This window comes from Ruditapes philippinarum, unplaced genomic scaffold, assembly GCF_026571515.1.
Source record: "Ruditapes philippinarum isolate M1 unplaced genomic scaffold, ASM2657151v2 ctg4159_1_1_1_1, whole genome shotgun sequence".
Classification (NCBI taxonomy): Eukaryota; Metazoa; Mollusca; class Bivalvia; order Venerida; family Veneridae; genus Ruditapes; species Ruditapes philippinarum.
Window position 1 is genome coordinate 95014 of NW_026862940.1, and position 71608 is coordinate 166621.

General features: G+C 29.9%; 3 protein-coding genes across 3 annotated transcripts; all 3 read left to right on the top strand.

The window, feature by feature from the left end:
- The first annotated feature begins 8401 nt into the window (after positions 1-8401).
- LOC132720675 (uncharacterized) lies at positions 8402-11980 on the top strand. Its single transcript, XM_060704853.1, has 2 exons — positions 8402-8571; positions 9834-11980. The coding sequence occupies exons 1-2, from the start codon at positions 8569-8571 to the stop codon at positions 10515-10517; spliced, it is 687 nt and encodes a 228-aa protein (XP_060560836.1). The 5' UTR covers positions 8402-8568; the 3' UTR covers positions 10518-11980.
- Positions 11981-19622: 7642 nt separating this feature from the next.
- On the top strand, positions 19623-35164 carry LOC132720676 (neuronal acetylcholine receptor subunit alpha-10-like). Its single transcript, XM_060704855.1, has 9 exons — positions 19623-19864; positions 20342-20508; positions 28967-29011; positions 29506-29615; positions 30683-30818; positions 31506-31631; positions 33270-33415; positions 33862-33989; positions 34460-35164. Exons 1-9 carry the CDS (start codon positions 19744-19746, stop codon positions 35038-35040), a joined length of 1560 nt encoding a protein of 519 aa, XP_060560838.1. The 5' UTR covers positions 19623-19743; the 3' UTR covers positions 35041-35164.
- A 15141-nt stretch (positions 35165-50305) lies between these two features.
- On the top strand, positions 50306-60694 carry LOC132720685 (neuronal acetylcholine receptor subunit beta-3-like; the record flags this gene model as incomplete). The annotated part of the gene is made up of 6 exons (XM_060704868.1): positions 50306-50336; positions 50833-50999; positions 57825-57869; positions 58351-58460; positions 59747-59882; positions 60569-60694. Coding segments are annotated over exons 1-6 (615 nt in total), but the record flags the coding sequence as incomplete, so codon positions are not given.
- Between the last annotated feature and the right edge of the window lie 10914 nt (positions 60695-71608).

Genomic DNA, 71608 nt, shown 5'->3' on the forward strand with positions numbered 1-71608 from the left:
ATCAAAAACAGTTGTAAAAGAAAAATCGGTTCATATTTTTGCAATACTGCTTATTATTTTACGGAACTGTCGAACATTTAAACATTATTTATGAAAGAAAGGAAACAAAGCCATAATCACAAGTACTGGTAAAACACTAATGGAATTAACTCCGACACCAATAGCGCAATTATGCAAATAAGCATTTGCCCCTTTTTTGTCTCATTAACCACTACAGAAAGAAGGCGAGTGCCAAGGTAACAAGTTCAAGACGCTGATATCTGTAAATCTAAAAACAGTAATGCAAAGAAAGTTGAAATTAATTATAATTAGCTCATAAAAGTAAGAGATATGTAAATTGTCCGCAACAGCAATGTGTATGTATTGATTTACAAGATAAATTCGATCAGTTAGAACGTTCGATTGACAATAATCGATGCCATCTAAACTGGTGGGAAACCCATTTCAATCCATCCTCTACAATCATTTTCCGTTATATCCGTGGTAGTAATATTCATTTTTGTAACTGGATTTTTGCCGTTTTGTTTTATGTCTGACAAGTGTATTGTTTTCCAAATAGTGAGAAGAAAAACCCATACCGTTTGAGTATTATAATGTTCATTTGCAGTTTTATCAGAGCACTGTGCCCAACACAGGTAGTGATTAATAGATGAAAGCTAATTACAACATTGTTTGTAGGATTTTTCATTCCATATTTTGTCAACCTTTTCGAAATAATAACAATTCGTCAACTGCCAATTTGTCCCTTTGAATCATATGTGTAGAGGTGTATTTCGTACGCAATGCTTCAATTCAAATCATAATAAAGAACGTGTTCCACAGGCTCAATAACTCGTTATCAATAGGTATTCTTTCTTACCCTCTTATTAGTGTAAGTGACTGGGATTAGCGTTTAATTAATGTGGAATGTTCAATAAGGTAAAAATAATACATTGACAAGTTATACATAAGTATATATACATATTCTGTTGGAATTGTAAAGAATAGGAATATGTTAAAAACATTAATTCTGATAGCGGGACTCAAACCGTTTTTAATACAGCGACAAAAAGTATAAATCTATCCGGTACTTACCGATTACACTAATTCGTCAAACACAAAATAGTCGTTGCAAATTTAGTGTAGAAGACTCTGCTCTTCCTTATTTCAGTATAAGACCATTTTGTTTTTTCATATGCGATTTACCTTTGTACAGTTCGATATGCTAACTAGAACTATCGTATTACGATTCCTTCCAAATGCTAGTTACATCTAACGGATAATGTCCGAAAATTTTACATTAAAAAGTACAATTATAAATCCGTCGGTCCGTTACATAAATATTTTTTGGAAATGTTGGTATATATTTGCCTTACAATAGTATACAATATGTTAAGGCTTACATATTTTACATTTGTTACATTTTTTGAAAAGGAAATTGAGTTGAATATTTAAAAAATGTTGGTAAATAATTTGTACTTTTGCGGAATGAAACAAATAATGAAAATGACTATTCATATTAATAATATTTAACCTGACAAGAATGAAAATACAGATAAAGAGAAATAGGCAAAAGGAATATATAGAGAATTGAACAGGCAAAATATATACTATACCGCTATAAAGTGCTATAGGTGTGACATAAAGAAATTTGCAACACATTTTTCTTTTTTATCAATAGTCATTTTAATACATTTAAATATAATCAAAAACATTCTTTTTGCAGGGCTTAAAATTGATATAAAATAGAAATGTTATATATTCTAACACCATTTTAATGAAGTATTTTTTTTTTCAAAAATGAAATATTTAAAAAGAAAGCAAACATTTTATATTTCAATAAAAAACACACTTTTTGATATTATTAGAGCTTAAACAAATTGAGACTAAAATTATCAAATGTTAAATCACTCATACAAAAAATAAGATAACTATCTTACAGTCTAACACTCGAGCAATTAAAACCAGTGATGTAACAAATGGAAAAATTAAACTATTTATATAAAGAGTTAACTTATTTCTATGATTGTTTTTCTTTCGTGTTGGTTTCGGCGTCAATGTATGTACGTTAGTTTTAATTTTCTCTTTCTTTAAGAGTATTTTTGTTTATTTTGTCTTGACTACCTTTTCCCCCATTTTTGTTGAGGTGGAAATGTGAAATGTTTCTTTAAAGTTTGTGTTGAATCAATGAATAGGTTGTAAATGAATGTGGATTTAATCAAAGTCAAAGCTTTATATTTAATCATAAAGTGTTGTATGCACTGTGACAGATTGTATGTATATGTTTAGAATTTGAAACAAATGCAAAATGTATTTCAGCACTGCACCATACAAATAATGCAGTTCAATAGAAATTCTTAATCAGCATGCGAATAATATTTCTCTTAAAATTCAAATAGAAATAAAATAAAACTTAAACATTATAAATAATTATAGTAAAATGATATAATTTAAATATTTGAAGGAAAAAACACAAAAAACTGCAGAGCTATCATCTATATAACAAAAACATTATTATATCAATATGTGTCCTAAAAATGGACCACATCATGCATTAACCTCTCATGAGCGACACCTTTCAGCATCAGCCATTCTTTTGTTCTCCCAAAGAGTATTGCTTTGCATAGTGTATCCTGTAATACGAAATCAAAAAAAATATTTAAAAAAGTTAACAGCTATCATGTTTAAGAATCCGCTAATATTTAATCAACCTCTGTCTGTAAATTGTTTGCTAATTTCAAAACTCTTTAAGCAGCTTTTGAGATATTTCCTTTGGTCAAATCTATAACATCTTTAACAAAAATGATTATATCAAGTGGCAGAGCAACGAGTGCAAATGCGTGACCGGCAAATCTTGCTGTCCGACCGAGTTTTAAAAGACTGGCCGCAGCTTTTTCAGATACTGTGAGTTTACGAGCAATGGATGTAACTATGTTTATACCAACTGGAATGCTTTTCCCAATCTTAAAAGCACACTCTACTCCTTCCTTTGCGGTGACTGTTTTAGCCTTTTCAACAGCCTTTTTGAGTTTATTAAATGATTCTTTATCTTTATCAAGAGCCTCTTGAACACTTTTAAGATATCCCTTTTCGATGAAATTGTGTGTTACTGAAGATCTATAGATGTTACACCTCCAGCTATTGCAAGGCCTGTAAGGGCCGTTTCTGGAATATGGCTCCCTCGGCTCCCTCCAAAAGTAAATGGTGCAGCAAAGTAACAAGCCGCTGCTCCAGTGCTTGCAACAACAGTTGTTCCTCCGCCAACAGCACTAGCAATCTTTGTTTTCTTGGCATGGAGTTTGTTTTCCTCAGCACGTTTTCGCAACTCGTTTATTGTGTTCCGTCTGTCTTCTGCCCATACTACCAAGGGGTCTGTCTACAAAAATTACATACACATTTTTTAAGTCTTTAAAATTATCAGATACTTTCATCGTTTTATATCGTTTAAACGTTAATTTAAAATGGACTGTATTGGTAATTGTATATTACCACAAAAACAAATTTTTATGTTCATCATTATGATTTTTCATACTTTAGACGCATACTTAACTCATTTTTTCCTTACCCATTTAAACACCTATTAAGTCATAAAACATATTTAATTTTTATTAGCTGTTTTTTAATCATTTTTTATAAATGTTTTAAAATTATATCGTGTAAAGATCCTACTACTATTTAGTTCGTCCCTGTAACTTTTACAGACGGACCCTGTCCGAAAAATGTCTCTTAAGTCACACAAAAATACATGTCTAATTACTGACTGACACAGTGATTTAAATAAAGGGTTACGTAGAACCCCATAATTTACCTTACTGTTTTTCACCATAAAATGTAAGATTATATTTGAGTGTATTAAACATGTGACTTACCATTGCTCATGAAGTAAACTTACATTGTAGCATTCAAAATCGTATTGTTTGGTTGTCAGTTCTCGTCCATTAGATGAAGAAGAAAACATACTTTCAAAATAGATAGGACAACGTATTTTATATTTGAAAATTTACTTCCGCTTAAATTTTCTTAAATATTTTTATTCACCTATCACAATAACGTGATGTGAACCGTTTATACCTTGTTCGTTAATTCAAACTACATATAGTGAATCGTTAGTTATGCTTAATGCAGTTTTACAATGGTTTGAAAAGCGTAATATCATTAAAACACCTTTTCAAGTCAATGATCTATTTGAACTGTGTACACAGTGTTATTTAATCGGGTTAGGAGTAATAACAATGCACCTTGATTGTTTACGTTATCGTGACAGGTGTATCAAACTAAATTTGACTTTAAATAATTCGGACTTTTCGATTTATTTTGTTATATGACGTTACATGAAGCCATGTCTAGAAAGGTTCCTTCTCATGGTGTTTGTGTTCTGAGGCAAACACTTTATAACTTGGTCTTGATTTCACAAACATTTGCAATATATATTGAGAATGTTAGACATTTGTTTTAAAAATTTTTTTAAATTTAATGAGTCCTTTTATGGTTTTTGGTTTTAAATTTCTCGTTGTTCTCTTTTGTATCATAGCCCAAACAATAAAGACACTTTTCCCTGATACCCAATTTTAAAACCCCAAAAAAATTCGCGAGTTTAAATATGATTTTTCCCATCGCTACCCTTTCTTGTCGTCCTTTGTTCCCCGGAAACTAAACCCAAGGGGCATGTCTGCTCGGGTCAAATCCCTTTGCCCCAAATTAACCCCCCTGTGCATGTAAAATCTTTTTAACTCTGTCAAAATTTAAAACAGAAAGGTTCCAAACATAAATAAAACATATTTTGTGGAAAAAAATAGCATCAGGACTGTTGAAAAATACTATTTTGGAGGATTATTTTTTTGAACCCCCATAACGGGTGTTTTTTTAAATTTTTAAAATTTCCCACTTTTTTGTGCTTAAATGTTGAATTCTGTTTAATCCGGTGGTATGGTCGTGGACGGGTCACAGGACTAACCGAAATACCGAAACACTACCAAAATAATAGAATACCCCGGAATACCCGATAACAGATATAAGAAAGCTAAAATACCTTATAGTAACAAGGTGTTTAAATCCATATTCACGCCATTAAATAAATCGTGACATAATTCTCGTATTAGGCCTTCTTTTAAGCCTTATTGTCAGTGTGTACTGTACAGTACGAAATTATTTTTTTTTGAGTTATAAACAAAGACAAAATACTTGCAGATTGTCGTCTGTATCTGCAAATTATAACAGATTTTGTCTTTTCAAATTGTTTGTGAGTCTCAGCCATTCTATAGTCACCGGTTTGTAATAAAGCACTTCTCAGTCGTTTGATCTTTTTTTGAACTTTTTGTACAAGTCGTACAAGGTCTAAGAGTGATTGTGTTTTCCAGTGTGTTTTAAAACACGATTTCAAAGCAATAATGGTTAAAATCTGCGGTATTCTGTCTCCTTAAAATATCGTCAATTATTACGGCTGTCTTAATCTATTATTAATGGGTATTTTGGCTTTCTTATATCTATTATCGGTTATTCCGGGTGTACTCTCGTATTTCGGTAGTGTTTCAGTATTTCGGATAGTCGTGTGACTGGTGGTGGACGGCTACTTGCACTTTCCAGTACCTTCAATAAACTGGTTAAACCGAATCGAGCCTGCAACAATTTCATTTTTGTCTTTTTTAAGTGTTTTTTGGGGGGTTTTCTCTAAGTAAGAGACATTTCGAAGAATTTAGAAGATAATAAATTAATTTATTAATTAATTTATTATTAATTAATTCATAAATAAATAAATAAATTAATTAATTAATGAAAAAAAGAAACAATATGAAATGCTTTTACTCCAAATTTGTCATTTATGATAATTATAAGACATAAATATTTTTTTTTCTAATGATGCATTTTTTAGCACAATGTAGTTTATTTATTTTCTATAATCAACTTTTTACACAGACTTCGCGAACAACCCTCGTATGTAAGGACATAAACATCAGATGAGAATTGAAAATCAGTTTGGTTCGTACAAGACCAAAGATTACGTTATGAAGAAAATAATGATCAAACTTCATTATAACATAATTCTCATAAAAGATCACTCAGATCACAAATTAATGTGGTAGATGAATTTTACAGTACCCTTATAGAAAAGTCCCTTTCATATCACCCTCCGTTTGTATTTGCGCGTTATAACAAAATAAATAACAAATGACTGTCTTTGTAATAGTGGATATTCCCCTTGTTTGTACCGAGGTATTGTACCCTCACTCAGGATCACAATGTCCACTTTCACAACAATTGATGGCGATTCTTTTTATTTGCGTATGGCATATAGTGCGTTTGATTGTCATAACCCGTAAGATTTATTAAGCCGGTGCTAGGGGGCCAGGACGTCGGCATGCACTTTGAAATACCGTCCATGAACAGGTTCAACCTAACCAAGCATGCTACATTTTCAAATGTTTCCGTTTCGGGCTTTTATTTTTCATTCGCAACTGAAGAAAGTATCCCTAAACAGTAGTGATAAATGAAAGAAAAAGGGTTATTTTTCCCATAAAAAAAAATTTCCGAAACTAAAAATTAACAAAATTTGGGGCCAAAAAGGGCCCCCAAAAAAGGGCAAAAAAAAATTAATCCATAGGGCATACAGGGCTTTTGAGCATTTTTTTGAAAACGGGTAAAAATACACCAGACATAAAAAGTTTTGCTGTAAATTACAGCATTTTGAGGCATAATGGGCCTTTAACACAACACAAGCAATGATTTGCTTCTTTATTATTTATTTGGCTGTAAACATTAAGACCCACTTTCGAATCCTGGAACTTCAGCCAACCAGTACTGTTGCTCAAAGTAACAACTGCTTGCACTATCCTTTTCTTTTAAGAATAGATAAATAAATGGATATAAGAATAGTCTTAAGATGTATGATCAAGATAAGTATAATATTTAAAAGATAAATTAATTAAATAAAAATGAATAAATTAATTGAATAAAAATGAATAAATAGATAGATAAATAAATAATAAATAAATAAATTAATAAATTAATAAATTAATAAATTAATAAATAAATAAATACATACGATTGCATTGCTGAATTGCTTTTCATTGCCACCTTCCAAGGTCCTTCTGTTAAATTCTGGTGCAATATTAAATACACCAATTAAGGCTGTACATTTTGAGTGCATAATCGATACTAGTTTTTTCTCATTGTTGAATAGATATTGGTATTTATAAAATTGATTTGAAAAGTATTTGTGCAATTTAAACATTATCTACGCCATCAATTATTAATGAACTATTATTGATTTTCATATAAGAATTCTATTGACGTTCCATTTGCAGCAAACTTATTTTTAATTAAAGTTTTTAATTTCTTAAACAAAACATGGTGTAATTTGATATAAACATGCTGGAGAAGAATTAAATAAATCAGTGAACTTTACCATCCGGATTGTGTAAAACAATAGAAAGATAAAATAAAGATAAATATATAAAAAAACTACCATGGCAAAATTAATCAAATCATGTAGAATTGATAATGTCGATTATTTTATTTTTTGTGAATTGTTCAAAATGTCTATTAAATAGAGAAAAACGGAAACTAAAAAGTTCGCCCGACACGACAAAATTGAAAATGCTTTAGGCTCGGTTTGATTGATCTTGTTCATAGTACTGGAAAGTGCGAGTAACCGTCCACGTATCCAAGTAGGACTTAAGCAGACTTCAACATTTAAACACGAAAATGATGAAATTTGGAATTAAGAGATCTACGCAGATGTTTTCAAATGATAATGCTCCGAAATGATATCTACGAAAGACCTGATATCGTGCAACAATTTTGTCCTTTTGGCTATTTTTATGTGTGTACATTGTTTGTTTGTTTGGTTTTACGTCCCACCGACACAGTATAGGTCATATGACGACGGTCCAGCTTTACTAGTGGAGGAAGACCTCAGATGCCCTCTCGTGCATTATTTCAGGCACAAAAGGCACCTGAGTAGAACAAAGCTAGCTGGATAGCTTCCTCACATGGAACTTCCTGACATTAAAGAATCAAAAGTCCCTGTCGGTATTCGAACCCACAGCGGTGAGGGGCATTTTGATTTGAAGTCATAGACCTTAACCACTCGGCCACGGACGCCCCATATATGTAGATAATCAAATATTAAAATACAAAATACACTAAAACATGATATCAAATAGACATAAATTGCAAATATTGTTTAAATGATGACCAAGTTTAAAGGTATTTTCCTCTCAACACAAGGGCCATGAGTAGGATCCTTCCGTACCAACGTCATAAAAAAAAACTAAAGTCAAAATTAAATTGTAATTACACTAAAGCCAATAATATTGCACAATGTTTATATCGATCATCGCTGTATTGAATGTGTGTTTTCAAGATATCACATTTTTTCAAACCGTTGTAAAAATGCATTGACTATAACTAACTATTCAATATCTCTAGGTTATATTAACAAGCAAAGTATTAACGTTTTACACCACGCTTTTTTAAAAGCTGAATACCAGGAAAATCTACGCGGAAGTAAATTATTTTATTCTAACGGACGAGAACTTTGATCATGCAAAACGATTTTGACTCTTACATTGTAATGTCACTTCATGAGCAATGGTAAGTCACATGCTTTATCCACTCATTATAAATATTTTCTTACATTTATGATGACCAACAATAAGGTATTATGTGTTATAATGTGACTGAATGTTTTTTTGTTTTTTTTTTTAAATTGACTAATAATAATGAAATTAAAAAATTAAACATAAATAAAAACAACAATTAAATATGTTTTAGTGACTAAAGATATTTTAATAGTTTGATGTATATTCGATTTAGAAGTCTTTGTTTTTGGATAATCATATAGGTTTAAAGATACTAATGTTGTAAATTATTGCATATCTTTGTAGGACAATATTTCATATCTATACATAAGTCGTCAACCTGTTAAGAAAAAAAAAGTGCTAAAAAGACTTGTTTGATGGTAGATCTAAACGTTTGAACACTATTTGTACGCAGTAAAATATACAATTTGGTAGTAGAATAATTCACATATCATATCATATAGTCGCCTATATGCTTAAATGGGCTAAACAAAATGTGTTTAAATGCGTTTGAAAAAAACCTTTTTAAATATCTTTAAATTGATTAAAAAAGTGTTTAAATGGGTTAGAACAAACACTTAAATATATTAAAAATCGGTGTTTTAATGGGTTAGAAAAATGGAAAAGAAGAAGTGTTGAATTGTAATGAATACTTTTAATTTTTTCATCCTTGTTTTACGACGTTTTATCATGAAAAGATTAGTTCTACATAAAATTATTGTAGATTATTTCATAGTGAAAACATATGTAGAATGTGCCTTTTGTAAATTGATGAATTAAAATAATTTATGTTTTTTTTTTCTGAAAAATAGCTGACATATGGATTTTAATTTGTCGGTCAATAACAATATATAAAATAAGTTAGATATAAGTGTTAAGTGTGGAGAATTATAATGATTTACTAAAATCAGTTTTAAATTAATATACCATCACCATTAAGTGTATTTTTAAATGAAAAATGGATTGTATTTTTTGATAATTTGTAATTAAAATTGAATTACATTTGTTTTGTTACAAGAAGCAAGGAATCTGTATAAAAGGGTGTACAATATTTTTTCTTATTGTACATTTTGTTGCAGAAAAGACAAAACGAGTGAAAAAAAAAACAGGCAAATCCTTTAAATATAAAGTAAATGACAAACATTATAACATAATGTATGATATTTCTAGTTCCATTTGTTTTGCATATTATAGAGACGGAACGACAGTAAACGATAAATCAGAGTATCTGATTATTTTAAAAACCTAATTATGTGAATTTAAAATATGTTTTAGACGGACCCTTTGGCAGAATGGGTAGAAGACAGGAAAAGCACAATAATAGAGTTGCGAAATCTTGCTGGGAAAATAAAACTTCATGCCAAGAAAGCAAAAGTTGCTAGTGCTTTTGGCGGAGGAATAAGTATTGTTGCAGGCATTGGAGCAGCTGCTTGTTACTTTTTAACACCAATCACTTTAGGTGCAAGCGTTGTACCTGGGATAGTCCTTACAGGAATCACAATAGCCGGAGGTGTAACTTCCGTAGGCTCTTCAGTAACGAACTTTTTCATCGAAAGGGGATATTTAAAAAGTGTTCAAGAGGCTCTAAATGAAGATAGAGAATCGTTTAATTGCTTCAAAAAGGCTGTTAAAAAGGCTAAAGCAGTTACCGTTGGGGAAGGTGCTGTGTATGCTTTCAAAGTTGGTAAAGGTATTCCAGGTAGTATAAACGTTGCTTTATCCATTGCTCGAAAACTCACAGTATCAGAAAAAGCTGCAGCCAGTCTTTTAAAACTCGGTCGGACAGCACGATTTGCCGGTCACGCAGTTGCATTTATTGCTTTGCCATTAGATATAATCTTTTTTGTAAAAGATGTTATAGATTTGAACAAAGGAAACATATCAAAAGCTGCTGAAAAAGTTCTTGAATTAGCAGAAAATTTAGAGAAAGAGCTAAATGAGATACTAGCTGATTCTTAAACAGTGACAGACGTTTACTAAACAGGATGTTTGTTTTTTTGTTTTTTTGGAAGACAATATTGGTTGATATTGAAAAATGTCACTTTTGAGAGAAATTCATCATGATATAAAATAATAAATCATTATGACTTCTTACTTTCGCGAGAATTATATCGTTGTTATAAAGAGTTTTTGTTATACTGAGGGTCGTTCTGCAGTGGTTGCATTATGATACATATACATTCTATAAATTAGTTTCAGTAAGAATAAAGATTTGACATAATGATAGTTCTAAAGAATATACAAGTATGTACAGAAAGTTCGTTAAGATAGCATCAAATATTATAGAGATACTAAGTAACTATTTATTGAACCTTCCATTTTGACAAAATAAATGCTAAACGTTTAATTTGAATGTGTTATTTATAACCGCTAGTTATTTATTGAATGTCTTTCAAATAATTTGACCAAGGTGACCAAAACAAACAGAAACAAGAATATCACAAACACAGTTTGGGTTTGAATAAGCATAAATTATACAATTATTTGTGTTCTGCTAAATGCAAAAACAAATCAGAAAACCAACCTATAACAATTAACTGCAGTTGTAACACTATAGTCTGCGTGTATACAAATCTACTTTAATGTACAAATGTTATCGACCGTGCAACAATTACTCTATAATTATATGGATTGCATTTCAGTCTTTATTGTCTTGTTTGGCATGTGTTAATAATAGTGTTATATCAGTAGTGATCACGTAAAAAAGTAATATCAAACCTGGCAATACTTGAAGTTTTTTGTATTCACTTGTATCGATAGTATGTGCAACTTTGACATGTCTTTTATATATTGATAATTTATAACGCTCGTTAACTTTTTTGTTTTTCTGTTTTTGTTTTGTTTGGGTTTTACGTTTCATCGACACAGTATAGGTCATATCGCGACGTTCCAGCTTTTACTGGTGGAGGAAGACCTCAGGTGCCCTTCCGTGCATTATTTCAGGCACGAACGGGCACCTGAGTAGAATCACCGACGTTCCGTAAGCTAGCTGGATAGCTTCCTCACATGAAATAATCTAAAGTCTCTGTCGGGATTCGAACCCCATGCGGTGGGGGGCAAGTGGTTTGAAGTCAACGACCTTAACCATTCGGCCACGGACGCCCCGCTCGTTTACTTATAGTTATACTAGTTTATGAATTTCCGATCGAAAGTCAAACTAGGTTTAAATATAAATATATAATATGATAGAAGTCATTAAGCGAAATATGGATGCCGTAGATCGTTTTGTTTTTGTGTACGTGTATGTATGTCCTTTTACTTTTGAATTTTGTTTAAAACGCATCGAATATTAGTAACGTTTATATGTTTGACAGTTTCTAAAATATGTTGTAGTTCCACTTAATTGCCATTGTTGCTATCAATTATTTAAGAGTGTTTACATTCATTACAACAAATGTAATAAAAATCTATATATTTATGAAGAGAGCTTCAGTTGTGGTGATCGAAATACAATTTAAAGAATTAGATAGACATTTTCTAAATTTAAACTATTTAAAATTGAAACCAAACAAATTTAGTTGACGTTCTTTTTTATTTTTATAGTGACGGTTTATGCATTCCGTATGCTTATTGTCCTGGCCTTTTCGTCCGTCTGCCGTCTCTCTGTCCATCTTTCCGTCTGTTCGTGTCTGGATAATAACTAAGAAGTACACCAAAGGAATTTGAATTAACGTGGCACAAATATTTGTTATAATAAGATGACGTGTCTTACCCAACATACTTAACCTTTCGTCCAAGCTCAATGTCACACTCGAAGGTCAATACTAAAAATGGTCTGTTATATTTTGTGTCAGTTCAATATTTGTTTATAGATCAAGGGATTTTTTTAATTACTGGGCACGAATGTTTAAAATATGAAGACAATGTGTCATGCGCAACACCCGCACCCCTAACTCAAAGGCCATGGTCACATTTGGAGGTCAAAGCTAAAAATGTTTATTTATAGGATATATTATGTGTCAGATCAATAGCTTTTTCCATAGATCAAGGGATTTTGAAATTGCTTGTCACAAATGTTCACAACAATGAAATTATGTGAAGACGTGTATTAGAGTGACATAATAGTTTATCTCTAATGTACAGCATACATCCATTTAAGGGGATGTCGCAATGGAGACGGGGGACGGTGTTCTGCTACTGGACATTGATTTTGTAATGCTGTAAAACATTGAAGATGGTCATTACTATCAATACAAGATTTTGTTTTCAATGACGACTACAATCATGGTCTACAGCTCAGTTTGATAACATAATCACAATAATTTACGTATACAAATTAAAAAAACAAACAATTATTTTCCTAATGTTTATCGAAACATTATAAAAATTAAAAGAAATACTCAACGAACGTGGTTTAAAGTAAGGACATATGCCTTTTTTCTTCAAATTTGAAAAGAATTGTGCACATCACCTTACCCTGCTGGAGAAGATAGTGGTAAAACAGTGCCAGCAGTATGAAGCCAGGCCAGCATGCACTAATACATTCTAACTTGTCTGTATACCGTTGGGTAAATATTAATTTTTATGTTGGTAATAATTCCTAAACATGTTGATGAACAGTTTCAAGAATACAAATTAAAATAACGAAAAAAAAAAAAACGTTCATGGGTACTAATTATGATCATGTTCATTAGAAAAAAAATGTTTAAAAGGGATGTTTGCCAGTGAGTGAATATGAAGTGGTTTAAATCTGTCATTCTGCCCTTCCCTAATAATATCATTTGCAACGTCGGATGCCGTGCTGAGACGTATCACATCACTCCAATAAGAAAGAGACATTCGATAATGCAAACCAACGCAAAGTTATATACAAATTTATATTTTTGTATTATACTCAGCTGTGAAAAGTCCGACAGAAGACAATAACTTGCAAAAAGGATCACCGGAATAAAGAAGTTAAAATAATAAAAACAAAAATCAGTAAAACATATAGAGAATCAAATTTTATGAGCATGGTGAAAGAACCAACGAAAATATCATGCAGCTATAAAACAAAATAATTCATTTGTCTTTCAATTTTGGAAAAGATAATATGAAGTTCTTCTTATCTATTGTTGTTTGTATAAACGATTATTATGACTTTGTTGTTAAAATAGGAGCACTTATGTCATTAAAAAGATTGAACTTAAAAGATTAAGTGAACTGATAAGCATATTCTCCTCAATTAAAAGAAACATATAATATTATCAACAAAGATAAGATTTACGTCAATTAAGAATATCGAAACAGGTCTTGGCACATATCTGAATTAAGGAGGTATTTGTAAAAAGAAACACAAGTTTATCACTATCTGACTTGTTATGCAATTCTGGTTCGACGGCTGCCGCCTTATGAAATAAGTTTTGTCTGTTATCATCATAAAGTGAGCACTGTGACATAACATGAGATTTTAGTTCAACATTTTTAACACACAATGGACACGCACCGTTTTGTTCAATAAAGTTTTAATATATTTTAGTTTAGAGTCTAATGTGAACAAAACAACAGCAACATTAACTTAATTTGTTAATAGACATCTGTTAAAGTCATTTTATATCCACCAACGTTATATGTAATTATGCTTCTCAAAAGTGATGAATAAAACAAAAATGTTTCTCAGACGGACTTTTATATGACCAATCTATCAGACCTATCAAAAATAAATAAAATTTTGTAAAGCAAATGATAGAAAATGCCAAACAAACATGTGTCAAAGAAAGATATAAACATAGGACTAAATTGTAAAAGATTTTTTTATGTAAATGAATAATGAAGGTTTCTGATAATATTTTAAATTAATTTTGTAAACTCGACTTTTTAAAAAACAGATTTTAACTCCTCGTTCAGATTTCTAAATGAAAATAATTACTTGTAGATTAAGTTTATTTTACAACTAATGGAAAGACTAAATTAAGGTAAATGTTAAAAATAAAAGACGAGGGATGATATATCTACTGTTACTCACAAACCCATGTGTTATTTATTTTATTACCCCGAACAAATAATGTGATCATATGAAATTGTCAACTAAATTTAACTGTAACAAAAATAAACCAAGAGTAACAATAACTTAACTGTCCTGACCTTTTAAGTTTTAAGTGTTTTGTACATTAAGCCTACTTGAGATTTTTTTTTATTCTTTAAGACAGTGATGATATCTGCCAGAAGTTGAGTCCTAAACATACAATAGGCTGTGTGCCTATAGATGAGCCAAAATATTGCGAAAAATTTAATATTAAGAAACATGTATTAAGATCTTAAGAAAAGTTAAAAGATTCAATATTAAATCAATTATTTATATTTAATGTGCGATTAGTCACTAATTTTACAGTATCAATCTCTATAATTATACTGCGTTACTAACGCAGTAAGAGGCATTTATGTTCATTTTGACCTCTTTTTGGTAATTAACGTGGATTGTAAGTGCTGTTTGCAATGAGTAAACTACGTTCTTTGTTCACTTTACAATATCTTGAGTGTTACTTTTGAACACATTTTCAAATTTTCTTGATAATAAAGCATGAATCTGGAGGCATGCTGCTTTAAACAGAAGCATCAAGAAGTTGTTATACTTTACGATTTTCTGAATCCACAGAAAGCGTTGAACATTATGTACAATAACTTTATGTCATCCAAGTGGTTAATGCACACTCAGGTAAAAGTCACAATAACTTTACATTTTACCAAAATTATGTTTAAATAATAATATTACTATCCATAAATAATAAATAACTCTCCAGACCCACGCATTTTGTTTTATAAATACCGTTCGGAATGTATCGATAACGTGCATGTTTTTCTTGTTGTTGTTTTAAAGAGTAGACCAGTCTTTTGAGAAGTTATGCCGTTATATTTTATGCTAAACAATTATTGGCAAGTCATCATTACAATATTGAATATTTTGAAATATATTACTAATTAAACTTAACTAAAATGAACATAATATCACTTTTACTACAATGTGCCATAGAATATTCAGACAAGTCATTAAATCTTTATCCGAATACTCATAATTGGCAGTTTAAAAATATATATTAGCTACAAGGAATTTAGTCATGGGAATCTCAAATATCATTTATATAATCAAACTTATGTAAATATACGAAATGATAGACTTTCACAAAATTGTATATGGATTTATTTATCATCTTAAACATGTTTATTCAAGGCAAAAATAAATAGTTTTAATAGAAAGAGTATTTATTGAAATTGTATATCTCCTGTTTATCGTGTCTTTATTCTTTTTGACAGTATGTAACGAAAAATGAATAGATATGTTATTTGGCTTTTCTTGTTACACCAGATTAAAGTTTTATTTCATTTTATATATACGGGAAACATATGATAATATTATGCTGTGTTTAATGATGTGTATCACTACTTTCACATTCTATTTGAAGAAAGCTATTGCTGCAAAATTGAATCGAATGTAACGACATTTTAAAACGGATACGTCTATCTCAGTATAAACAACAGTTATTCGGAAGAGATTCAATTTCGGCACCATAATTAGACACATAAATCGTCGGGGTTCAATATAACAGCTGTTATAAATCAAGATTTGATCGTCAGCATTTCGTATCATTTATGCAGCGTGTGGTAGATTTCCAATGTTGTATATTTCCCAGATCAGATAACGGAAGAATGATTTTTCAATAAACTTTCATAAAACCAATCTATACGTTGATGAAAGATCGAATCATTACCAGACATCTGAAATAAAAAAAATAATCAGATGTAAAACAATTTACAGCTACAAATACGTTCAAGTCTATGAACAGCATGTGTTGGCTTTGCAAACAATCTGTTACCCTTCAATAATAATAATAATAATAATAATAATAATAATAATAATAATAATAATAATAATAATAAATACACACAGTTTAATTTGTACATTTAGTTGTCTTTCTACACAACAATATGACCATCATGTTCTCTTACATTTTTTTAAAATATTGATATTCTTATTGGGATTTATTATCATAGTGCATTGAGTGTGTACGATTGAACAGCTTATTTGGCGTATCAGTTTGGGAGAAATTACACATTACCTATTCGCCAATTAATATACTAATTAAAATCTCGTCTCGATGATCACCTATTTGCTTTATTTCAATATCTCTGATAGAATATCCCTTTTCAGAAAGGTACATGAGGTCTTCATCTAACAATAAAGCCGGAATGTCGTTATATTTTTTTCTTACAGTATTAATGTAACTGAAAATGCATCAAAACAAACACATTTAGAAGAGATTGAGTACTTGAACTTTTCTTATAATTTATCGGGAGCAAGATAATAATACTTCTCACATTCACGTATATCGTCATGGAATCAAATTATAGAGAGTACTAACCTCTTTCGACATTAGGGTTTTGCAATTATGATTACAAAACACGTTTATGCGCAGAAACACATCCATAATGATGTTATCAGTAATCTGAATCTGATGTATGCTGTTAAGAACTGGATAAGACTGTGGTAATACTGTATAGTTCAATCCCGCTCAACTTTTACTGAATATCATTAGTAAGTAAAACAATCTGTTTCACATATTTGGAATATTATCAAATAATTGTTCTTGCATTTTCAAATTACGAAACAGTTTTTTTATTATTATTCCAATTTCATTAATCAAGCTTCGTTTTCATTACCAGACCCAAAATAATCCGTATCAATTATCTAGTTTATGTTTAACTAGTTACGTTTTCATTTTTCAAATCCAAAATATTAATATCAGATATTATTGTACTTCGTCAAGTCTCGTATTAATTTTCAGGGTCGACGACTTCTGTAATAAATCATTCTGAAGAAATGTAATAAACAAAAAATAATGGTGGCATGAAACAAAGAGGTCATTTAACAGCAATAGATTTTTGGACTTTTTAACAGGAAGTGCCTTGACCAATATTTGTTTGAAGAAGCTGTGTACCCTGCCATTACAATTCATTATTGTACTCAACAATTATATCATAATGAATACGAAACGTTAAGCAAAATAAATCAAGGGAACTGTTGTTAATTCAATGGCATTTTTTTCCTAAATTTAGTTCCATCAAATCCTGTTTTTTGTTGTTTGGTTTGGTTTTCAGACTTAAGGCTTTAAGCAAGGTATTATAAGAGGAATCTTTTGCATTTAGCTTATTTTTGAAAATCATTTTTCGTGTAAGCTAAATATTACACAAGAACGTCGCCATATTTCTTAACAGAATGTGAAACTTTTACATGACATGTTGCTTTAAGACACATATTAGCACAATGATTTCATTTTATATATCTTGCAACACTTAATGCTTTATCAATTAATTATTTATGCCAATCTAATAAACCGTTTACTGTGTGATTATCTATATACTTTATTCCAGATTTGTTAGTACCAAGTTATACCAAACGATTTTTGTCTGCACTCAGAAACACAAGGAGTGCTGCAGTTAACAGTTTCTTTCAAAACTGTCACCAAAAATCATAATTTTGTCAGTGAACTGCCAATAATTTACTACGTTTTCTACCATTATGTTTCAACAAATTTTCTCTAAAATATCATGATGGCGCAAATAGCGGGACGTACATAAAATGAGAGTACTTACTGCATTAGAATAATTAAGGTTTTGATATTATGATCAGCACATTTATTTTGATAATACTTATCCAGGGATCTTGTCAAAGAACAGAATATAACAACATTGGAATCAACAGATATTGGGTCTTGTTTATTACACCAAATTACCATGGGGTCATCTACTTAGGAACAAAAAGAGTAAACTGTGCTAAATAGAATAAATTACTTATGCGTAACAACATTTTAAGATACAACAATCATGTTTTCAAATAATTTGTTATTTAATTTTTAACATCCTTCGCATCAATAGATGATGATAAAATTGTTACTCGAGTTAATATCATGCAGGTAAAATATTGAAAGGTTTGTATAGTGATAAACAAATCTATACATTACTCTGATCAACACTTAGCTAGATAATGGAACATAACAAATAATTCAAATGATATACAGTGCACTTATACAGAGAAACACCCTAGCAGTGACACAAATTTCAGTTGCTGTTGAGAGATGTTGATTCAACAAGGGTTATACTGTATTCTGGTCACAAAAAAAGGTGTAATGATTTATGTCAAAAAAGCTTATCAAATTGATGTTTATTGTAAAGACAATATTGCATACGTTGAATTTTTCAATGCCGTAGTTGAATACAAATTCAAAGACAATATAAAACAAACAAAAAAGATTTAATATAATTATCGAAGATATAAAAACAAGATGTGTTACGTGAAAAACTAATTTGTGTTTCAAAATAAAAACAAATCAAGTAATAATAATAATAATAATAACAACAACAATAATAATAATAATAATAATAATAATAATAATAATACTTATAATGATAATACTAATTAAATAAACAATGGTAATAATAATAATAACAACAACAATAATGATAATAATAATAATAATAATAATAATAATAATAATACTACTAATAATAATAATAAGGACAACAACAGCAACAACAACAACAACAAAACAGCATAAAACAAACGAAATTTCAGGAGATGATGGAAAAACTAAGTTACTTAAAAGTGGTATTTGTATCTCCCACGTGATATGACATATACCTGTTTAATATGTTTAATGTACAATAGCATCGTTATACATTTTTAATTTACTGTATCGAATCATGTGGCAATGTATCTCTTTAAATCAAAACCAGGTAGCAATAAACATTTTTCGTTTTCTAAATTTTTAAATTTTTTAAGTTTCGAGTTTCAAAAAACAGTGTACTAATTTGCCATGATAACCAATAGATTAATTCTAATAAAACATCCGTGTTATAGCATGAGGCAGCCATTTGCTATATATATGTTATATCAATCAAAGATCAACTTCGATCGACTAAACGGACTGTTGATTAAAACAATATATGTGTTTTCTATTATAACTATGTAACTATAAACCCTTCCAGTCTGCAAATAATTACTTGACTGACGTAGCAAGTAACACATTAAGAACTTCTCACCACAAAGGTAACTGAATATTACAAGAAAAAAATCTCAGGGAAATCGTGACACGGCAAAAGTTACAGATATTAGAGTTTTTCCCGATACCGACTGTTGCCGCTCTATCAAGACTTGTTACAGGCGGTTACGCATTTAATTCAATTTCTCTGTAAATAGGAAACGTTTTTCAGAATGGGAGTTAATAAAATATGCTTGTGGATGTGTTTTGTGTATATTATATCGGATTTTAAATCAAAAGCTGATTCTAAAGGGAATAATAATATGACGAAAATTGTACCGGATAGTGAGGATAGTATGTTTTCTCTTTCAAATTATTTTAGATTTTTGTCTTATGTCTTTATTTATATTTTCACAAAGTATTTTACAGAAATATATCAATTATAATGATGCTTTGAGTTTTTTTGAATTCTTTCACAAGTTAATTTCATACTACGAAATGCGCACAAAAAGAGCATAGAACAAAATTGAAATGAAGTTAATAATAAAATATTTCGATATTAAAAGAAAGCCGTTTTGTTTTTAAAGACTAGGCAAACATATTTGTCATGTAAAATAAGTTTTACTTCAAACTATAAATATTTTTAAGAAATAAATTTGAAGAGTTCAGCCAAAGCTGATGGTATTGAAAGCAGTCGTTTCAAAATTTTAAGATGTGTTCACATTAATGATACATTGCGTGTCTTATGCATCTCTACTCTATATTTTAATTATACATCTAAGCGTTCATATCATAAATATTTTGTTGATAATTGAATTTTTATTGTTTCAGATAATTCGTTAACAAGTAGATTCCGGACCAGAAGTAATATATCAAGTGAACAACGGTTAATGACAGATTTGCTATGGAAGTACGAAAACTCCGTGCGACCAATTTACAACTCTTCCAAAGCAGTCGGGGTTGGTCTAGGGCTTACATTAACACAGATTCTTGATTTGGTAAGTTGAAAACTTGAATGGTTCGTTTAAATGCGTGATTTCTTAATTGATTTGTAATAATTGATTTCCAAAAAATGTTTCTAGAAAAAAAAAACAACAAAAAACAATCAAATATATGTGTGACTCAAATTACTGTTTCAGTGAAAACAAAACTGAACACTTACAATTCTTTTAAAGAAAATGGTTTCTTATTTGATGAATTGAATCTAATCTTGAAAACATGTTTTGCTAGAAATAACAATAAAATATATTTATAATTTAAATGACTGATTTGTTTAAACATTACACTTATTTTTTTTTAACAAAAATATATTTATAAAAACTGATCTGAAAATAACAGTCAAAATGATTTTCGTTAACTTTCTTTAAAAAAAAAGAAGAAGAAAAAAAGAAGAGGAAAGTCTTTTAGAATATTGTAATTATTTTCACACCACTGCAGTCAGTATTGATTTCTACAGCGTTGTTATTATCATAACTATCAATATCTCTTCAAACTGAGTTTCATTCTCAAACTATTCAAGCAAACCATTTAAAACAACACAGAAAGAGACGTAAACTACATTGCTTTTTATTTTTGAAAAAGACATTACAGAAATTGCTTAAATAAAACTCATATAAAGGCCAATGTTATAGCTTTACATATTCCTGTTTGTTTAAACATTAAAGTGAATTGGTCTACATTTGGCACATTTTCCATAAGTATTTTAAGAGATATTAATTAGAGCGGTAGAAATGTACCATTTGGATAATATCAAGAAATATATCTGGAAACAAAATGTTGATAAAGTTTTAAAGTGATTTATTATATAAATACATATGAATAATAACAATATTTTCTTCTAGAATTCTTTATTATCTGCTTTATATTGGTATGTCATATTGGATCATGTATATAGCATTTACCTATAACATTAATAATTCTTTTGTAGATTGTTTTTCACCTATCAGACTTAATACTATCAACATTATTTTTAAAGTATGAGACACCTTCCATTTAAGACTTACTTACTTTAAGACACAAGAGTATTGAACGCACAGCAACTTCTTTTTCCAAAATTTCGATATGAGTAAATGTCGTAAACTCTTTCAGGTACAGATTGAGGTAAATATTCTTAATTCATTGACATCTTATGTACACCATTTAGGTACTGGTATTTCCATTAATAAATAATATTGATTTGATCAGTCATGTTACATCAAATCATGAAATGATTAAAAAACGATGTTGCTGGAAAGAGTGAGATACGCAATCCGATATAAAATATTAATATTAAACAGAAAATGAATTGTTGTAGAACAAAAAAAATAATTCATCATATAAATGTTCATATTTAAGCACTTGGTAAACTTTGTTTTCAAGACGATTTTTGCAAATGTCAGAAAAATAATTAATGTTGTGTTTTATAAATATTTGAAGTGCTTGAAAATGAGTCCAATATAGACCATACCTCTTAAATCAATACAGATCACAACTATCTGTGTTTAACATTTGCTACGGGCACTATATGAACTCTGATCATATTGCATCAAATCCTTTTCTTGCCGTATTTTATCAATCAACTATTTTCGCAATATCTTAAACGTAAAAAAATTTTATGGAAGATCTTAACGTTACTGTTGAAATAATTGTATTCATGCGAGGGATTTTTGTGCTATAGATATAGATCAGAAAGCGAAAGATAACAAGCAAGCGCGTGAAAATGCTCTAAATTATAATGCCCAAATTTATTTTATTGTTAAAAATATTTCTTACCTTAAATCTATTCAATTTGTTTGTTTTGTTAACATAATTTGTATCTGAATAGATGACATGCAATGTTCTAAAAGAATCAAGCTTTTTGCAAAGCTTCTCTAATCTAGTAAAAGTCAGTAAAGCAAAATAATTTACATCATTTTCTTGGACGCATTCGGTTTATTTTTCATGGTTATTACACCTACTGCTATTTGACCTCGGGATAAAGTATCTTTTGCTTCCAGTTAATATTTGCATATTCGTTAAATCCCGTACATTTCAGCCAGTATACTTATTGTAGTCCGGCATTGACGTTGATTTTAAGTAATCCTTCAGACGGGTTGGTCATGATTGGAAACTGCTTCATTTGCATATTATCAGAAGTCAGCAATCCACTCCAATATAATCCGAAATGGTTCAGATGATGAATAAGACTGATGAAAAGAGAAAACCCATTCTATTATTGTTGTACGTGAGACTTTGGTTCTGGTTGTTTATTGCGTACCATATTCGTTTATTTTTTCGCTTTGACGACTAGGTTACTTCATTACCATTTTATGAAATTTCGCTTTTTATAAGTATTTATTGAAAAAAAGAAACAGAAAAATGATAACAAAAAACATAAAATACAACCGTCCAACCACCCCCCTCCCCCCAAAAAAAAAATAAATAAAAATACAATAAAAAAAACAACAAAACAACAACAATAAAATACAAGCAAAATCCGCATTTCAAAGCGTAGCACTCATGAATTATATAAGATATTGTAAGAGCAAACACAATTAAAGACATTTTCATTAGTATGAACTATTATTATTGATTATAAAAGATGATCGAAATCGGCAAACACTTTGTTGTGTTGCATTTGTATATTCCAAATTCATAGATCGGTTTCTTGATAAGTGAAAAAAGATAAGTTATGTGTTTTTCAAAACGTAAAAATAAACACCTTTGGTATTAAGATCCGTAAAAATTGTTTTATGCGTATTTTGGGATGCAAACACCTCAGATATCGTAAGAAAGGATCTCCACTAACTTAAGGTTTATTGACATGGCGGGATTCGAAATAGTTTATTGTTGTTTTTTTTATACAACCTTTTGAATGTTTATACAGGTATCTTGCTTGCAAAATATCAGATCATTCGCCACCGCTGTTTTACCAGAACACTCATTTTTATTATGTTAAAAGATCTTAAAATTTAAAGCGTAAAAAACGCTTTTATCTCAGTCGAGCAAAGAAGCAAATTTTCTGTCTTAGTACGACGATATTTTTCTATTATCATTATTTTCCATATTTTCCTGTTTAAGTGACCCTGTTGTAATATCGTCAAGTTGTATGTTTAACATTTTGTGCTACATTTAAAACCCGTAACAGTAAAGGCAAAGATAATAGGAGGTTGCGTAAGCAATACCATGCTTTTCATTATAGATATTTATTATTTATACTAATTTCAAAACGGAGAACTAACAAACTTAATTTCAGTGTATGTGCTGATGTACCCCATCATTTATGGTACATTTATTCCATTCCTTTGAACGCCATTTTTCAAATTTTAGTGAATTTCCAATAGTGGGTTAAGTAGAGTATTGAAATACTCTATACTACCAAAATTATTACGAAGACATCAAGCAACAATGTCTCATTTTTAACATCTTTAATGTTGTAACAAAAATGTGTGGTTTTCTTACAATATTTCTTTTTTTTCTTTCACTACACACCTGTCTGTCTTGTAGTGTCCAATAGAAACTTTCATCATTTGCTTAAATCTGTGTCAATTTTTGTTGTTGACGTCTGTTCATATTTCAATGTTAATTATATTGGTTTTCGTAGTAAATTCCTTACGAAATTCCTTATTTATAAAGCGTTCCACGTTTTTCATTCAGGAACGCAGTTCATAAAATCGGGAAATTGATTTGTGTGCAGAGAACAATAAATCGTTGTAGAACGTAATTGCAAATCAAAATAAATTGTAACTAAAAATAGATTTGACTCTCGAAACATAAACGAAAAAAGGTCAGTTATTCAAAAAGAGTCTTTTCAGAAAAATTAGAAAAAAAAATCAAACAGAATATTGAAACCTTTTTATAATAACATGCTTTTTAATTTAAGTATTACTATGTCACTGAGTTCGATGCATTTCAAGTACCTTGGTTTTTTTATCAATTACAATTGAGCTGACCAACAAAAATATATTCATACAGATCAATATGACATGATATGAAAATGGTAACATTTATAATGCCTCTGCTTTTAGACAACCAACATAAACATAAAACTCTGCTGCATTTTTTTCTCTTATAAATGATGACAGAGTAATTCATCTGCGATAATGTTGTTGTAAAAACTGTTTCAATACAGTAATTTCTATGCACTGATGACAGTAAAACTGATTTAAAACGTCCAGTTATTTCTGTTTTACTTTCCGGTATTTAGGTTGTTGCAAATATCTGTCGGTAATCTACAAATATATGTCGGTAATCTTTCTGGCCTCTGGCATCTTACTGACGAAAGCCTTATATGCATATTATCAAAACACTGCAAGACCTCATCTAGGAATGAGTGAGAGTTATAAAGCAAGTGTTTCAAGACAGGTTATATAGAAGTATAGGCAGACGTCAAGTTGTTCTTGCATCATAACAATTGACTATCTTTTACATGTACTTATATCTAATGATATAATACTTGCATTTAAAGATGAGCCAAAATATTTCAAGAAAATAAAACTTGAAGAAAATATTTTAAGATTGTTAAAAAAAGATTCAAGATTAAATTAATAAGTTGCATGTAATGTGCGATTAATGACTGATTGTGCAGTATTTATCAGATTTGCATATTTCTACTGCGTGATTAATGAGGTAAAATTCTTTTTTTTCATATTTTGATCTCGTTTGTTTGTAATTTACGTGGATTCTTAATGCCGTTTGCAATATGTAATTACTTCCTTTTGTTCACCTCACAATATTTTTACTTAAATACATTTTTAAAATTATCATGACAAAAGGCATGAACCTGTGGACATGCTGCTTTAAAGGAAACAACACGCTTGCAAAAAGAGAATTAACTGTTAGGATAAATTAATGATAAGAGTTTGTTTTCAAGCATTCAAATAATAACTACCTTTTCGGCCCATTTGTCATCTAAATAATTCAATAAAAATCCTTCCAAAAATGACTGTATGCCTTTCAGTGCAGGAATGAAATTCTGTGTTTCTTCTCTTTGAATTAAATAAAGTGTTCTTCTTCATAATGTACTGACACAAAGTAAACTAATATAATGTGGATCATAACCCGCCTGGCACGCATATTAATTCAGTACATTCAGAATTGAATCAAATAAACTAATCCAAAGGGATAGTTACTGTCCCGATGTTTCATTAATTGGAATTGCGTGCAGACAAAATAAAATTTTATTAAAAACCCGCCTTGCTCGTCTTATTTACAAATATTTATGTTTCTAGCCAGAAGCAGCGCTTTTGTGTCGGTCTCCCTTAAAATCAAATTGATTCAATTTCACAATTTTAGAGGTTTCCTTAAGTAAAATATTAGAAACATTAATTACGTTTAATTTACATCATGACATGTGACATTGAACACAGCATCATTTTACCTTTTATTTTCTTACAAGAAATGGTATGAATCAGAATGAAATGATGCATTAGTCTGATATTTCAGGCATTAGATAAAAGTATTTGAAAATAGCTCGACACTACTTACACAAATTTGTACAAAACAAGATGACTATATAAGTTATATCTAAAAATTATTTCTGTGACTTACATTCCTATATTCAATGTCAGTTGTGAAACAGCCACTATAACGCATATTGCTATGGGTATTCAAATAACATAAAAATGAATTTCCTGAATTCATTTACAGTTATTGTTAATGGCTTTTTATAGAAAGTGATTAAAATTCAAAGTTCCTAGCGGGATTCGAACCGAGAATAAGTGGTTTGAAGTTCATGACCTTAACCACTCGTTCACAGGTGTAATTATCTCTAGAAAACTCTGAAGAATAACAAAATTACTATAATCTGAATAAAATCATGCTTGTAATCTAAATAAAATCCTGCTTGTAATTAATCTGAATAAAATTATGCTAGTATTAAATCTGAACAAAATCGTGCTTGAAATTAATCTGAATTAAATCATGCTTGTATTTAATCCGAATCAAGTCATGCTTGTATTAAATCTGAACTTAATCATGCTTGTAATTAATCTGAATAAAATCATGCTTGTATTAAATCACAACAAAATCTGGCTTGCAGTTTAACTCAATAAAATCATGCTTGTATTGAATCTGAATAAAATCATGCTTTTAAAATAAGCAATCGATTTTAGTGATAAACAGTATCAAGATAAGCGTTCTGATGTAAATACATTATAAAACAGCCTCGCCTATCTCAGTATAAAACACTATTTATTTGAAAAAAATATTGAATTTCGTTTCTGTTATTAGACACATAAATCGTCGGGGTACAATAAAAGTGTTGATAAAGTCAATTTATGTATCAGATTTGTATCATAAATTTTGCTTGTACACCATCATGCTTACGCAGTATTTTCTCTCCCCCCCCCCCACCAAACAAAAATTTCAAAAAATGTTTACACTAGATTTTCGGTATATTATAAGTAGATGAGAAGCAATTCTTTTTAAGACAGTAGCAGACAACTTAAAACTGGAACAGATATAAAAACAAATTAAAGCATCAACATATTTTATGAATATCCCTCAAGCTGATGCTAGGGGACGTGAGAGATGTAACACATTTCCATTGCCCCTCAAGAACAGACGCGATCAAACCGAAACTGAAATTTCCATTTAATTTTTTTGTTTAAATTGTTCCCGCGAGATCAACTATTTCGTAGATTTTATTTAATAAAAATCGTTCAAATAACTTACATATTTTAACTCCGGAATAATAAAATTTAAAAGAAAAAGGAAAATGGAAATTTAATTTGTACGTTTACTTGCCTGCACATTTATATGGTCAAATTTTACTTTTTTACAACTCCTTCTTTTGACACAAATAAAAATTTCGCTTTCATTTTGGCGAGTGTTGTCCTTACATTAAGTGATATAACATTACTTTTTCTTCTTATTTCCCTTTTAACATCTGTTACGATTCAATACATGGAATTTTAATAGTAGTTAATACGTAGTTTAACCTAATTATTTTTGTTTCATAATGACAAATGGTAAAACAAATATTGACATTGTTTTTTTTTTCTTTTCCAACGCACTTTAGTTATATTATATTGTCTATGATGTACCTTTCATCTAACACGTCTAACAATCATTCATCGTCTACTAAACAACTAAAGAAAGACTTGCTTTTTAAAAAAAGAAAGAAAGAAAGCCAATTGTCTGTTATTATTATTTTTTCAATTATCATTTCAGTGATTATCCTGTCCGTGTTCTGCCCTGCGCTTTGTCCTATTTTTTGTTTGGGGTCTTCCTGGGCTCCTCGCCGCTTGTTCTTGTTGCTGGGTCGTGTGAAAGTTGCTTTCATTGAACGCCGCCGGTCCTTGTTGATCTTGTCTATCATAATATTTACTATTTTGAAAAATTAAATGTATGTATCCTTTTGAATTAAACTTCAAGACTTAGTGATTTATAGTCAGTGTGAGCATAAAGAAGCATAAAGAAGCTCTGGTGGAAAATATAGATTAAATTTGTAAAATGAACCAATTGAATCTGATCTGCAAATTCCTTTGTTGAACAATGCCAGCAATTGTTGGAAACTTTGTTGGAAATGTCGAAGTGACATAAAACATAATCAGAGAACTTCATTATTCATTTACAATAAAAAGTTTGTTAGAATAAAGGGACATAATTTACTTCCACAATCATTTGCTTGACATTGTTCCAAAATCTGTCAAATTTTTATATATAAGCATTCGGAAAAGTTTTGAAACGAAAGAATCATATTTGATACGTCTGATAGATAATTGATGGAAACGTCCCTCTGAGAAAATATCTTTTTGTCTAGTACAATCGTCTTATCTGGTACGTTACATTCTAAAGCAAAAGGAAAAAAATGAATCTAGAGATTTAAAGGCGGTATTGGTTAATGCAAACATTCGTAAATGCCCCCAAGGACCCGCCTAAAGTTTAATAAATAAGATCAACAAGGAAGGGTGTCATTCAATGAAAACATCTGGCAATACAGAACTGCCGCAAGGAGCCCAGCAGAACATGGTCAACGATTATAACAATCAAATGAATGGACCGTGAACACGGCTACTCTTCTTGACAAAGTTTGATAGCTCTTTTTTGTTATGACAAATGACGAAGAGGATAAAAGCCAACCCCCATTAAATTTGACAATTTCGACTGAGTCTGACAAGTTCTTTTTATTCAGCAGTAAAATATGCTCCCGATGTTATCATTAGTCCGTGTACGGTAAGCGACATTAAACAGGAAATCATTTTAACCTGTCCGTTTTTGAGTACCATATAGAGGCTTAAGCTTAAATACACGAATCATAAACTCAATCAAAGAAAATTCTGAAATTGCTGCTGAAAGTAGAAAATATGATAGGAATGGTTTATAAGTTCACTGTTAAAAGAAACTAGACACAAGCAATTTTCAAATCGAAGATATATTAAAACTGATGCTACTTATGAATATTATATAACCATAAAGATGTTACATCATATAATCATAAAGATGTAAGAATTATCCATCATATCAACATTAGATCATATCAACATGTATTTTCAGGATGAGAAGAACCAAGTGTTGACCACAAATGTTTGGATGGAAGTGGTAGGTGTGATTTTATATCATTTTATACAACATTATACTTGACGATATAATTTATGTAAATATGCGTTCATATCTCGATTAAAATAGGAATGAAGACAAGGACTAAAAATAAGTAAGAAGTGTATCCATTTCATATTTCGATTAAAAATTATCATAAAGGGAAGGGCAGGGTGTATCCAAATAAGATACATTTATTGATTAATGATATATTTTGTCAAAAAATGTAAATATGTCATCGTTTATAAACCTAAAAAGCCTGAAGATCAATCAACATCAAGTAATAAGACAAATACTAATGCAATTACACATAAATCATATAAACCTAAGTTCAGAAACTTTAGAAAACAAGGATATTTCAAGTTAAATGAATTTCGTCATGATAATAATATTGAATGAAATATTATGTTGAAATGTATGGATTTATTATCTTGATTAATTGCACCAATTTCACAATCAAAATCTATATCAAATAATGTTTATAAAATATGGACAAGGAATGGAAAGATGAAAAGTTGATTTGGGATCGCCGTGACTATGATGGAACAGACAACATCCGAATACCATGTCGACGGCTGTGGTTGCCCGACATCGTGCTGTATAACAGGTAAAATGATTTTTCTGGTCCTTCGGGATCATTTGTTGAAAATTGAGTACCACTGAAACCGGTGCTTGGGGACGTTGGAGATATTCCACTTATTCATTATCCCACATGAACAGTCTCAATCAAACACAGTTTACAATTTTTTTAATAAATGCTTCCGAGGGACCACCCTTCTTCCAGATTTCTAAAATAATAATAATAATGATAATAATAATAATAATAATAATAATAATAATAATAATAATAATAATAAAAATAATAAGAATAATAATAATAGTAATAATAATAATAATAATAATAATAATAACTCTAATACAACTTGTAAATATGCACTTATGAACATTGAATGTTAATTTAGCAAATGCTAGACTATATTTGTTTTCAATAAGAGGGTCTGTTTGTGACCGCAACGTTCATGACATCAGGACGCAGCTTTGCATATTAAGCGTTTGTTTTTTTTGTTTTTTGCAAAGGAAGTGAGAAAATTCCAAATTGAAAAAGAAAAATACCGAAATGTTATTAGAAGTAGGAGTAAAATAAAAGGTTAAGTTTTTAAGTTGTCAATAAATTAAAATCACTATGTAAAGGAACGATAAAACAAAGCAAAGGCTACCTCATAGTTATGCGACTTTACACATCATAGCTCCTATCATTTCCCTGTACATACAGTATGTATTTGTATTTTTAAAGGGACTCCGCTGAGGCCCAAAAAAAAACCACACAACATAAACCCAGAATCGTTTCTTTCCTAATCAAGTGCAGCAATAATAATGGAAAATTCTACAATAGAATGAATTTGAAGATCGATACCCAGAGTAATTCATTGATTAAAAAACATTGCAGTTCTTTTCAATTTTAGGGCATTTTTAGAAATGGTTACAAATGATAAACGAACTGAATGATTGGTCTGAAAATTTGCACAAATGTTATATGCTCAGACTTTCATGTCCAAACAAGAAATCAGTGGAGTCCATTTAATGTGGGTGAAATGCAAATAAATAAAATAATAAACAAACAACAGTTTTCATGGTTACGTTATGTCATTTCACTTATCTATTATATTAATCCAGTGTTGACGACTACACTTCCGGTTACATGCCCAGTCTTGCTATGGTATATGATAATGGACGCGTGTTCTGGGGTCCAGTCGTCAGGTTCCGAAGCTCCTGCAAGATTGACATTACCTTTTTCCCCTTCGACGATCAGGTAATTTTTTTCAGATTTAGCAAGATCCTTTATGAAATAAAAATATATTAAAAGATAAGTTACCTGCATCAAGAGGAGCCTTTCATGAAAATCAAACTTGATGAAAAGAGTATTGAAATCTCGACATTCATGATAAAAGTAATACTTTCCATACGATTTGCGATTTACGATTGACTGTTTAATATTTGCATTCTATTGCGTAACTAGTGCAGTTAGAGCTATTCCCCCCTATTATGACCTTTTATTTGGTTAATTTACATGGTTTGTGTTGTTTGCAATATGAAATTATTTTCTGTGTTCACTTCACAATTATTTACTTTTTAATACATTTTCAAACTTTTAAATGACAATAAGCATAATTCAGGAGGCATGCTGCTTTAAAAGATATTTTTTTATATTGATTTCTTTTATCAATTGATTAAATCTGTGAATGGTAAGATATTATTTTGTTTTACGCGTTGCCTTTTTAACGACCAATTATATGACAAAAAAATTAGTCTTGTAAAAAAGTAAATAGCATTTTTAGTTTGATAGTTGTATTTCAGAAATAATGCCTCTCATATTTTATACTTGAGTTATTATTGGTTTCGTTCCTTTGAACATTGTAACATGTTGCGTCACTGTAATTTATGATACATGCATTGACCTGTTAGAACATAACAGTTATAAAACTCATGTTATATTTAGGTATGTCACTTAAAGCTTGGTTCTTGGGCATATAACGGTTTCCAAGTGAACGTCATTAATCGCTCAGAGACGGTTGATTTATCAAACTACGTAGATAATGGAGAGTGGAAATTGATTGGTTTAAAGGTAAGCTAGGTGTAGGTACTAGTTAGTTTTCTAATTCCGGAATATAGGTACTAGTTAGATTTCTAATTTGGAAAAGAATGTATGCAACAGTTTTCACTGGAACCAAAACCATTGTAGTATAGTATGTCAATGAGTGCCGACCCAAAAATCTACTAGCATTAATATTTAGTATCATTCAGTGAATAAATGAATTCAAAATTTATAGGTCACCTTTTGCTAGATAATTTCCTTAAAGGACATGAATTGTGACATGTCCGGGGTCCATTTTCTCAGTTCCAGAATGGGCGAATGGACTCTTATTAAGGCTAGAATACATACGTAGCCAAAATGTTTTTGTGACGATATATAGTTATTTCTCAAATATTAAGAGATCGACAGTGAAACACTTCCTCTTACATGACAAAATGTACCTAGTCTAGAGGTGTTACGAAAACTACAGAAAGAAGGCGAGAACAAATTCTTTGCGATATAATCCCGAAAAGTCTATTTTTATAGACTATTTACAGTTCACAATCATTACAAGAGTGCACTAAACGCAGTTCTGTTTCATAGATAATAAGATAGCATAAAGTGGATGTTTAGGTAATAAGTTGATTTTTTAAAAATGTTCTGTTATTGATTTTCGTACTATTATCTAAATTACTTTTTACAACCCCGTAGGGAATGATACAATGTAACATTTGTATATTTTGTAACTATATATCTACCTAATTATAGACATACATAAAGTTCATTTAGTCTGAATGCGACTTCATTGACCTTATGACGATTGCTGTAGTCTGTGTATCACCATGCAAATGAAAAACAGGCATTAATTAAGATTCGATAATCGTCTATCTGAGGCATTACAATAGCACAACCGGAAATGTTTGATATATGATACGCCCAATTACTTTATGTCTTCTGCTGTACTGTTATTGATTTGGCATTGTAATTTATCGTCTGCGGAAATGTATGTCTATTTTTTCTAAGAGACTGATTTTATGTTCAATGTTTGTGTCTTGTCAACAACTAATAATTGTAATTTTAATATCACAGAAGGAAAATCAAATGATTTGAATAACCCTGTTCATGTTGTTGAAATGTTTTGAGGATATAATAACTCGGTCTGAGATTATGTAAATTCGTCAGTTTATTGCTTGTTTAAAATTTCTAAACATTTGTACCTGTCAAAGGTTTAAACGGCGATCATTTTATGAATCATGGATCGGCTGAAATATACCAACATTCGTGCATCTGTACCAGCGATTGTTGGCGTTTAAACAAAACAACGCAAAATATGAGTGACTACCCGCTAGCTGTCCATATGCTGCAGTTCAGCATAGATGCATTTTATGAACCATGGATCGGCTGAAATATACATTTTCCGTATTTGCGAACAAAACAACATAAAATACGAATTGTACAGATGCTGTAGTTAAGCATAGATTATTTTTAAACATACAATTCATTCAATATATCATAATATATAGTATTATTTCTATTCAGTATATATTGATTTGAAAGAAGCTGGACTGTCTGTTTATATATTTTTATTATTTGACTTACGTACCTGCTCATATTTTGTACAATTTATGCATGTTTAGGCATTATTAATATACTTACTTTTGTAATGCACTAATACAAATTCAACTGCAGGTCACAAGAAACTCTGTTGTCTACAACTGCTGTAGTGAACCGTTTCCGGATGTTATGTTCTTCTTCCGGTTGCGCAGACGCGTTAAGTACTACTTCATGAACATCATAATACCATGCATAATTTTATCTTTCCTATGTTTGGCTGGGTAAGATTTTTAATAACGGTTTATAATATTATTTAAAACTCTACTGACTTGTTTGATTGAAGAACAAGTTCTAAAAAGGGAATACACAGACGACATTTGCATATTACTGAATTCATATACATTGTAATAGACCTGTTTTGCTATATAATTTGAAAATTTCATTTTACTTATTAGGTTTGTCAAAGTAGTTGCTTTGAGCAGAAATCAGAAGAAATCTTGTCAACCGACACGTTCTTGAAATCTGTTTTGCTTCTTCTCTGGAAACATACACAAGTCAATATAACTGCTTTTAAAGATTACCTAACGTGTAAAAGAATCATATCATTGCATACCTGTGTTTCAAATTGCACCACTTAAACATGAATGTTTAACAACATTGATTATCTTATTTCAGAACTTCATTTTGTTTTGTTAACTTCATTTTGATTTGTTAATTTCTTCTTCAGTTTTTTACTACCACCAGAAAGCGGTGAAAAGATCACACTTGGCCTCTCTGTTTTGCTGACAATTACAGTGTTCATGCTAATGGTTGCTGACAAGATGCCTCAAACTTCTGAAAGTATTTCTCTCATAAGTAAGTCATTGTATCATATTATATTTTACAGCAAGTAATATGATGCCAAGGAGAACTTTAATGTTCATTTTTTTATAAATGTAGAGTGAGATGGAAGTCGTTGAAAATGTGATAAAGTTCTTCAAGATTGTGCAAGCTATTGACAAGCGATAATGAGGCCTTTCAAATTACTTAAACATTTGGAAATTGGGTACGATAGTAACAAAAACAATAATCTTTTACATGGTGTATAAATTGTTGTTAAATGCATAGACAACTATTGTCATATATAACGCGGAAAGTTCCAAATGTCATTGTTTCGAAATTTTGTCTTATGTTTTAAGAAAATATCGTCAAAATCGATTATGAATGTAATGATTTCCATAGCTTTATATTTTTCAAAATTATTGTATACATCTTCTTTGTCCTTAAACCGCTTTGTAATTGAAACACAAATAACCATAATTATAACCTCCTTTTAAACTTTTCAGGTATATATCTAATGGTCGTACTATCCATGTCGTGCGTATCTATCTTGCTTTCTGTATACATCCTGAGTCTGCATCATCAACGAGGAAGGCCTCTGCGATGTCCTCATTTTATCAAGACCATTGCTTTCTCCATTTTCGCGCCATTACTCTGTCTGAAACTCAGGTCAACCGGTCACGTGACCGGAAGTTACAAACGGCAGGAAAACAAAAGTTCAACATTGTTTAAAAAAGATAAACAGGAAATGATTCATCTAGAGGGTATCAAAGAACATCAGAATTTTGAAGAAGAATTGGACCATTTGTTGTCTGACCCTAGTTTAAATGGTGGCTCTGACCCTGTTCTTAAACATTACCAAGATAAGCAAAACTCAGTGAATGAGTTGATACAATGGTTGCATAAGAAACATAACCTAGAATGCTTGGAGGATATGTCTTTTCAAGAGTGGCGTGATGTTGCTTTTGTAATTGACCGCCTGCTGTTTGTTATTTTCCTGATTGTGACAATAGTGGCAACTGCTGGTATTTTAAGTCTTCGTCCGGAGCAATCACTTAGTGGGTTTACAGAAATCAAAATTAAATGAACCGAATCTAGCGACCTCAATTTGGAATATTTGTAGAAAGCAAGGGAAACACTTTAACCGAAATTCAAAGAAATGGTATTATAGTTGATGGATAAATAAATAAATTGAAAAGTGTTCTAAATATGTTATCAATTACAATGATAAACGCAATATCAAAGGTACTGAACATTTACGAATATTTTTACAATAAGAACAAATACATAAAGAAATGCACAATGTTCAAGATGCCATGGTCATGACTAAGAACATTGAATAAAATTTCCATATAAAACATACTACGTATAAGGGTTTTAAGAAGAAACCTTAACGTATTATCTAAATAAGAGCTTCATTGTTGTTGAGCATACTTAAATAATTTACGAATGAAAGTGTATATATTTCAAGACAACATTACACGATTGTTGCACAATTCCTTGCTGACCTTGCTATGTAGAAACCTTTATTATGATCGTGTAAAGGTATTGCCTGACTTTGTTATAACTGGTTACACGATCAGTTCCCCGAAATATCAATCTTGGATAAATATTTCGGTAAGGTTCTTGGGGTGTACCCAGTAAACGTGATTAAATTTACGTTTCGTCTACAGAATAATTATACGGAGCCTAAAGCGCAATAAATAAAGATTTACATTGTAACGTTCTGAGATGTACGCAGTCAGACGTGGTTAACTTAAGCATAATTTAACGGAGATCTATAGAGCAATAAATAAATATGAAAATAAATGTTCGTGTTACTAAGATGTACAGATGTGTTAAAATTTAAATTTGTCTATAGAATACTAGTACTGAGTATTAAAGCGAAACAAGAAGCCTGCGGTTTTGTAATTGCTACAACATATGCTGTTAGATCGGGACCGCGTCCATGTTTTTTTTTCTTACTGATAATTTCCATATTAGTTTTAATGTTTTGCACTTATTTTTGCAAAGTCTATACTGTTTTCAAATGACATCGTACAGAAAAATATTGTCATTAAAATACAAATCAAGAATATTTTTTTGCCAATCACATAACAAATTGTCATTTTTGGATCCTGATGTCATGACGGTATACTTTATGCTTGTGTGATTTTATACATATAAATTATATAATTATTCCGTTGTAATTATAATTCCCACGGGCAGAACCGAAGTGAGATCGAATATTTAGATTAATGCAATAATGTATTTATGATTGGCTTATGCAGAAATCGAACCCTAAAACACAGACATGCTTAAACGCCAATACAAAGCTGCTTTTATATATCATAAAAGTTATTCAGGATATTGCATATTGGGGAAATAATTATATAAAACAATTATTTTTTTGTATATATGCTAACTTGAAAAAAGTTGAAAAAAGTATAATATTCATCTCATGTCAAAATTGTACTCATTCTTAAAGTATGAACATATTCATACAAAGAACAAAAGTGTATGAACTTCTGGTATGTTTGAATGTATTATATTCAGAATTCCATTATGATATTCATACGGATATACCGGTTACTTGCAAATCAAAACGTTTGTGCTACCAAATTATAAAGTGATCAGTAACTTCTTCAGAAGGTGTTATGTTGTCAATCTCTGACGTTATGTTTCAATGTGTATAGGACATTTATCTTAATTGGTATCATTATGTTCCGATTAGTGAAATTGACATTATATTAAGCAAGAAGATAAACCCATATCAGACAAAAAAAATATTTTCCCCCTTATTTTAACATTCAATAATATAAGTGAATTGTACGCCAAGGAAGGAAGCGGCATTTATTTAATAATGATTTTATTCAATTGGGTTTTACGTGACACCGACACAGTAAAGGTCAAATGGTGACGTTTCAGCTTTACTGGTCGAGAAAGACCTCCTGTTCCCTTCCGTACATTGTTTCAGGCACGAACGGGCACCTTAGTAGAACCACTGACGCTTGATAGCTTCCTCACATGAAAGAATCCAAAGTCCCTGTCGGGATTCGACCCCACAGAGGCGAGGGGCAAGTGGTTTGAAGTCAACGGCCTTAACCATTGTTTGATAAATAACTGAAAGAAGTTGACGAAAAAATATATGGGAACAATTAAAATCAATTTTAAAGCAATATACATTTATATTTGACCAAATACGAATGACTAAATGAATTGTGAACATCAGTTGTCAGGGCTAGATTTTCAAACAGTTGTGTTTGATGATAGCTGGTGATTTATCATAATTGCTGTAATTAATCATTCAAATGATCAGTAAGAATGATTTAATTTAATATTTTAACAAAGCTGTGACAAGTTTGACGAGAATAAACTGAGTGTAAAGGAGGATGCGGGTAGAAAATTTATCAATGAATAGAGGATATTGCACGAGTGTCGATTTAATACTAAATTTATTGAACGAGTTGAATAAAATAATATTATCTGGCAAGCATAATATTGTTTTATTCAACCAGTTCAATACATTTAGTATTCAATCTACACGAATATGATATTCTATTTATCTTATATTAAAAAAGAACGGTTTGCAGTAAAAAAGGGTCATATTTTATTGCCGCGTCTATAGTGTAACGCTAGCATTAGCGCGCTTTAAGCTTTGTTTGTATATAACGAAAAGGACGTAACGTAACACAGCGTAAGAAGAACACGTTTAAGTTATCGTTACACTATTGGTGCGTAAACGAAAACACTTTTAACTGTTTTCCGTTATCGTGAAAGATATTTGATATCTAGAATGTCATAATAAAGTTAATATTAAATTTTTTGAACTCGTTTAAAAAACAATGTTATTCTTGCCAAGGGGAAACTTAATATGATTTTATTGAACTCATTCAGTTTATTTATGTCTAGTATTGAGCCTGCCGTCACCCAATATCCATTATGAACCGTCTTCAAATATAACTCTTAAATGAATAATTTTCAAACAGAAGTGAACGTTTTAGATCGACTAAAGAAATAAGTAAAATCCACTATTGAATGTCAATGATGTACTTCTTCACTTTAGAGACAAAAAGCCTGAATGAGTGCCATCAAAAGAAATTTTCTCATCATAAGATAAAAGCCGTCTTTATTCAAATATCATAAGTACACTTATTATGTGTACGGCCGGCTTATGGCGCCATCAGGATTTTTAAAAGATACTATCCACTGAAACAAAGGGTAGTGAATTTATGACAGAGCACAGTCAATATTGAAATTTTTCAAGATAAATTTCTATATAATATCTTGATCGTTATCTGTGGTGTGTGTTTTTTGTTTTGTTTTGTTGTTGTTTTAGTAGGGGAAGTTTTGCTCATTTGTATCGGGTTAAAATAGCTGTGTTCAAATTATAAATAATCAAACAGTAAATAGATAATCGCAATCATTTACAGACGGTCTTGGCTAATTATTGTGGAAAATATGTCACTATAAACATTTGATTTGTCAAACATTTAAACTTCATATTAAGGAATTAAGAAGTGTGATAATTCTAAATGGTTTAGCATCTTACTTCAGTTTGTCTTGAAAGAGCTATCCAGTCTATCCAGTCTTAATCGACCTTAGTATGCAAAGCATGAATATACAACAAATAGGTTATGTTTATAAATAATAAACCGTTGAAAAAATCCCGTCAAATATATAAATATGAATGCAAGAATAGCATTGAAGTCAAATTCAAAAATAAGTCAAATAAGTCATTGAATGAATGACACTTCTTTTGATATGTCTTACTAAAATTTGAAAAAAAAAAAGAAATTCGTAATGATATATCATCGCGTTTTACATTTAGATAAAATTTTGTTACTCCGTGTATAAGAGGAATGCGTTATTTGGCATGCAGTGGTAAAATTTTGAAACAATAAAAACTCCCCAGATGTGTTTATATGGCGATTGTCATGGAACACTCAATGTGCCAATGTAAATATCAACAAATGGAAAGCAACACATTTTCCCAAAGTGAAATAATGCATGTGCCCTAAATAAGAACATAATGGGCAAAACTATATAAAATGGTATTTTGAAAGAAATCAAATGTTATAAAGCCTGCATATCGCAGATAAAAGACTCATTTAAAAAGCAGGCAACGTATCTGGGGTTAAAATACATTATTCAAGTAAGGAATTCTGTAACCACCAAAGTTGGGTGAAAGAAAACAACAACAACAAACAAATAGAAAGAACTTAAAGTATCACGAACAGAACAATAATTTCGTGTTGAACGATCTACAGAATATCTTCACAAAGGCCTTAATTTCTTACATTATGCTATGAAAATTTTCGCTTTTAACAACTATAGACTATACTCCATATAAGACTTGTAATTTATTTTTCTTAACATCAAAGTACTGTCATACTGCTTGCTTTTTAAATTAATTACCTTGAAAATATTTATATTCATTTAATATAAGTTTTACAAATAAATAGAAAAATAAGAAAGAAAAAGAAAGAACCCCTTAATAACTACGCCTTGAATAAACCAACTTTTTCAGAACACCAAGAACTAAAATTAATAAAGAAAGAACTTAGCCTTTATAAAAACATCTTGAGTTATCTGAATACTTATCATTCAAATATTTCTGGTTCACGCAAATATAACAATTATATAAATTGATTCTTCCCTCTAAGGGACACATAAAGGATATTTATCAAATTGTTATTATTGTGGAAATATAATTTAAGAAATATTAGAACTATTGTGTGATCTTTATTGCCGAAGTTAATCATTTCCCCACGCGTTGTTTCATTTTTAATTTGTAAAATAGCATTATGAAACACTTTTCCATCATATTTATTCTACAATTACTGAAAATCAAAGAAAATTTCCGACAGAGACTACATGATCTTCAAAAACTAATTGCATTATGTACAAGTAAGTTTTGTTTCTTACACTTTTAATATTGTTCATTTTTCTAGTAATCTGATTTTAAGAGAGGTTTTAATTCACTTTTATAAAATAATCACGTATGTTTATTCTGAGAAATACTACTACCAGGTAACAGCAATAAAACAATCGAGAAAGGAGACAAATTACATTATATTTATGAAATTACATGAAAAATCATTTAATAAGATTCAAACACATATACAAGAAAGAATACATTCTGATTACAACAACGTCTCAGTTTAGGCTACCATTTGATATCTTACAAATATGCTTTAGTTATAACATGATCTCAATGTTGTTGCTGCGAATCAAATTGTTTTCAAATTATTCGTGTCAGAACTTTTCATAAAGGTAATGAAGATTATCTATATTACTAATTGTATTTTAGCCATTGATATATGGATAACACTTCATCAAATGTTGATGAAAATTAAGTTCATTTTGTATTAATTGAACACATACTTAATTAGAACACTTAGTTTGATATTGTAATAAATGAATATCATATACTTGCAGATATATAAAGACGGTAATTAGAATTGTATACATATATAACATTGACGATTAAGAATCAATCCTCTCAATAAAAAGCAAATTTCATGAAAACTATATTATCTAATTGATACTTAACTTAAATTTGTTTCCTGTGCAGAATTATATCGAAGACGGAGAATCCTGTCTCGAACATTTTGTCTCAAAAGCGTCTATTTGAAACGAATAATTGAGTTTTCAAATAACAATCATGCGGATTGTCTGCCTTATTAAGTTTACATTTCTATTTCAGTAGTCCGTATATGGTAATTTCTGTGATAGATGATTGGTTTATTTTTCACGATCGTAAAAAATATAGAAATATAATTAATCAACGGTCTTGAAAAAGTGTACTGAATCGTAAATGTTTCGGCTTGTGTTGAAATAAAAAAAAATAATACAATGCAAATCTGCAACAATATATTTGCATGTATATCTGTATTTGAAAAATACACTCAACAAAAGTAGTTTGAGCATTAACATCATGGCAGTATGTCACATTCAGATTTTTTACTAAGTTTACATGTAGCCAAAATGGTCTATTAGCAAAATATACAGAAATGTACATAAATGATATTGTAATGCAAGTTAGAAACTCTGGTCAAGCAAAATTTCGTATGTATTAAACTCAATATGTTCTAGCAAACAATCTAGATAGTAAAAATGTTATATAATTTTAGAACTTGTTAACATTGATCCGAAGCTGTTTATCTATTTAATATGTTATATAAGATTTCCTACTTTTTATTGTTGAAAAAGATGTGTCATTTTTAAACTGTGAATATGGGAGTGAATTTTACGCGCATACATTTATTCAAGATGAAGAAAATTTAAAAAGCAATTATCCAACATTTCAAGATTCATGTTCATAGATAATTTCTACAATTAACTTATTTCATATTAAAAACAAATTACTCTTAATATAATCGTACCATGGTGATTGAAAATTCAGGCAATATGCAAAGTGGAAACGTGGCACTCGGATGGTTATATTTTCTAATATTCTAATATTCTAGAAATACTTGTTGAAACTATCTGGAAAAGAAAAAAAGTTATGAAAAGCGAATTTATAATGCTCAACATTAAGGTTTTTAATCTTTAACTGAATATGATTCTCATAATATTATACACCTTACTGACTTTGGTAATATTGTGTAGATAGATAATAAGAACTAAGTTGAATCTTATAATTATTTCCAAAGACTATATGGTAACTATATTGATTCTTATGATCCATGTAATATGCACTTACTGCTGCAACATCCCGTACAAATTCCGTTACCTTCAGAAAAAATGCTACAATATGTATTTCTTTAACTTGCTTGTTTCAAGAAACAAACTTTAGAATTAATAGATTAATTAATGCCTGTATATAGTACACAATAATCATTCTTTGGTACAAAATGTATATTCTTGCATGACAGATATGATAATAATACGTCAGTAGCAAAATAAGAAATTATCATTAAATACATAAGAAAATTCAAATTTAAATTAGATGAAGTTTTTTATAAAAGACATTTAATATACATAAGAAATTTAAATGAAATGAAGTTTAAGTGTTGCTTTTCCCTTAGAAAGCAAATGATAATTTTATCTTGTAACACAAAATCCTACCCTTTAATATGATAATATCTTTAATTGTCACTTTACAATTGTATAAACTCGATTAATTGAAATGCATATTTATGAACATGTTTTGCTAATAAGAAGACACTTTACACTATTTTATCTACGTTTGCATACATAACTGTCTTATTCTATATCAGATCAATATGCTAGTTAAATAGCATAGCATACGTTATTTAGAAATAATCTATAGATTATCTTCGCTAGTTCATTTAAAAGACTGGTTTCTGCAAATCAAATAATGCTAGATATAGTTTGAACTATAAAAATAGTAAATATATCACCCTTCTTTACAAGAAACAACATTTATCAGAAATAAATTTAATTTTGCTTCCATGTTTGTATCTGTTATTAGACACGTAAATCGTCGGGGTCCAATAAAACAGTCATACTTTATCAATTTCTTGGAGAATTTATCATCAATTTGGGTTCCATATCACATTTTGTCTAGTTATATATCCTGGAGTATGTTTCACAGATTAATACTTTATTATTTTCTATTAACATGGCTTTCATTGATTGATTTTATGGTGTACAAGAAAAACAATTATAACAACAACAAAATCAAACAAACAAAAAAATCAACAACATATAATAGGAAAATATTATCGTCATCGACATATTCCTTTTAAAGTCAAGCAATTATGTGAATTTGAATATAAAGTGTATCGTTCGTTTTTCTCGACTTTAACACTTCAAGGGAATTGGTCGTATAAATGGTTGAAAAATTAATGTCAGTGATATGACAGCTTTTTAAATTGCTTTTCAAAATATACAGTCATGATTAGAATAGCATCTTAAAAACTAATCAATGTTGAATAATGACCTTTTTTAAACAAAAAGATGAATAAATGACAAGATAATCTAGGTATTCCAGAAAGGGTCACTTTTCTTCTCATGATCGTTAAATCGAAATAGAGTCTTTATTTCAAAAGACTTTCCTTTAATAGAAGCTTTTATTTATAACATCGAGAAGTATCTTGCAAACACCATAAGAGAATCATAAACACATAGATGTGTATATTTAGTATGATAATGTATATCTAAGAAAATGAATGTAACGCAATGATATTTCAATCAAGTGTCAAGTCTCTTGTTTTAGAATAACAAAACGGTTATTACCGTACAGAATTAATCTATATCGTTCTTGAAACTTCTATATAATTAGATGTTTAATCATGTTCCTTTTCTTTTCGCTCTATTTTCAAATGTCAATGATGTAAATAATCTATAAAATTACACTGCTTTGTTTTGATTGTGATACTCGAATGTACCATTGATAAACTGACAAAATATAACTTCACATCAAGTTTTACCTAAATCATAACGCTTATAAAAATATCCATTCTGTAGAATTGTGTTCCAGTTCAGACATTCGGTTCCACATATTCTGAGCAAAACTTATAAGATAAGCAAGACAATACGACAGATAAATGCATACGTTTTTTTTTTGTTTTCTTGTTTAATGGGCTTTCACCGTCACACAGACACATTCTAGGTCATATGGCGACGTTCCAGCTTTACTAGTGGAGGAAGACCTCAGGTGCCCATCCGTGCATTATTTCGCATAGCGTTTTAACACGAGGCATGATCAATGAAAAGAAACGTAAACATATATATCAATACTAATTTTTATAACTCCGATCAAAATATAAAAACACACTTTAAACATTTCTTATGTATGATTTTAAAATGAATGCCGGTATCGTACATTACGACGTTTAGTAGTAAAAGTACTGATATAAACACATTGTTCAATCTTGATCTGTGTCACTGATCTAGCCTTTGTTAACGTTTCATTTCAAGAAATGATTGGTTTTGACGGGCTTTGAGGATAGTATGAGAAATGAAGAACGTTCTTTTCATAACCCATTCTGATCGTTGATTAAAAGCTTTTTTTGTCAGCATAACTTCGACAAACGTCTGGAGCTCTTTGGTATCTTTATCGTCTGCCTGCCACAAACACTTAGTGTATAAGCAAGCAGAAATGTATTGTTGTGTAAGGTTTCTCTGGATTTGAAAGATATAAATCATAACATTAAAATCGATGTTTAATCTGATGTGTTCTCATTAACATACATCATTTTTCAAGATAAAACAAAACAGTGGTATGTTTATATATATCGAAATAAAAATTGTTTTAGCCATTGTAGTAGTGTCATTGTGTACACACATGTTATCAATGCTAACATTGTCAAACACAACTAATGTTTATTTAGTTGAATAACGTATCAAACAACAGACACTTGCATAGTGATGTGATAAGGAATATAAAGTTAAAAAAGAAAAATGAAATGTTTTAATAGTAATGTACGTTCAAATGTTAATAATGTAACGATCAGAAAGTACATACCAGCATGAATTCCAGTCCAAAAGCTTCTATTCTGTCAATATTTATTTTCAATTTCCTCCTAAATGGCGAATCGTTTGTCAAGATTGAAAGATGAACATGTGCGTTTAAGATTTTTACCGTATGAAAAGCGTTTAAATAACTGTAAAAAATATATATTTATGTCGCATATTGCGTTTTCTTAACATTTCTCTCCATATGTGATTGCTTTTGACGGATTTTAGGAATAGCTTTGGAGAGAATGGAAGTGTCTTTCACGAGGCTGTCAGATCGTTGATTAAAATATTGTATTGAATGCCTTTCCTCGACAAATGAAATTGTATTTCAAAAGCAACGCCAAGGGATCTTTGATTATAGCATTATAACATACCATAATATCCTTTATTTTATAATTCTATCAAATCGATGGATTGAAATAGATATATTTGAGCATATTTTGCTGATAAGAAGACATTTTGTAATATTTGTATCTACGTTTGCTTACGTTACTGTCTTATTCTATATCAGAACAATATGCTCGTTCAATAGCATATCAAACGTTTTTGTAAAATTTATTTATTAGTGATCTTTGCTTGTTCATTTAACAAGACTGGCAACTGTTAATGAGACAAGCTATTGTAAAATATATAAAAATGGTAAATTTATCACTCTTTCTAACAATAAACAACGTTTATCAGAAATATATTTAAGTTCGCTTCCATGTTTGTCTCTGTTATTAGACACGTAAATCGTCGGTGTCCAATAAAGCAGTCATACTATATAAATTTCCTTGGAACTTTATCATTATTTTGGGATCCATGGCACATTGTTTCTAGTTAGTATGTTTTAGGCATTAATACTTTTATAACCTTCTATTTACATGACGTTTATGCATTGACTTAATGGGGTAGATGAAAAGAAAAACATATACGAGTACTATTAATGGAAAATAGCAAGTAAAAAAGAATTAAAAAGAATTTCTTCCTTATCTGATAATTATTTTTTAAATAAAACTCATCTGTGGATTTGAATATAACCTGTATTTATGCCCCTTGTGGCCGAGGGGTTGCCTTCCATGTTTGGTGCATAAGAATTGCAGCCACAATTAGTCAATGAGCAATTGTAAAAGGTGACTAAACGTGGGTTCGGATTATTAAAGTCTATGCATCAGCTCAAGCAAAATAGGTCGTTTTGACCCTTGGGGTTAGGCAAAATCTCCCTTCCTATTTCGGTGCCATATGACCTTAACTGTGTTACTGCACTTTCAAACATTCCAAACAAACAGCTACGTGTATTTACCGGTATTTATTTAAATGTTTTTCTCTGTTTTAATGATTTTGTTTTTATTAGATTCCAAAACTGATAAAATATATATAACTTACTGACTTTAAGTCATATGTGAATTTTATGTAAAATATGATGAACATCATCAATAAGGACAAGTGGCGTTCAATGAACGCAACCCACACATGATCCAGCTACAAGGATCAGCGGCAAGGAGCCAAGCAGCAATCAGGACAATGCACAAGGCAAATCACAGACCGGAAAATCACATTCATAATAAATAAAAGAAAATCATAGTAATCGAAAAGGAAATTAAATACTTTAATGTAAATATGCGAAATAATAAACTTTTAAAAATTGTTTATGGATTTTCTAATTAACTTAAACATCTTTATTTAAGGCGAAAATAAATAGTGTTAATAGAAAGAGTATTTATTGAAATTCTATAATTCCTAAAATACGAATATCAGTCCTGTTAATCGTGTCTTTATTCTATCTGACAATATATAACGAAAAATACATAGATGTGTTATTTGGCATTACTTATTATACTAGACTACATGTATGGAAACACATAATAATACAATGTTGTGCTTAATGGTGTGTATCATGTATATAATATTTTAAATTCTATTTGAAGAAAGCTATTAATGCAAAAAGACATTATACAACAGCTCTATTTCAGTTATTTGAAAAATTTCAGGGTTAAATTTCACAGCTGTTGTAAATCAAGATGTGATCGTCAGAACTTTATATCATCTAAACTGCTTTATATCATGCAAACGTTGTATCTTTACCAAATCAGATTAAAGAGAAATGATTTTTCAATATACTTTCATAACACCAAGCTACACATGAATGAAAGATCGAATCATTACAATTTCAAGTTAATCAGATTTTAAACAATTTACATCTACAAATACGTTCAAGTCTATGAACAGCATGTGTTTGGCTTTGCAAACACTCTGTTACCCTTGAATAATAAATATAAAATAACGCACGCTGTTTAATTTGTACATTAAATTGTCTGTCTACACAACACTATGACCAGCCTGTTCTCTTACATTATTTTTTTAATTTTGATATTCATATTTATGTTATCAACCAATATTGCAACATATTGCAATTACCAAAATGTTATTTAAGTAAATTTCCAAATGATAAAGAATGAAATACGCAAAAATAATTGTATTTCTATAATATAACTATAAAAAATGAGAAAAACAGGAACAATTAATAAACGGTCTGTTGAGTGAAAGAACAATTTACTTTTGGCCTTTTAGGGAAGTTGGTAAAACGAAGCGTTGATAACAATAATTTGTGTTTTTATCGCACTCACGGGATGTTCTATCGCACAATTCTTACCCTTCATCTAACAATTAAATGCCATTTAATCTAAGCAAAAAAGTCATAATCCTTTTGTCCGAATCATATACATGTGTATTGTATTTTATCATTTCCGTTGTAGGATTAAATACATCAGCGGGTGTCATGCTCTATTTAAATTTCTTTATTCAAGCGGTTGTTTGTATTCCTGATTCCTTGGGATTTATAATTATAATAATGAATTGAGTGTATATGATTGAACAGCTCATTACCTATTCGCTTATTAATATACTAATTAAAATCTCGTCTCGATGTTCACTTATTTGCTTTATTTCAATATACATGTATATCATAGAATATCCATTTTACAGAAAGGTACTTGAGGTCTTCATCTAACAATAAAGCCAGAATGTCGTTATATTTTCTTTACAGTATTAATGCAACTAAACATGCATCAAAACAAACACATTTAGAAGAGATTGAGTAGTTGAACTTTTTTATAATTTATCGGGAGCAAGATAACAATACTTTCACATTCACATATATCGTTATGGAATCAAATTAAAGAGAGTAACCTCTTTCAACCTAAGAGTTTTGCAATTATGATTACAAAACACGTTATGTGCAGAAACACATCCATTAAGTTGTTATCAGTAATCTGAATCTGATGTATGCTTTTAAGAACTGGATAAGACTGTGGTAATACTGTGTAGTTCAATCCCGCTCAACTTTTACTGAATATCATTAGTAAGTAATACAATCTGTTTCACGTTTCACACATTTCGAATATTATCAAATTACTGTTCTTGCATGTTCAAATATTCTTTTTTATAATTCCAATTTTATAAATCAAGCTTCGTGTTTATTCCCAGACCCCAAATAATCCTTATCAATTATCTAGTTTATGTTTAACTAGTTACGTTTTCATTTTTTAAATAATAAATATTAATATAAGATCATTATTGTTCTTCGTCTAGTCTCGTATTAATTTTCAGAGTCGAAGACTTCCGTAATAAATCATTCTAAAGAAATGTTCTATCTAAATGTAATAAACAAAAAAATAATGGCGGCATGAAACAAAGAGGTCATTAACATTAAACAGCAATTACAGTTTTTTTGGACTTTTTACTGGAAGTGCCTTAACCAATATTTGTTTGAAGAGGCCGTGTACTCTGCCCTTACATTCCATTATTGTACTCAATAATTATATCATAATGAATACGAAACGTTAAGCAAAATAAATCAAGGTCACTGTTGTTTATTCAATTACATTTTTTTCCTTAATTAAGTGTCATCAAATCCTGTTTTATTTTGTTTGGTTTGGCTTTCAGACTTAAGGCTTTGAGCAAGGTAGTATAAATAGGAATCTTTTGCATTCAGCTTTTTTTTAAATAATTTTTCTCGTAAACTAAAGATAACAAAAGAACGTCGCCATATTTCTTAACAGAATGTCAAACTTTAACATGACATGTTGCTTCAAGACACATATAAACACAATGATGTAATTTTATATATCTTGCAACACTTAAAGCTTTATCAATTAATTATTTATGCCAAACACCTGTTTATGAACTTAAAAATCATTTACTGTGTGATTATCTATACGCTTTATTACAGATTTTGTTAGTACCAAGTTAATACCAAACGATTTTGTTTCTGCACTCAGAAATTTAAGTAGTGCTGCAGTTTACAGTTTCTTTCAAAACGGAACTGTCAATAAAAATCATAATTTTGTCTGTGAACTGCCAATCATTCTACTATGACTTCTACCATGTTCCAACAAATTTTCTCTAAAATATCATGATGGCGCAAATAGCGGGACTTACATAAAATGAGCGTACTTACTGCATTAGAATAATGAAGGTTTTCATATTATGTTCAGCATATTAATGTTGATAATAGTTATCCAGGGATCTTGTAACAGTACAGAAGATAACAAACATTAAAATCAACATATATGGTGTTTTGTTTATTCCACCAACTTACCACAGGGTCATCTAATTAGGAAAGAAAAGAGAGTAAACTGTGTTAAAAATAATGAATAACTTTATGCGTAACAACATTTAATCATACAACAATCATGTTTTCAAATGATTTGTTATTCAATATTTTACATCCTTCGCATCAATAGATGATGATAAAATTGTTACTCAAGATTAATTTCATGCAGATTAAATACAATGTACTGAAAGATTTGTATAATGATAAAAATCTATACATTACTCGGATCAACACTTAGCTGGAAAATGGAGCATAAAAATAATTCAAAGTTAACGATATACAGTACAACTTCTACAGAGAAACACCCTATGAGTGACACAGATTTTTGTTGCTGTTAAGAGATGTTGCTTTTACAATGGTTATACTGTATTCTGGTCACTAAATTAAATGATTTGAAACATGTAATGATTTACAATGTCATACGACTAATAAAAGAATCTTTGTTCTTTGCAAAGACATACGTTGCATACGTATAAAATGCAGTTGTTGAGTACAAATTCAAAGACAGTATGAAACAAACAAAATGTTTTGATAGAATTATCGAAAAGTAACAGAAATGTATTAAGTGAGACGCAAATAAGTGTTTCAAAAGATAAATGCATAACTAAATACATTTATAATTAATTAATTAATTAACGAAATTTCAGCAGATGATTATGAAATAAAATTACTTAAAAGTGGTATCTGTATCTCCCACATGATATGAGATATACATGTCTATTATGTATAATTTACAATAGCATCGTTATACATTTTTAATTCACTGTATCGAAACCAGAGGCAGCAACAAACATTTTGTTTTCTAAATTAAAAAAATTGTTTTTTATTTTCGAATTTTCAAAACAGCGTACTAATTTGCCATGGTAACCAACAGCTTAATTCTAATAAAATATCCGTGTTATAACATGAGGCAGTCATTTACTATATATAATTATATTACTTAATCAAAGATCAATTTTGTTTCCACTATACGGAATGTTGATTAAAAGAATATATGTGTTTTCTATTATAACTATGTAACTATAAACCCTTCCAGTCTGATGATGTTTACTTGTCTGACGTAGCAAGTTACACACTAAGAACTTTCCACCACAAAGGTAACTGCATATAACAAAAAATCTCAGGGAAATCGTGACACGGCAAAAGTTACAGATATTAGTATTTTTCCCGATACCGACTGCTGCCGTTCCATCAAGATTTGTTACAGGCGGTTACGCATTTAATTCAATTTCTCTGTAAATACGAAACGTTTTTCAGAATGGGAGTTAATAAAATATGCATGTGGATGTGTTTTGTGCACATTTTATCGGATTTTAAATCAAAAGCTGATTCTAAAGGGAATAATAATATGACGAAAACAGTAACGGATAGTGAGGACAGTAAGTATCACCTTCAAAATTACTTAATTTTTAACTTTAATTGTACTTTTTTGTCTTAGACTTATTTATTTAATATATTCTACATATGTATTGTACTACAGAAATATTTCAATTACAATGATGCGTTAAGTTTTTTTTTTTTAATTCTTTCACAAATTAATTTCAAACTACGAAAAGCGCAAAAAAGAGCATAGATAAAATTTGAAATTAAGTTAATAATGAAATAGTCCGATATTAAAAGAAAGCCGTTTTGTTTTAAAAAGACCACGCACGCATATTTGTCATGTAAAAACAAATTTTACTTAAATACACTGTACTATAAATATTCTTAAGAATTAAATTTGAAGAGTCCATTCAAAGCTGATTGAATTTATAATGGTCGTTTCAAAATTTCAAAATTTATTCATTTTCATGCCCTTCTACTCTATATTCAATATCACATCTAAGCGTTCATATTATAAATATTTCGTTTATAATTGAAGCTTTATTGTTTCAGAAAATTCGTTAACAAGTAGATTTCGGACTATAAGTAATATATCAAGTGAACAACGATTAATGACAGATTTGCTATGGAAGTACGAAAACTCCGTGCGACCAATTTACAACTCTTCCAAAGCAGTCGCGGTTGGTCTAGGGCTTACATTAACACAGATTCTTGACTTGGTAAGTTGGAATTAGTTCGTTTAAATGCGTGTTTTCTTAACTGATTTGTTATAATTGATCCCAATAAAAATGTTTCTAGAAAAAAAATAATAAAATATATTTGTAACTCAAATTACTGTTTCAATGAAAACAAAACTGAACACTTACAATTCTTTTAAAGAAAATGCTTTCTCATTTGATGAATTGAATCTGATCTTGAAAACATGTTTTGCTAGAAATAACAATAAAATATATTTATAATTTAAATGACTGATTTGTTAAAACATTACACTAAATTTTTTTAACAAAAATATATTTAGTAAAACTGATCTGAAATTAACAGTCAAATTGATTTTTGTTAACTTTCTAAAAAATTAGCAAAAAAGAGGAAAGTCTATTAGAATATTGTAATTATTTTCACACTGTATTCGGTATTGATTTCTACAGCGTTGTTATTATCATAACTATCAATATCTCTTCAAACTGAGTTTCCTTCTCAAACTATACAAGCATACCATTTAAAATAACAAAACGATTTGAACAGAAAGAGACGTGAACTACCGTGTTTTTTTATTATTGAAAAAGACAATACAGAAATTGCTTAAATAAAACTCATATTAAGGCCAATGTTATAGCTTTACACATTCCGGTTTGTTTAAACATTAAAGTGAATTTGTCTACATGTGGCATATTTTCCATAAGTATTTAAGAGATATTGATAAAAGCGGTAAAAATGTACCATTTGTATAATATCAAGAAATATATCTGGAAACAAAATGTTGATAAAGTTCTAAAGTGATTTATTATATACATACATGAATAATAAAAATATTGTCTTCTAGAATTCTTTATCATCTGCTTTATATTGGTATGTCATACTGGATCATGTATATAGCATTTACCTATAACATTAATAATTCTTTTGTAGATTGTTTTTCACCTGTAAGACTTAGTACTATCAACATAATTTCTATAGTATTAGACACCTACCATTAAAGACTAACTTACTTTAAGACACAAGATCACTGAACGCACCGCAACTTCTTTTTCCAGAAATATCAAAATTTAGATATGAGTAAAAGTCTTAAACTATTTTAGGTACAGATTGAGGTAAATATTCTAAATTTCCATTAATAAATAATATTGATTTGATCAGTTGCACATGTGACATAAAATCATGAAATAATTACAAAAAGGATGTTGCTTGTAAGAGTGAGATACGCAATCCGATATAAGATACTAATACAAAACAGATAATAAATTGTTGTAGAACCGAAAAAAAAATGTAATTCGTCATATAAATGTTCATAATTAAGCACTTGGTAAACTTTGTTTTCAAGACGATTTTTACCTATGTCAAAATAATAATTTTATTTTAATTTATGTTGTGTTTTATAAATATTTAAAGTGGTTGAAAATGAGTCCAATATAGACCATACCTCTTTAATCAATAAAGATCACAACTATCTGTGTTAAACATTTGCTACGGGCAATTTATGAACTCTGATCATATTGCATCAAATCTTTTTCTTGCCGTATTTTATCAATCAACTATTTTCGCAATATCTTAAACGTTAAAACAAATTTATGGAATATATTAACGTTACTGTTGAAATAATTGTATTCATGCGAGGGATTTTCGTGCTATAGATATAGATCAGAAAGCTTAAGATAACAAGCAAGCTCGTGAAAGTGCTCTAAATTATAATGCCCAATTTTTTTCTATTGTTGAAATTCTTTCTTACCTTAAATCTATTCAATTTGTCTGTTTTGTTAACATAATTTGTATCTGAATAGATGACATGCAATGTTCTAAAAAATCAAGATATTTGCAAAGCTTCTCTAATCTAGTAAAGCAAAATAATTTACATCAACTTCTTGGACGCATTTGATTTCTTTTTCATGGTTATAACACACACTGCTATTTGACCTCGGGATAGAGTATCTTTTGCCTCCAGTTAATATTTGCATAAACGTTAAATCCCGTACATTACAGCCAGTATACTTATTGTAGTCCGGCATTGACGTGGATTTTAAGTAATCCTTCAGACGGGTTGGTCATAATTGGAAACTGCTTCATTTGCATATTATCAGAAGTCAGCAATCAACTTCAATATAATCCGGAATGGTTCAGATGATGAATAAGACTGATGAAAAGAGTAAAAACCATTCTCTTATTGTTGTACGTGAGACTTTCGTTCTGGTGGTTTATTGCGTATTATTACTATATTCGTTAACTTAGGTTGAAATATTTTCGTTTCTAAACTTGCATTATTTCGCTTTGACGACAAGGTTAATTCATTACCATGTTATGAAATTCCGCTTTTAATCAGTATTTATTTTTAAAAAAAATGACAAAAAAACACAAAATACAACCGTCCACCCCCCCCCCCCTAAAAAATAATAAAGACACAATAAAAACACAAAACAACAACAATAAAACAAGCAAAATCCGCATTTCAAAGCGTAGAACTCATGACATTATATCAGACATTGTAAGAACAAACACAATTTAAGGCTTTTTCATTAGTATGAACTATTATTATTGATTATAAAAGATGATCGAAATCGGTAAACACTTTGTTGTGTTGCTTTTGTGTATGCCAAATTCACAGATCGGGTTCTTGAAAAAAGATAAATTATGTGTTTTTACCAAACGCAAAAAGAAATACCTTTTGGTATTAATATTCCGTAAAAATGTTTTATGTGTATTCTGTGATGCAAAACACCTAATATATCGTAGAAAAAAATCTCCATTAACTTAATATTTATTTAGCAATCCACGATTTTATTTGACATGGCGGGAATCGAAATACTTTATTGTTTTATATTCAACTTGGTGAATGTTTATACAGGTACATTGCTTGTAAAATATCAGATCATTGGCCACTGCTGTTTTACCAGAACAACTATTTTTATTATGTAAAAGGAACTTAAAATTAAAAGCGTAAAAAACTCTTTTATCTCTGTCGAGCAAAGAAGCAAACTTGATACAACTTTTCTCTGTATTTGCAAAAAAATATTTATTTATTATCATTTCTTCATATTTTCTTGTGCAAGTGATCCTGTTGTACGATCGTCAAGTTTTATATTTAAATGTTTGGTAACTCAGTTGTTCTTCCTGTAAAATCCATAACAAGACAATAAATGATAATTTGACGTTGGGTAGGCAATACCATGCTATTTCAAAATTCTGTTGTATAAGATACACTTATTTCAAAATGGAGTGCTAAAAACTTTGTTTCAGCGTGTGTACTGCTATATCCCATCATTAATGTTAAATTTATTCCTTTGAACGTATTTTTTCAAATTTAGTGTATTTCCAAAAGTGGGTTAAGTAAAGTCTTGAAATTCTCTATACTACCATAATTATCACGAAGACATAAAATAATAATATTATATTTTTAACATTTTTTATTGTTGTAACAAAAATTTGTGGTTTTCTTAGTATATTTCTTTTTTTTGTCACTTCACACCTGTCTGTCTTGTAGTGACCAATACAAACTTTCTTCATTTGCTTAAATCTGTGTCATTTCTTTCGACGCCTGTTCATATTTCAACGTTAATTATATTGGTTTTCGTGGTGATTTCTTTACGAATTTTATTATTTATAAAGCGTTCAGGAACGCAGTTCATAAAATCTGGAGATGAATTTGTGTTCGGAGATCAATAAATCGTTGTAGAACGTATTTGCAAATCAAAATAACTTGTTACTTAAAATAAATTTAACTCCCGAGACATAAATCGGGGAAAAAAGTCAGTTATTCGAAAAGACTCTTTTTCAGAATAATTGGAAAAGTAAATAAAATCAAACAAAATATTGTACTTTTTTATTAATATGTTTTTTATTAAAGTAAAAGACTGAGTTCGATGCATTTCAGGTAGCTGATTTTTTTGTATCTAAATCAATAACAATTAAGCTGACCAACACAAATATATTCATACAAATCAATATGACATTATATATAAAAGGGTAACATCTATAATGACCCTACTTTTAGTCAACCAGCATGAACATAAAACTCTGCTGCATTTCTTTCTTGTATAACTGATGACAGAGTAATTGCTCTGCGATAAATGGGTGTACAAACACCTTTTTCAATACAATGATTTCTATGCATTGATGACAGTAAAACTGATTTGAAACGTCCAGTTATTTTTATTTTACTTTCCGGCATGTACGTTGCAACCAATGTCTGTCGGTAATCTACAAATATTTGTCAGTAAGGTTTCTGTTCTCTGTCCTCTTACTGACAAAAGCCTTATTTGCATATCATCGAAACACTGCAAGACCTTGTTAAGAAATAAATGTGAGTTTTATAAGTGTTTCTCGACCGACACATACAATTGTAGTCAAACGTCATGTTTTTCTTGTAGATTTTTGTTTACTTATATAAAATGATCTAAGTCTTACATTTAAAGCTGCAAGCCTTCAGATGAGCCAAAATATTCCAAGAACAATCAAACTTGAGACAAATATTGTAACATTGTAAAAAAGTATAAAGATGCCTTGCTGAATTATTTAATTTGCATGTAATGTGCGATTAGTGTATTTATCCGATTTTGCATATAATTTTGGTAATTTATGTGCATTTCTAGTGCCGTATGCATTATGTAAATTACTTTCTTTGTGTACTTTATAATATTTTCCATGAATGAAAAATATTATGAACATGGACGCATACTGGAGGCATGATGGTAGTTTTCGGTCAATAAGTACAACAAAATCAAAGAAAAAGAAAAAAGAACACACTGGATTATGACTGTGTATCATCTAGTACGAAAATGAAATTCCGCGTTTACTCTCATTGTATTAAATAAATTGTACAACTTTATATTTTACTTGCACAAAATAAACCAATATAATGGGGATTATAACCTCTTTGGGACGCATATTACTTCAGTCCATTCTGAATTCAATCAAAATATTAAACTAATCAAAAGAAATAGTAACTGTCACAATATTTCAGAATAGTGTTTGCATGTACATTAATACAAAATTGAAATCAATTTTGCTCAAAATGAACTGTCTTAAGAACCCATATTCATGTTTCTAGCCAAAAGCATCGTGTGTTGAAAAATAGAAATTAATTGAATTTCACAATTTTAGAGTTTCCTTTAGTAAAATATTAAAAACGTTAGTCAAGAGTAATTTACGAAATGACACGCGATATTCAACACAGCGTCATTTTACCATTTTTTTCTCATAATAAGAATAAGAACCGGCTTTATTGGCCTATTTATATTTCTCATATTAAAAAGCATTATAATTTCATTAAAATTATTTTTATAAGCATGTTTTATATAAGCTTTAGATAAAAGTATTTGAAAATAGCCTGAAAAGTGGTTTGAAGTCCATAACCTTAACCACTCGGGAACATGTGTAATTATCTTTAGAAAACTCTGAAGAAAAAAAAAATATACTGAATAAAGTCATGCTTGTATTCGGAATTTAACCATGCTAGCAAAATAAGTATTCAATTTCAGTGATAAACAGAATAAATATATGCGTTCGTAGGTAAAGACATAATGATTATAAAACGGATGTGTCTATATAAAACACTATTTATTTGAGAAAGAATTAATTTCCTTCCTGTTATTAAACACATTGATCGTCGTGGTCCAATAAAAGTGTTTAATAGAGATCAATTTATGTGTCAGATTTGTATCATAAATTTGGCGTGTACATCATTAAGCTTGCGTGGTATATTTCGCTCACCCACCCCGGTCAACATAATTTCAATGATTTTACTCGACACATTGTTTGTTACCTAGATGCAAAGCAATTCGTTTAAAGACAGTAGATGATAACTTTAAACTGGAACTGATATAAAAACAAATTATAGCTTCAAAAGATTTTATGATATCGCTAAAGCCGGTGCTAGAGAGCGTGAGGGATGTTACACATTTCCATTAGCCCTCATAAATAGATTCGTTCAAACCGAAACTGAAATTTCCATTTAACTTTCTTGCTAGATCTCCTATTTCGTAGATTTTATTTTACAAAAAATCGTTCCAATAACTTACATATTTAAACGTCACAAACACTTTATAACTCTAACACGGCTACTTTTCCTTACAAAAATGTCGATAGCTCTTGACGAAGAGGAAGAAAGCCAACCACCATTAAATTTGACAATTTTGACTGAATCTGACTAGTGCTTTTATTCAGCAGTGAAATGTGATCCCGATGTTATCATTATTCCGTGTACGGTGAATGGCACATATACAGTCAAACAATTTTTTAGTACCATGTTATGAAGCTTCAACTACATGAATCATAAAGTCTATCAAAGCAAGTTCTGAAATTGCTGTTGAAAGAGGAAAACATGACAGGAGAGGTTAACAAGTGAGAGCAAGGCTCACTGTTAACAGCCTCAAGCAATACACAGCTACAAAGGCCTTCCTACCAGTTATGTACCAAGATAGATACAATCAATACTAAAAACATAAATAATCAAATAAAACAAAGGTGTTTAAAATAGAGAACAATAGAATCTCTTAAGAAACAAAATTGAAAAAAGGTTTCAGGATTGGTTTGATTCAGCTTTTGAATGAACGAAAATGGAAAGCCCAAGTTACTTCCACATCCCTAGTACCGACTTTAGCAGAATTCAACATTTAAACACGAAAATGATGAAGCTTTGAATTTAGAAACATCTGCATGAGTCGTGTTGAAAGAGACATTTAGATACAAATATAAATGTTAAATGCTGTGTTAACAAATCGAAAATAGGTTTAAACTGATTGCCACTAATGAACATAAAAATGTTACATCATATAAACATAAAGATGTAAGAATAATTCATCAAATCAACATTGTATCATATCAACATGTATTTTCAGGACGAGAAAAACCAAGTGTTGACCACAAATGTTTGGATGGAAGTGGTAGGTGTGATTTTATACCATTTTTTATAGAACATTATACTTGACGATATATGTATATTATTATAAGAGTTCATATTTCGATTAAAAATAATTAAGACAAGGGCTGGGTGTATCCAAATGAGATACATTTACAGATTCATTACATATTTTGTCAAAAAATGTAAATATGTCATCGTTTATAAACCTTTAAAGTCTGAAGATTAATAAAAATACAAGTAATGATACAAATACCAATGCAATCACACACTATGGTAACAAAACCCATTTTTGATTGTCTTGAAAAAATCTAACTTACCTTAGTTCAGAAACTTTAGAAATCAAGGATATTTCAGGTTAATGAATTGAGTCACTATGTATTTCGTCATGATAATAATATTGAATGAAATATATTGAAATGTATGGATATATTATCTTAATTAATTGCATCAATTTCACAATTAAAATCAAAATCTATATCAAATAATGTTTTAAACTTTGCAAGGAATGGAAAGATGAAAAATTGATTTGGGATCGCCGCGATTATGATGGAACAGACAATATTCGTATACCATGTCGACGGCTGTGGCTGCCTGATATCGTGCTCTATAACAGGTAAAATGATTTTTCTGGTCCTTCGGGATCATTGATTCTGGCACCTTTTAACTGTTGAAAATAGAGTACCTCTCAAGCAGGTGCTAGTGGGCGTGATGTTGCACTTATTCATTGTCCTTCATGTGCAGACTCAATTAAAAGTTTGTCATTGCTGTTATTAATGCTTTCGAAGGACCACCCTTCTTCCAGATTTTTGAAAAATAATAACTAATCAAACGTTTAATTATGAACTAATGAACATTGAATATTAATTTGTCAAATATGTTTATATTCAGTACCTTCTGCAGTAAATTTGGAAGCAGACGCTGGACTACATTTGTTAAAATCAAATATCAATATGAAAGTCTGTTTGTGGTCGCAATCGTTCATTACACCAGAGCGCAACTTTGCTAAACCTTTTTTGCAAAGAAAGTGAGAAAATTTCAAATTGAAAAAAAAAAACAAAAAAAAAAACACAAAACAACAAGTTGTTAATTTGCTTATGATAAATAAAATCACTTTGTAAAGGATCGACAAAATAAAGCAAAAGCCTTACTCATGCCAGTTTACACATAGCTTCTGTCATTGCCCTGTACTTGTATTTTTAAAGGAGCTCCGTTGAGGCCGGAAAAACCATACATCATAACCCAAAATTATTTTTTTTCTCATCAAGTGCAGCACTAAAAATAGAACAATCTGCAAGTATTATAGAATGAATTTAAAAATCGATCCTCATTGCAATTTGTTTCCTAATTGAGTGAAAAACGTTGCAATTCTTTTGATTTTCAATTTTGTTGTGTTGGAATTTCTTAAGGGATTCTGTGTTTTACTTTTTATTTGTGGGTCATGTTTAGAAATGATTATAATGGGAAAACGAGCTGATGGATTTGTCTGAAAAATTGCACACATGCTATATGCTCAGACCTAATGAACTGGTATAAAAACATTGGAACAATATTTTCAGTTATCTGCTTTAACTTTCATGACATGGTATAGTCCTGTCATGTCAAAACAAAAAAGAATCAGTGGAGTCCCTTTCATGTGGGTAAAAAGCAAAGGTATAATAATAATAATAATAATAATAATAATAATAATAATAATAATAATAATAAATAAATAAATAATAATAACATTATTAATTATTATTATTATTATTATTATTATTTATTAATAACATAATATTATTATTTTTTATTATTATTATTATTATTATTATTATTATTATTATTATTATTAATAATAACAATAATAAAGCAACATCAAAAAACAGTGTTCATAGTTTTGCATATTATGACATCTCATTTTAGTGTTGACGACTACACTTCCGGTTACATGTCCAGTCTTGCTATGGTGTATGATAATGGACGTGTGTTCTGGGGTCCAGTTGTCAGATTCCGAAGCTCGTGCAAGATTGACATTACTTTTTTCCCTTTCGACGATCAGGTAAAAATTGTTCAGGATAAGCAAAATTCTTTATGAACCAAATGAAAGCTATAAAAAGATAAACTGAATGCTTCCAGAGGAGCCAAAATATTCCCAAAAATCAAACTTTATAAAAAAGGACTGAAATCTTAAGGGAAGTAAAAACATTCACGATAATAGTAATACTTTCCATATTATGTACGATTTATGATCGACTTTTCAATATTTTCACCATATTGCGTAACTAATGCAGTCCCATATTTTGACCTTTTATTTGCTATATTTACATGGTTTGTTTGTAAGTGCTGTTTTAAATTTGAAAAAAAAAAATAACTTCACAATATTGTACTTTTTTTAAATACTTTCAAAATTTTTCTGAAAATAAGCAAGAATCTGGAGGCATGCTGCTTTAAAATATATGCTTTTTTTAAATAAGCGAATGTTAAGATATTATATGTATTTTACGTCATTGCCTTTTAAACGGCCAATTATATTTCAAAAATGTACTTTGTAACAAAGAAAAGAAAAACATGTATAAAATTCTTATTTTGATAGTTGTATTTCAGAAATAATGCCTCCCATATTTTATACTTGATCTTTTACTTGTTTCGTTTCTTTGAACATTGTAACCTGTTGCATCACTATAATGTATGATGCAAACATGGACCCTTCAGAAGATAACATTAATAAAAACATATTATATTTAGGTATGCCATTTAAAGCTTGGTTCTTGGGCATATAACGGTTTCCAAGTGAACGTCATTAATCGATCAGAGACGGTTGATTTATCAAACTACGTAGATAATGGAGAGTGGAAATTGATTGGCTTAAAGGTACGCAAGGTGTAGGTACTAGATAGATTTCTAATTTGGAAACGAATTTATGCATCAGATTGCAAGTATTTGATATACCATATGGAAAATATCTCAAATAATAATAATAAGTCAATAGTGTACTTTGTATAACGATAAGTGTTACGAAAACTAGGGCAGAAAGCAAAACGAACTTAATTGCGATATCATCCCAAAAGTCGATTTTGATAGGCACTTTAAAGTTCGTAATTTAGCCATTTAAAGTTCACAATCAATTAAAGAGTGCACTACTTAACGCAATTCTATTCTATTAAATTGCGATATATGATTCCTTTTTGTAGATGATAAGATATCATAAAGTAAATGTTTATGTCAATATCTGTTTTTTTAAATATTATTTGGGTTTTAAAATAAGATTGATTTATCGTACTATTATCTAAATTACTTTCTAAAACCCCGTAAGGTTGTAACCTTTCCAAACTATATATTTACCTCATTATAGACATACATAAAGAATAGTTAGTCTGTATGCGACTTTTTTACCTTTTGATGATTGCTGTAATCACCATGAAAATGAAAAACAGGCATTAATTAAGATTCGATAATCGTCTATCTGAGGCATTAAAATAGCGCAACCGGAAATGTTTGAGAAATGATACGCCCAATTACTTAATGTCGTCTGCTGTACTGTTATTGATTTGGCGTTGTAATTTATCTTCTGCGGAAATGTATGTCTATTTTATCTTAGAGACTGATTTTTACATTTAATGTTTGTGTCTGATCAACAACTACAATTATTTTAATATCACAGAAGGAAAATAAAATGATTTTAACGACACTGCTTATGGTGTCGAAATGTTACAACTATATAATAACACAGTCTGATATTATGAGTATTTTTTATTGTACATACGTCAGTTTATTGCTCGTATGAAATTTCTAAACATTTTGTACCTGTCAAAGGTTTGAACGGCTATCATTTTATGAATCATGGACCGGCTGAAATATACCAACATTCGTACCTCTGTAACAACGATTGTTGGTGTTGAAACAAAACAACATAAAATATGATTGATTACCCGCTAGTTGTACATATGCTGTAGTTCAGCAAAAAACATACAATTGCATTCAATATATTATAATATATATTATAATATCTTTAAAAGTTACTGATATACCAGAAATATATCTTTTTATTCTTTTTAATAGATATTGTTAAAATTATTAAAAAAGGAAAAATGTCTCTGTGCAATTTTCTATGTTATAATAAATATGTTGTATAATTTATGCATGTTGAGGCATTATTAAAATAGTCACACTTTTGTATTGCACTAATACAAATTTAACTGCAGGTCACAAGAAACTCTGTTGTCTACAACTGTTGTAGTGAGCCGTTTCCAGATGTTATGTTCTTCTTCCATTTGCGCAGACGCGTGAAGTACTACTTCATGAACATCATAATACCATGCATAATTTTATCTTTCCTATGTTTGGCTGGGTAAGATTTTTAATAACGGTTCATAATATTATTTTAAAAGTCTACTGACTTGTTTGATTGAAGAACAAAGTTATAAAAAGGAAATAAACATACGGCATGAATATAAGCTCTACAATTATTAAATAGAAAATGTTTTAAAATACCTTTTACCATTTTTTTGCATATTACTGAATTCATGTTATGGGCATGTTTAGCTTTATATTTTAAAAAAACAAAAATACTGATTTAGATGTTTTAAATTCCAAAAAAAAAAAACTGGTTGAAAGCAGTAAACAGCAAGAAACCTTTGTCAATCGTAACGTAATTGAAAGATGGTTCTGCTTCTTCTATCTATGTAACTATACACTAGTCAAATATAGCTTGCTTATAAGGATTTGATTTTACCTTAGTGTAAAATAATCATATTATTGCATTCCTTTTTTTTCAAATTTCCCCGATTTGAAACATGAATATTGAACAGCATAGATTATCTTATTCTAAAAGTACTTTATTTTGTTTTGTAAACATTTTCTTCAGTTCTTGCTGCCACCAGCAAAGTGGTGAAAAAAGATCACACTTGGTCTCTCTGTCTTGCTGACAATTTACAGTTGTTCATTTGCTAATGGTTTGCTGACAAGAATGCCTCAAATCTTCTCTGAAAGTATTTCTCTCATAAGTAAGTCAGTTTATTCATATTATATTTTTAACAGAAAGTAATATAATGTCAAAAAAGACCTTTTATGTCATTTTTATAAATATCTGGTGAGAATGAAAGTGGTTGTAAATGTTGTTCACAATTGTACAAGTTATTGACAAAACTGATAATGATGCGCTTCGCAAATTACTTAAACATTTTGGTAATTGGGTAACAATAAAAAAGAAAAAAAAAAAACAGTAAAAGTTAACTAATTGAATCGGTAAATGCATAGGCAACTGTTGTCATACATAACACGGCTAATTTCAAATTTAATTGTTTCATAAATAGAGAAAGCAATAATCCCCAAAGAAAGTCCAACACAACATTAATTGAAAATGTTGCAGGCTCGGTTTTATTGAGCCTGTTCATGGACGGTACTGTAAAGTGCAAACTATCGCCCCCTAGCAAACCGGCTTAAGCAGAATTCAACATTTAAAGTGAATTGGTACAATTTTAATTTTGAAACATGCTTGCAGATGTGTCATATGGCGGTTATCATGGAACCTTCAAATGTGACAATAAGTGCCATTCCATGAAAAGCGGCATATGGTCCCCAAGTAAAAAATGCGTGTGCCCTTAATGAGAAAACAATGAGCGGAACTAAAATAAAAATGGAATTTTGAAAGGGGATCAGAAGGTTATGAAGCCTATATCACAGATAATACGTCAAAAAACAATTTTTAAAAAGCAGGCCAAATATACCTAAGGGTGATTCAACAGTATTCAAGTGAGGAATACTGGGAACCACCCCAAAGGAAACAAGAAAATTAAATTCAAAATAGAAAAAAAAAATAAACTAAAAATTAAACTACAAGCACAACAAAAAATATGTCGTGCTGAACAATCTTTAAGGATCGGAAATATAACATCTCTGATTGAATGTACGGGGTGACTCTTTACAGCCTCCACACGGAACAAATAAACGCTGATGTGGCGATAAAAAGAGAAAGCAAGAATCCCAAGAAAGTCCAAACTCAACATAATTGAAAATGTTGCAGGCTCGATTTGATTGAGCCTGTTCATGGACGGTACTGTAAAGTGCCAAACTACCGTCCACGCCCCCCTAGCACCAAGTTTTGTCTCATGTTTTAGAAAAGTATCGTCAAAAATAGATTGAATGAATTTTTTTTTGTAGCTTGATATTTTCCAAATAAACATCTTCTTTGTCCTTAAAAGCGCTATGTTATTCATTCACAAAAACCATGATTATCACTCCTTTTTAAACTTTTCAGGTATATATTTGAATGGTCGTTTTATCCCATGTCATGTGTGTCTATCTTTGCTTTCTGTCTACATCCTGAGTCTGCATCATCAACGAGGAAGACCCTCGGCGATGTCCTCAGTTTATCAAGATCATTGCTTTCTCCATTTTCGCGCCATTACTCTGTCTGAAACTCAGATCAAACCGGTCACGTGACGGAAAGTACAAACGGCAGGAAATAAAAGTCAAACATTGTTTAAAAAAGATAAACAGGAGAATGATTCATCTAGAAGGGATCAAGGAACATCAGAATTTTGAGGAAGAATTGGACCCATTTGTTGTCTGACTCTAGTTTAAATGGTGGCTCTGATCCTGTTCTTAAACATTACCAAGATAAGCAAAACTCGGTGAATGAGTTGATATACAATGGTTGCATAAGAAACATAACCTAGAATGCTTGGAGGATATGTCTTTTCAAGAGTGGCGTGATGTTGCTTTTGTTATTGATCGCCTGTTGTTTGTTTTTTTTCCTGATTGTGACAATAGCGGCAACTGCTGGTATTCTAAGTCTTTCGTCCGGAACAATCACTCAGTGGGTTTACAGAAATTAAAATTAAATAGGAAACAATTTAGACATTGAATCTAGCGACCTCATTTTATAACAATTGTAGCAAGCAAGCAAGGGAAATAATTTTAATCGAAATTCAAACGAATTGTTATACTTGATAGTACAAATGAATGATACGTGAGAAACTGTAATATTGAAGGTATTTGACACGCACATTTCAACAATTAGAACATATACATACAGAGATTAAAAATTTTCACTTACACGGATAAAATTGTGTATGATTATTTGTTGGGGTTTACGTCACAACCGACACAGTTTGGTCATAAAGGCGACGTTCCCGGTTTACTGGGTTTATTAAAACACTACCCTGTCCTTCCGTGCAATTTTTCCCGGCAAACCCAGTAAAAAACTACCGAAAGTTCCGTAAGCTAGCTTTAAAAACTTTATCACCAAAAAAGAATCCAAATCCCGTCGGGATTCGAACTCACAGAGGTGCAGGACAAGTGATTTGAAGTCAACGACCTTAACCACTTGTCCACGGACGCCCCTTACATGGAATAAAACTTCCGTACAAAACATACTACAAATAACTGTTTTAAGAAGAAACCTTAATGTTTTATCTAAGTTAGAGTAAACCATAATTGTTGTTGAGAATGCGAATGAAAGTGTATATATTTCGACACAACAATCAAACGTTTACTGCAGAAATTCCTTGTTGACCGTGCTATGTACAAACCGCTTATTAATGAAACGATGTTTAGGGTTGGCTCAGGATAATGTATATTTGAGGCAATTAGAGGGTGTTGTTCCATGAATGCTACTAATAGTCTAATGTTTAAAGCACTATTGAATTCGGTCTGAGACCGACCGACAAATTCCTTATTATCTTGAAAGGTATTGCTTGATTTTATTATTACTGGTTTTACGACTAGTTTCACAGATAAATCAATCTTCGATAAATGTTTCGGTGATCTTCATGAGATGTTTGTACCCAGTAAAATGTGATTACATTTACATTTTGCTTACAAAATAATTAACCTGAGCCTAAAGTGCAATAAATAAAGATATATATTGTATGTTACGTTCTGAGCTATAGACAGTCAAATGTGGTTAACGAAGCCTTATTGTGCAATAAATAAATAATATTCATATTACTAAGATGAATACATTCAGACATGATAAAATTTAATTTTGTCTATAGAATATTTATACTGAGTATTAAAGCAAAGAAAGTAACCTGCGGTTTTGTAATGTGTTTCACTAATTTTTGCAAAGTCTATCCTCTTTTCAAATAACATTGTTAAGAAAAAATATCTTAAATGGTCATTAAAATACAAATCAAGAATATGTTTTTGCCAATCACATAACCAACTGTACATTTTTGGATCCTGATGTCATGACAGTATACTCTATGCTTGTGTGATTTTTTTTTAAATATTAGTTATATATTCAATTGTAAATTCTAATTTCGCACGGGCAAGACCGAAGTTGGATCGAATATTTAGATTAATGCAATAATGTATTTATGATTGGCAGGTCAAAATTTAAGCTATATTTTGTAATTAGATATTCTGCGTATTCAGAAATCGAACCCTAAAACACAGACACGCTTCAACACCAATAGAAAAGCTGCTTTTATATATCATAAGAGTTATGCAGGATATTGCATATTGGGGAAATTAATTATATAAAACAATTGCTTTTATTGTATACATGCTAACTTGAAAAAAGTATTATATTCGTCTCATTCTTAAAGTATGTACATATTCATACATAGAACAAAATTGTTTGTTTTCCTGGTATCTTTGAATATATTATATTCTGAATTCCATTAGGATATTCATAAGGAAATAACGGTTACATGCAAATCAGAACGTTTGTGCTACCAAATTATAAAGTGATTAGTAACTTCTTCAGAAGGTGTTATGCTGTCAATCTCTGACGTTATGTTTTAATGTGTATAGGACATTTATCTTAATTGGTATCATCATATTCCGATTGGTGAATTGATATTATATTGAGAGAGATAAAACCGATATAAGACAGAAAATAATTTGTTTTCTCCAAATATTAACAGTCAATAATGTAAGTGAATTGTATGCCAAGGAAGGAAGCGGCATTTATTTAATAATGATTTTTTTAATTGGGTTTAACGTCACACCGACACAGTATAGGTAAAATTGTGACGTTCCAGCTTTACTGGTGGATAAAGGCCTCATATTTTATCCCGCACATTATTTCAGGCACGAACAGGCACCTGAGTAGAACCCCTGACGTTCCGTAAGCTAGCTTGATAGCTTCCTCACATAAAAGAATCCAAAGTCCCTGTCGAGATTCGAACCCACAGCGGCGAGGAGCAAGTAATTTGAAGTCAACGACCTTAACCATTATTTGATAAATAACTAAGAGAACAATTAAAATCAATTTTAAATAAATATACATTTACATTTAACCAAATACGAATAACTAAATGAGTTGTGAACATCAGTTGTCGGGGCTAGATTTTTAAACTGTTGTGTTTTATGATAATTGATGATTTATCATAATTGTTGTAATTCATGATTCAAATGATCAGTCAGGAGGATTTGTTTTCATATTAATATTTTAACAAAGCTGTGATACCAGTGACGAGAATTAACTGAGTGTAAATGAAGATGCGGGTAGAAAATTTATCAATAAATAGAGGGTATTGTATGAGTGTAGATTTAATACTAAATTTATTGAACGAGTTGAATAAAATCATATTATCTGGCGAGCATAATTTTGTTTTATTTAATGAGTTCAATAAAAATAAACATAGTATTAAATCTACTTGAAAATAATATACTATTTATCACATATTAAAAAAGGACTGTTTACGGTAGTGTTACAAAGAAGAGACATATTTTATTGCCGCGTCTTTAATGTAACGCTAGCATTAGCGCGCTTTACCGCTATGTTTGTATGTAACGAAAATGACGTCACGCCAACGTGTTATTTCACTAGTGTAATATCGTTTTTATTGAACGGTTTTTTACACTCATGCACCGCAGTTTATGTGATAAAAGAGACTCAATTATTTAAAGGAATGCTGATACACTATTGATGATAGTTAACCAGTTTATCGAAATAAACCATGACGCAAGAATGTAATAAAAACGAGTTTACATTAGCGTCATACGAAGTTGAGACGTGACGTCATTTGTATTACATACAATCATATCGTAAAAGCGCGTTTAAGTTATCTACAAACATAGCATAAAAGCGCGTTTAATTTATCGTTAAACTATTGGCGCGTAAATGAAAACACTTCGAACTGTTTTTGTTATCGTTAAAGATATTTGATCAAAAGAAAATTGTAAACAAGTTAATATTAAATTTATTGAACTCGTTAAATAAAACGATATTATGCCCGCCAAGGGGAAACTTAATTTGATTTTATTGAATTAATTCAGTATATATAGATCTAGTATTGAGCCTGCCGCCACTCAATATCCATTATGTACCGTCTTCATTTATAACTTTGAAATGAATAATTTTCAAACAGAAGTGAACATTTTAGATCGACTAAAGAAATAAGTAAAATTTTCTATTGAATTTCAACGATGTACTTCTTCACTGTAGAGACAAGCATCCTGAATGAGTGTCATCAAAAGAAATTTACTCATCATAAGATAAAAGCTGTCTTTATTCAAATGTCATAAGTACACTCATTATGTGTACGACTGGCTTATGGCGCCATCAGAATTTTTACAAAATACAATCCACTGAAACAAAGGGTAGTAAATTCATGACAAAGCACATTCAATATTGTGATTATTCATTGATCAATTTTTGTATTCTGGATCGTTATCTGTGTGCTTTTTGTTGTTTTTTGTGTTTTTTCTTTTGTTGTGTTTAGTAGGAAAAGTTTCGCCGCTCTTTTGTATCAACTTGGAATAGCTGTGTTCAAATTATAAATAATCTAAAAGTAAATGGTTTAAAGCCATCACGTACAATTGTGTTTTGACATCTTTGAATTCCTTAACAGATGCTGTGCATGATTTCTATTTTGCAATTTGATGCAGCATACCGTTTATGAAGGTATTAAAGATAACATAATTATACAAATTTAAAGCAATATTCTTTGTGTAAGATTAACTTTCCTTTATATTTAATAAACATTAAGAGGTCTTGACTAATTATTGTGCAAAACATGCCACTATAAACATTTGATTTGTCAAACATTTAAACTTCATATTGAGGAATTAAGAAGTCTGATAATTCTTAATTGTATACCATCTTTGTTTAGTTTTGCTTGAAAAAGCTATCCTGTCTATCCAGTCTTAATCGACCTCAGTATGCAAAACATTAAACTACAACAAAGAGGTTATGTTTACGAATGATAAGCCTTTGTATAAAATAATCCGCCAAATATATAAATATGAATGCAAGAATTAAATTGAAGTCAAATTGAATGAATGACAGTTCTTTTGATATGTCTTGGTAAAAAGTTGAAAAAAGAAATGGAATTCGTAATGATATAATCGAGTTTAATATTTGATAGATTTTTGTTACTCCGAGTATAAGCGGAATGCGTCATTTGACTTGCAGTGGTAAAATTTTTAAACCATAAAACCTCTACAGATGCGTTCATACGGCGATTGACATGGCACACTCAATGTGACAATGTAAAAACCAACACATGGAAAGCGACACATTGTTCCAAAGTAAAATAATGCATGTACCCTTAATTAGAACATAATGGGCAAAACTAAATAAACTGGAATTTTGAAAGGAGTTATGAAGCTTGCATATCGCAGATAAAAGCCGCATTTAAATACCAAGCAACTTATCTTTGGTTAATATAGATTATTCAAGTAAAAGATTCTGGAACCACTAAGCTAGGAAGACAAAAACAACAAACAAGTACAAAGAACTTAAAATATCACGAGCGCAACAGCATTATTGCGTTGAACTATCTACACAGTATCCTCATAAAAAGCCATTTTTCTTGCATTTTGCTGGAAAAATTTTCTTTTTTCAGTCAAGAATAACTCAAAAATAGTTGTCATTTTTAATCCCTTTTTTTTAAATTTTTCTTTAAAATATTTTAAAATTTCCCTTTAAAGAATGCCCTTTTTTTTCTTTTTTTTAGTTTTTCAAATAAATAGCAAAAAGAGAAAGAAAACACACCTTTATAACTAAGCCTTGAATAAAAAATTATATGTGTCTGAACAACATCAACAACTAAAAAAAAAAAGAACTTAGCCTTAATGATAACATCTTCAGTTATCTGAATCTGAAAATCAATTGAGAAAGGAGACACATTACATTACTATTTATGAAATTACATGAACAATTATTTTAAGAGATTTAAACACATATACAAGAAAGAAAACACACTGATTAAAACACAGACACAGTTTAGGCTACCATTATATATCTTACAAATATGTTTCTGCTAACGCAGAGGTAAAGAAACTAAAGCTATAACATATGATCTAAAAGTTTACATTGGGAAATCATGAAGATGAAATCGGGGATTCATACAGTTGAATTGGCCCTACCTGGCTTTCGTAGAAAGGAGACAAATTACATTCTATTTCTGAAATTACATGAACAATCAATTTATGAGATTCAAACACATAAACAAGAAATAGTGCATTCTGATTACAAAAACAAACCTTAAATTAGGGCACCATTTTATATCTTACAAATATGCTTCTGCTAAAGCAGAGCTAAAGCAACTTTAACTTCACCATATGATCTCAATGTTGTTGCTGTATATTGTCAGAATTTTGCACGAAGATAATAAAGTTTATATCACTAATTGTATTTTAGCCATTGATATATGGATAACACTTCATCGCAATGCTGATGAAAATTAAGTACATTGTGTATTTATTGGACAAATACTTAATTAGAACACTTAGTTTGATATTGTAATAAATGAATACCATATACTTTCAGATATGTAAAAAAATGTAACTAGAATTTTTACATTATATATACATATATAACATTGATGATTAAAAATGCATCCTCTCAATATAAAAACATATTTCATGAAACTAAAAACATATTTCAATGAAAACTATATTATCGTCATTATACGTAACTTTAAATTTGTTCCCCCTGCGCAGGATTATATCAAAGACAAGAATTATGTCTCGCACATTTTTGTCTCAAAAGCGTCTATTTGAAACGAATTATTGGTTTTAAATAACAATCAATACGAATTGTCTGCCTTATTAAGTTTACATTGCTTTCTATTTCAGTAGTCCGTACAGAGGGAAATCCTGTGATAGATGATTGATTCATCTTTCAGAAATGATCGTAAAGTATTGAGTTTCAATTATGAAAGGCATTTGAAAAACTGCACTGATTCGTAATTTTTTCACTTTGTGTTGCACAGCAAATGAATACTATAGCTGTAATAACATCATGACGGTAATGTCACATTCAGATTATTTAGACTAAGTTTACAAATTAAGCAGAAATGTTCAGCAAATGATATTGTAATGTAAGTTTAGAAACTCCTGGCAAGCAAAAATTTCAGATATGTATTAAACTCAATACACATTACTGTCCATAGCAAAAATTATAAAATAGTTTAAGTGTTATTTTAATTTTAGAACTTGTTGACATTTATTTCGAAAGATGTTTTTAATCTAAGTTAATATAAGAATTCCCTTAATCTAAGAACCACCTGAAATTTTAAATTTGTTTGAAAAATATTTGTCATTTCTGAATTGGTGAAAGCAGAGTCTATTTTAACGGCGCCACACATTTATAATACCAGATGGATAAAAATTAAAAAAAATATCACTTGTCACTTAAAAGACACATAAATGATTATAATTCCTACAAAAGACTTATTTCCATGTGCAAAATAATTCTTCCCTTAATATGCCATGGTGACCCAATATGTGGATTGGGAACGTGGCCACTAAAAATGAATCATTACAAAATCTGAGGGTTTAAATTCTTTAATTTATTTGGAAAAAAGTCTGATAATATCTTTAAAA

Bases quoted from the DNA above. Each gene is read 5' to 3' on its own strand.
- LOC132720676 (XM_060704855.1), top strand. From the start codon at position 19,744: ATGGGAGTTAATAAAATATGCTTGTGGATGTGTTTTGTGTATATTATA. The intron at 20,509-28,966 runs GTAAGTTGAAAA...ATGTATTTTCAG, and splicing joins TAACACAGATTCTTGATTTG to GATGAGAAGAACCAAGTGTT. The intron at 33,416-33,861 runs GTAAGATTTTTA...TTTCTTCTTCAG, and splicing joins TCTTTCCTATGTTTGGCTGG to TTTTTTACTACCACCAGAAA.